Here is a 72,089-nt window from a genome sequence, read left to right as displayed (position 1 = left end):
GAATTAGGAGTCTCTTCAGTGCGAATATCTAAGCTGCTCAACAACCACTGAAATACAAGACCCCAAAACTCTCAACATACACTGGGAAGGAGGACCCAGTATGACACATTGGGAAGTTCGAGGATCAGATGGAGTTACTCAGTGTGGAGCATGATTATAGGTGCGGATATTCCCTACCACTTACTTTGACTCAGTTCAGGAATGGTATTGGAAATTCAAACCTGGATCCATCACTTCCTGGGAGCAGTTCAAGAAGGAATTCTGCAAGGTCTTTAGTGTCGAGCGGATTCAACCAATTTAAGCCAATCAGTTAGGTGACATTAAGCAAGGGAAAGATGAATCCCTGAAAGACTACATCCAAAGATTCATGAGAGAGGCGAACCAAGCGTCCATAGTAGGAGATGAAGGGAAGTTCGTTGCCATCTCGGCAGGAATAATTTATCATAGTCCCTTGTGGGATAGTATACATAAGAACCCTATCAACACCTTGCAAGAGTTCCTGGACCGAGCCGACAAATACATGAAGCTAGATGATCCTATCATGAAGGAAGAAATAGGCATAAACCATCCGACCACTGTCAAGACAGATAAGAACAGCACAAACCCTCAGGGCGGTAGTGGGGGCAACAGTAAGAAAAGGAATACCTCAGGGGCCGAGCAGGGTGGAGAGAAGAAAGCTAAGTCAGCACTAGCCGACAACCATCCTAAGCATTAGCCCTACCAGCCCAGGTTCACCAATTATACCGTCCTAACTACATCAAGGACTGAGATTTACTTGGAAACATACCAGGAGGTACCATACCGAAAGCCACCACCCTTGCATTCAGAAGGAAAGAAGGACAAGAATAAGTTTTGTCGTTTCCATAATGATTATGGGCACGACACAAACGAGTGCAAACAATTGAAGAATGAGATAGAGTTTCTTCTCCGATCAGGAAAACTCTCAAGGTACTGAGCCAAGACCGAAACCCCAAGCAGGAATCCAGAATTCCGAAGGCATAGAAGTCCACCACTGGAGTCGATGGCTGTAGACTTTACACTAGATACCATATGTGGAGGGCCCCACATAGCAGGCAAAAGTAACAATGCCCGAAAGCGATATGCAAGGACCCTCAGACATGAGGTAGGGGAGTCTTCCCAGTGTATGGCAGTCGAGGAGCGGTCTCCAAAAAATCCAAAGTATGAAAGTGAAACTCTCACTTTTATAGAGGATGACACCAGGCACGTGAGGTACCCCCACAATGACACCCTGGTCTTTACCATTCAAATCGCCAATGCCCGGGGTGAAGAGATGCTTAGTGGATACGGGAAGCTCATTAGATATCATCTATAAATCATCCCCCCGAGAAGATGATGCTCATGATCAAGGACCTGACACCGTGTTCCCAAGTGATATATGGGTTCACGGGAGAATGCCTAGCACCAGCAGGAACTATCAGACTACCATTCACGGTGGGGGATTCCCCCAGGAACAAGACTGTGATGATAGAATTCCTGGTGGTTGATTGCTCATCGGCTTACAATGTAGTGCTCGATAGACCTCTCCTGATGGAATTACACACAGCAGTATCTATCTGGCATCTATCTTTGAAGTTCCCCACCAGTGCAGGGCAAGGATGCGTACAGGGTAACCAAAGGGAGGCACAAGAATGCTATAATGCGTCAGTGGTCAAGGCAAAGAAAGGACCCTGCGTAAACAACATGATAGTAACCTGCTGCGAAGAAGGTGAAGGAACCGATGAGGTTGTCGACATGGAAGTTGACGTTGAAAGAAACATTCTACTGGATTTGAGGGCTCCTTTTAACAACGATTTGTTGTTGTAGCGAGTTTCCCAAAGCGAGGGAAACGACATTGATCCTCGCTTTGGGGATGACGTCATGGGGGTAAGACCAGTCGAAGATCTTGACGAAGTCCTACTAGATGAGGAGGACCCGACTAGAGTAATCAAAGTTGGGAAGGAGTTCAAGGTGGAAATTAAAGCACGATTGGTGGAATTTTTGAAGAAAAACCATGAAATCTTTGCCTGGTCACATAAGGATATGGTTGGAATTTCTCCATCCGCGATTAGTCATGTCCTCAATATAGACAAGAACTACCCACCAGTGCAACAAAAAATGAGACTGTTTGACAAAGACCGATCTCAAGCCCTGAAGGAGGAGATCGAGCGGCTCAAGGAAAACAGTTTTATAAGGGAGGCCTACTACCCTGATTAGGTATCAAACCCCGTGTTGGTCCTAAAACCAAACGGGAAGTGGAGAACATGCATGGACTTCACAGATCTGAACAAGGTCTGCCCCAAAGACTGCTTCCCACTACCAAGAATAGACCAATTGGTCGATGCAACGACAGGACATGAAATACTCTCATTCATGGATGCATATTCTGGGTATAATCAAATAAGTATGCACCCTCTCGACGAGGAACATACCATCTTCCGGACAGACAAGGGAACATACCATCATGTTCAATCTTAGTTCTTGAGGAGCCTATCGACCCATAAGATCCAAATGAGAGATTGGTCCGAGGACCTTGTCGCCAAACTATTTGATCATGTGCGATCCTGGTTCTTGAGGAACCTATCGACCCAAACGATCAACAAAAGAGACAGGTCCTAGGACCTTGTTGCCAAATTTATGGATCATGTTCGATCTTGGTTCTTGAGGAGTCTATCAACCCATACAATCCAAACGAGAGACTGGTCTGAGGTCCTTGTCGCCAAATTTATTTGATCATGTTCAATCTTGGTTCTTAAGGAACCTATCATCCCACACGATCAACAAAAAAGATAGGTCCTAGGACTTGTCACCAAATTTACGGATAATGTTCGATCTTGGTTCTTGAGGAGCCTATCGGCCCATACAATCCAAACAAGAGACTGGTCCGAGGACCTTGTTGCCAACTTATTTGATCACGTTCGATCTTGGTTCTTGAGGAACCTATCGACCTATACGATAAAAAAAAAGATTGGTCTGAGGACCACTCGCCATTATCGGATCATAATCGAATCTGTTCCTTGAAGGACCGATCAATAATGTGATCTAAGACTCGTTACAGGCTCGATTAGCCCATCTAGACCTGATTGGTCCAACTTAGACATTTCTGTCTACAATCATTATAACGAGTACACGAGAGATTACGTAGATCGTGATCGACACTTGCTACACAATCTGCATCTGTGTATATGTATCATTACTAGTGACTATGAAACCATCACCCGGCTCCCAATGAGGGACAAGCATTTGCTGCTTGCATCATTGGGTGAAAAGGATAGTACTATGTGTCTAAATGCTCGAAGCAAAGCATGGTCAAGTAGCAAGTGACCAAGGCTTTTAAACCCATGATCACTTGGGGGGCATATAGTACATATCGATTGGGGTATACATGAGCAATGAGGGCGTGACCTTAAGTACTAAGCAAGCTCGAGTTTTTCTAGAACATTTGTTCAACAAATGGTCCGAAAGTGCAAAAAACAAAAACAAAAAAGGCATTGGTAAGGAGATTCCTAGCCATGTCCCTTATGGGGTGGTCGGCCAGTCCATCAACCCTATGGGGTGGCCGAACTGACCTATTTTGTTGATGGTACTTGGTGAAGTATCATACTACTCACATTACCATGGTTGTTAGCATGAAAAACGTAAAGGAGTAAGGTTAGTATGGCACATAAAATACATGTGTGCAGAGTATACTGATACCTGAACCAATGAGGGTTATGAGTTGATATACTTGGTAAGCATTGGAAATAAAAAATTTCAATCAATACACTGAGTACTCATAACAAAAAAGCATGAAGGCATAAAATGTCATATGTAAAAATTGTCAAGTACAAGGTGCCCCACCAATGGCATGAAAGGAAAGACAGAATAAAGGACCAAGAAGACTAACTAGGGCGAGGAGTATCATCTGAAAGACCACCCTAAATCCCTGAAAATTGCCTAAGGCAAGAGGAGGTACTCGACCCATGAATTCCTAAGGTGGTCGACCTAGCCCTAATTCTAGGCTTGGAAATTGCCTAAGGGAGGGAAAGGGAGTACTAGGCCCATGAATCCCTAAGGTGGTCAGCCTGGCCCTAATTGTAGGCCTGGAAATCGCCTAAGGGAGGGAAAGGGAGTACTCGGCCCATAAAGCTCTATGGGTGGTCGGCCTAGCCCTAATTCTAGGTCTGGAAATTGCCTAAGGGAGGGAAAGGAAGTGCTCAGCTCACCAAGCTCTAAGGGGCTCGGCCTAACCCTGTTCCTATACCTGAAAATTACACAAGGAGGAGCCCTGAAGGTGCTCGGCCTAACCTAGTTCCTATCTCTGGAAATCTCCCATAGGGTTTATATCACTGGAAATCACCATTTTCTAGAAAGATCTTGATTCAATTAAATTAATTATTTTGGATCAAGATACAACAAAACAAGATGATTCAAATGAGAATTCCTCAAAAACTTAAGTATTTCTTATAAATCTAAGCACATTTAAATTAAATGATGTGAAGATTAGATGAAAGAACTTACCAAAGATCTAGTTTGATGAGGACCTGGAAAAATCATACTTGGATCCTATTTGAAAGTGGCGCATGGAGCAGGAATGAGAAGAGAAAACCTACTTATAACCTCTAAGGCAGACAAGATATTTTTAGGGATTCAAATTTCCTTGAAAAATATCTAATATGGTTAAAATTTAAACTCCTTGAAAAATATCTATATTCTTAGGAATTTAAAATTCCTTGAAAAATATTTATATTTTTAGGAAATCAAATTCCTTGAAAAAAATATCTTATATTTTTAGGAATTAAAACTCCTTGAAAAATATTCTTTATTTTTAGGAATTAATATCCTTGAAAAATATATTATATTTTTAGGACTTTAAAAACTCCTTGAAAAATATGTTATATTTTTAGGATTTCAAATTTCCTTGAAAAACCTAATTATTTTTAGGAATTTCTAGTTGTCCCTAAAAAAATTCGTACCGAGCAAATTATCGATAGTTAAAAATAAGTACTATGTAATGTCCTGAGGGACTTAACTATTTAGGTACTGTTACAGTATGTTTCTTGGGCCAGGATCAAGTTTATCATAATGTTGAAAACATTGCAATAAACTTGGGGGACAAATATTATCCCTCAAAAATACGAGGATGACGTAGCGAATGAGAATGCAACATGTGACGTCACAAATCACGGAAAAAATGACAAAGTATTGATAAAAGACCGACGGGCATAAAAGATAGGTCCAGGACTTATGGGGAAGTCGACCAAGTCTAAGCCCCCTAGGGGTGGTCGGCCTGACCCTACCCCTAGGGAGGTCGACCTAAGCAGGCCCTAGGGGTGGTCGACCTGACCTCTACCCTAGGTGTGGTCGGCCCCAGTGTATCCAAAATAGTGGTCGGCCTAACCCCTACCACAGGGGTGGTCGGCCCCCGTATGCCCAAGGAACCCTTGGGGTGGTCGCCCTGACCCCAACCCCTAGGGTGGTCGCCCTGACATGCTCAAGAAACCACCTGGGTGGTCGGCCCACCATATTCTTTATAGGCTGGTCGGCCCAAACCCCTAAGTACACTTCACTGAGAAATATTCACTCTCGTTCAAACTGAGATCAACAGGCCTAGCATCCAGAAGGTCAGAGGCCTAGCACCCAGATGATCAACAGGTCCAGCACCCAGAAGGTCAAAGGCCTAGCACCCAAGCTCGGGTCGCTGGGCCTTGCACCTAAGTCTCATATACCAATAGAGACTTAACATCTTCCCAGAGGTTTCTATCGTGCATTATCCACCACGATCTAGAGAAACAACGAGAAGACCCACGATCTTATAATCATGGGGAGGTGGACACGTACCTCCACTACCTGATAATCGTGTGCCAAACCACGATCCCAGTATTACTAGTCATGTAACAACCCCTGGGTACTATAAATAAAGAACCCAAGGCTTCATTTCAGGGGATCTCTTTTTTTGGAATTTTGGGAGAAAAATCTTTCTGACGAGTGAATTCATCAGTTTGTACTATTGTCGAGTAATTCAATAATAAAGACTAAGTGAATTAGGTTATTAATGTTCATCAGTACAAGGCTGAACCACTATAAAATTCATGTGTGTTTATTTAAGATAATCGTACTCTTTCATTTATTTTATTTATTTCATTCAAAAGGTGTCGTATACTGTACATACGGCCGTTGGCCAATTTCACAGGTCAACATGACCAGAACATGAAACGATATTGAACAAAGAATGTTTTTCGAAGTAAAAAACTCACTGGAAAATAAAGAAATGAAAAATTCAAACCAGATGAGGAAATACTTACAATTTATACATTCGTTCAAAGAGAATGTCGATACGTCCACAGGAAGGAGCTTGAAAGCTTCTGAGAGACTGAAGGGCGATGAATGTTTTTGGGAAAAGTTTGTGAGAAAAAGGAAATTTTTGTTTTTGAAAGGAAAGTTTTTCAATGCAAAGGTGGTAAGGTTCAGGTCTAATCTCCCTATTTATACGTAAACTTTGAAAATTAATTCAGGCCATCTGATTGGGTCAGCTCGAGATCCAAAGGCCAAGATTAAATGAGCCATGCAGCGACAAAAAGTTGACAGGACAGTTGTCACAGTCCTTGAAACCCGAACAGACGCCAATTACAGACGGCCACGTATCCAACACTCGAGTAGTAGGCAGGCATGCTTTTACATGACAGAAGCCTAAAAACCCCTACTACGTGTGTCAAAAAGTGATGACATCAAGCATAAGCAGGAGATTGGGGGGCAAATGTTGTATCCTAAAAATTAGCACGAGTTTAATCACTCAGCTAGGGGTACACTTGGCAGATGAATATATGGAAAAATAGACAAGTAAAACATCTAGCTAATAATGATGTGAGCAACTTGAGTTGGGACTTAGCAATACGACATTCAGGTGATTATCAGGCCACCTCTTAGGATAACGGTCCAGTTCGAGGCATATAGTGGCCAGATCCCCCTTTTGGGCGCTCTGAAGTTAATCCAAGCTAAGGTTCCTTTGATCACCAGCTCGATGAAGATATTTAGCTCGTGGAAACCTGGTCAGAACGCACACTGAAGGATCCTGAGAGACTTGGAGGCTCTTTATACGCTCATTAATGCCCAGGTTGTATTGCTCATTTATCATTTATTATCCGAGATAGCAGGAGTATATTATGTTATGCAATCATATCCCAATGTAAATGGGAATTATCAGTATTAAATGTATATCATATTTATGTAAACGGTTACCCAAACATATCCAGGAAATTCCACTATAAATATCAGGGATAATGGACAGGGAAGGGGACAGCCTTTTTGTATTGCTGAAACTCTGCAGAAATTGTGAGAGAAAAGCAATAATATTGTCTCGTAGACTAGGTGGATTTTAACCACTGAACCATGTAAAATTGTGTGTGTACGAAAGGGTTTTTATAAGTTCAATATGGTTTAGAAATAAGCACTAATAAGATTATTAGATATCTAAATCTACTGTCGGTGAAAAACTGCTTCAACAATTAACTCCAAGCTTATTTTTGGAAATTGGATGATAGTTTCTATTATGTATGAAAAGTAACTTTGTAACTATTTTTTAATTTATTTAGGTAAAAGTTAAATAAAAAAGACCAAAAAATGTGCATTATTTTTGTTGAGATGTGTTTCTTGCCGTCGTCGGAGAAGATGGTTGGGATAAGTATTTTTTTGTTGTGTTTGAAAAGTTACCAAAAAGTGTATTCTTATTTTACATTAAAAAGATAGCATATGGTATTCTAAACAACTTTAAAGCTATTTACAAAACAATTCAAGCTATTTTAAAGATATCATATGTATCTATAAATGTTTAGGAAGTTTAATGCTTGAAAAAAATACCAAAATTCAAAATAATACCCCAATTTTGGTCAAGCTATAAAGTTTTACACTTTCCAAATATGAATATAAATATTTCAAACATGTAGATCTCAAAACATACCCAATATATAAAAAAAAAAATCACCTCAAATGGACACTCGAGTGAAAAATTATGAATCTTTTCGAGAATTGAATTGAGCACCATCGAGCAGTATCAAGCAACTATTGAGCAAAGCATCGAGCTTCATCAATTTTGCCATAAAAAACTATATTTTTCATGCCCAACTCGATGCTCCTCGATGGTGCTTGATGCTAGCTCGATAGGGCCTTAAAAATCAAGATTTTCATGAAAAAATTGACTTTACTCGATGGTTGCTCAGTAGGCCTTAAAATCAATTTTTTTTAATGAAAATTAATTTTTTTCTCGATGGTGCTCGACGCCTACTCAATACTTGATTGATAGTGGGTGATTTTTTTTTTAATTTGGATATTTTTTCAAGATCTCCACGTTTTAAATGTATCTGTAGACATTTGAGAAGTTTAAAGCTTGAAAACATACCAAAACATATCTTAAATGTGAAGTATATTGTGAATATTTTTTATTTTTTCAAGCTTTACACTTACCTAATGTATATATACACATCTCAAATGTGTATATCTCGAAAAAAATACCCAAATTCAAAACAAATCACTCAAAACGGACACCCGAGTGAAAAATTACGCCTCTTGCAAGAATCGCATCGAGCACCATCGAGTTTCATCGAGCACCCATAGAGAAAAGTATAAGATTTGCAGAAAATCAACTTTGCTTGATAGCTACTCTATGGTTTTTGATGCAAGTTCAATGTGGCAATTCGAATTAAGATTTTCATGAAAAAAAACCGACTTTGCTTGTTGGGGGCTCGATGGTGCTCGATGTGATTCTTGCATGAGGCGTAATTTTTCACTCGGGTATCCATTTGAGGTTTTTTTTTAATTTGGGTATTTTTTCGAGATATACAAGTTTAAGATGTTTATATACATATTTGTGAAACTTCTCAAATGTGTATATACATATGTTATACCCATTTTTTGGGCATGATGACGTGTCAAAGAATAACAATTAATGATCTCAGACCTGCTAGTTATTTCCTTCAAAGGAAAGATGAATAGAATTTATAGCATGTTTGTTCTTACAAGTCAGGCATGTATGCACAAACAGGAAAATATAGTGTGCATGTTTCGTTTATATGACGTCATCATGTGCTAACAGAGAAGTTCTTCTACCTCTGTTCACACAAGGCAAGTTCTTCTACCTCTCTTCGCAGTTCGCACAAGGCAAGCCATCACACGCTAATAAAAGGATTCTAATTGCCCAGTAACACACTCTTATTCTTGCTCACTCATGAATGCCTGCAGAACGCTAACAGATATGTCTGATCGCAGAGCCTTGACTAATTGCATTCCTGTTCTCACAAAGCACAAAGTAAACCACCAAACGCTAACAGAAGAGGTTTGGTCGCCTAGTCATATTCTTCAACTCTTGTTCGCTCAAGAAGGTGGTAATTTGCTAACAGAGACATGTGTTCGTGCGCTTGGTTGTTTTATGCTTGTTCGTTCAAGATAGACTGTCTACACTAACAGAATTAACAAAGGGGTGCGAAGTCATCATTTATCAAAATACAACTATATTTTTGTTATTATAATGTTGTAATATATTATTTACGGGTCAAGCCCAATAGCTTAGGCCCATGATTTATATGTAACCCTAAACTCTTCACTATAAATAAGAGATGTGATAGAAATATGGGAGGCAATTCATAATGTCGAAACTTCATTCTTGTACAAAACAGTCCTTATGTAATGTAAAAGTGAAGGAGGACTATAGAACAACCGACAACGTAAGTTCGCTAGAAACTATGGTTCTTCAAGCTTAAATATCCATAAAAGTGACTAAGTGGACGTAGGTTATCTTTTTGGGGCCAAACCGCTATAAAATATGGTGTTATTTATTTTATCATATCTCTATTTTTGAATCCATGCTCTTATGTTCTCAAGTTGAAGAAAAACAGTGTCAACAATTTGGTGCTTTCATTGAGAGAGTAGATTCAAGATGAAGAGATTCAATCTGACCAAGTCTATAAATAAAGACTTTGATGAAATCATCTCCAGCAAACCCCTAACATCATCAAAGGCTAAGATCAGTCCACATGTTCGTTTGTACCTAGGCCATCTGCAGTAGTACTGTAAATACGGGTCGAGGTTTTTGACATGGCTCGAAATCGGCATGAGCCCGGGGAGCACGAGCATGACTCGACACGAAAAAAAATGGGCCTGGGCACGACCCGGCACGATGTTACAGATTAGCACGACACAAAAAATATGGGCTTAAGCACGGTACAGCCCGACAAGCCCGAAGGCACGACGCGAAAGCACGAAGGCACGACATGTAAGCATGAATGTAAAAATCCCGTAAGCATGGCATGCAAAAGGCACGAATTAAATCCATAAATATATTTATTTTTATTTGGCTTTTATTATTAATTTATATGTCAAAATTAAAAATATAAATATAATTTATATGGTTTATAAAATTCTATTTCAGCCCAAAGATAAACCCAATCCAAAGCCCAATTACACAAATTAGGGTTTAATCATATTTCCCTTCCTCCTCCTCTCTGTCTCTCACATATATTTGGATTAGTTCTCTCACTGATGGCTCACAAATTAGGATTTTATCATATTTCCCCTCTTCCTCCTCCACTCTCTTTCTCTCACATGAAATCTCTCACGCCTTCATCCATCCCTCTCACTCGTTGCCGCCCTCTCCTGCTCACCATCTCCCTCTCTATCTAGTATTTTCTGTCCACTATATCCTTCCATGATCTCCCTCAATCTCCAGCGACACACTCTACGACATCTCCAAGGTGGTCTTCCTCAGTCACGGTACAATATTAGCTTTTTTTTTGTTGTCATTCATCTATTTTGTTTCTTATAGTTCAGATCTTTTTATATTTTATTTTATAGGGTTTATACATTTTTAGACACTATGTTTTACCTCATTACCTGTTTGGACCCTGTGTTTTGACAAATTATTTTTTGGACCCTGTGTTTTGTAAAATGGTTCAAATAGGCCCCTAAACCTAAATTTTGATGAACAAAAAATTGAATATAACAACACAGTTATTAGACAGAATGACTGTATTTTTGTTTTGAGTTGTTAGTTTGATGAATTATTTGTGATTTTAGTTAAAAAAAAACTTTGATCAAAATTGGGTTTAGGAGTCTATTTAAACTATTTTAGAAAACACAAACAGGTAATGAGACAAACACAGGGTCTAAAAAGGCATAAACCCTATTTTATATTTTAAATCTTATTTGATTGATTTCATGGTAACTAATAAGAGAAAAGATCTGCTCATTTTTTGGTTAGAGTGGAGTGGATTTGCATATTTGTCTCTCTTTCTCTCGGTGCTCAAATCGGTTGGCTAATACTCATAAGCTCAAGGTATATGTTTTATCGCTCAAACTCTCGTCTCTCGTGCTCGAAATGGGTATATAAAATAGGTTGGGTCCTATGTATTTTGAATGAGATGGTCATATGGAATGAAAGGTTAATGATTTAATAAATTTTTTTAGTATTCCTTTCTAAAAAGGTTTGGCTTTAAAACAAGGTCATTAAGTTAGAATGAGATGGTCATATGGATAATGGAAGGAACGAAGGGTCATAAAGTTTGTTAGTAATATACTAATATATGGTCATATATTTTGTTTTTTATGTTTAGCCTTGATGTCAGCTTTGATGTCTTTTTTTTTTCAAATGCAATATTTTGATCTCTGGTCTTTTGTTGACAAATGTGAAGAATGATTATCAACCATTCTATTATTCTTTTATTTTGTTAATTTTTATTGTATTTACTGATTTGAGACTATGCAGGTGGGGTGCCATTGAAACTATCTCCAAAACTCAAATCAGGTGGCTAAACTAGTACAAATTGCTATTACTTGTGTTGTAACTCAGAAATAAAACTCTACTTAACAGAAACAAATTCTCAAACACATACAAATCAGCAATGTATATGCAAAACCAGAAAAATTATGAACAATCAAATAATAGAAATCTAATCAAAGAAAAGAGAAGAAGAGACACAAAGATTATCCTGGTTCAGTCACCAATATGGTGACCTAATCCAGCTCTTCCCAATCTGGGAGTTCCCTTAGTTATTCAGAAAGTTATAGACACCAATGTTCTTGTGTACACCTCTGAGCCTCTTCAATGAAGTTGTCTTCTACACCTCTGTTCTAGTCTCAAGAACAAAGTCTTTACATACAACTCCTTTTCTTGCTCTTTGCAAACACACACTATCTCTCTCTATAAGACAATCAGATGACTATCCTTTTTCTCACACTTTTCTAAAGCTGGTTGTTACTCATATTTATAATGAGAGCAATAGAACCAGTTACAAGAGATTACTTAAAACTGAAAAACAAAAGATTAGTTGATCTCTAACTAACTAACAACCTAATTGTTTAACAATCTTGCTGCGAATTACAAACACTACAAATTCCTCCTTAATTAACAGTAAGATGAGATGAAAGGGAAACCAGTTGGGAAGTAAACAAGTTCATTAGCTTGCTCCAAAATTCAGCAGCTCTAAGCAATGTTGAAACTTGCTGACAGTTAGCACTTTGGTTCCAGCATCTGCGGGGTTCTCCTCACTTGCAATCTTTTCAAGTTCAATTTCACCACTCTCTATCTTGTCCCTTATCCAAAACATTCTTATGTCTATATGTTTGGATCTTTCATGGTAAACAGGATTTTTACTCAGATATACAGCAGATTGACTATCTGAGTATATCATTGTTTTGCCTTCTGACATTTGGATTTCTTTCAGCAATCCCCATATCCAAACTGCTTCCTTGAAGGCTTCAGTTATTGCCATAAACTCAGCTTCTGTAGTGGAGAGTGCCACTACGGGTTGGAGCTGAGATTTCCAACTGACACGGCACTCATTCAACAGAAAATAGAAGCTAGTTAATGACTTTCTTGTGTCCTTATTGGTAGCATAATCAGAATCCACAAATCCCCTTAAACTTATCTTCTCTCCATTCTTTCTAAACAGCGAGCCATGATTCTGAGTTGACTTCAGATATCTTAGTAACCATTTCATTCCATTCCAATGCTCTTGACCAAGATTTGACATGTATCGGCTTAGAGTGCTCATTGCATATGTTAAATCTGGTCGAGTGCTCACCATAGAGTACATTACACTTCCAATTGCCTCTGCATAGGGTACATTAGCCATCTTTCTTCTCTCTTCAATTGTCTTAGGTGATTGTTCTGTAGAGAATGTGAAATGTCCTGCTATAGGTAAACCAGACACTTTAGCATCTATCATATTGAACTTTCTGAGTATATCTTTCACATACTTCTCTTGTGAGAACATTAACATTTGTGCCTTCTTTTCTTCATGATATGTATCCCCAGAATTTTTACTGCAGCTCATAAATCCTTCAATTTAAATTCACCTTTTAGCACATTTTTTAGTTTGTTGATATGATCCCAACCCTTCCCCATTATAAGCATATCATCCACGTAAATGAGAATAAAGGTTTCAACTGAAGTGTTTAGATTTGAGTAGTACAAACAAGTATCATATTTTGATCTTGAGTATCCAAATCTTGTCACCACTGAGTCAAACTTTCTGTACAATAACCTTGGTGATTGCTTGAGACCATATAAAGATTTCTTTAGTAAGCACACTAGTTCTTCCTTCTCTGGCCTCTTCTCAAATCCCTCTGGTTGGCTCATAAGGATAGTGTCTTCAAGTTTTCCATTTAAGAAAGCAGTCTTGACATCAAGCTGCTCTATTTCCCAATATTTCTTAACTACAAGGGCAATCATTATTCGAATTGTCTTCAATTTAACTACTGGTGAGAAGATCTCTATGTAGTCCACTCCTTCCCCTTGATTTTATCCTTTTGCCACTAAGCGAGCCTTATATCTCTTTGGTTCATTCTCTGACATTCCATCTTTAATTCTGAAAATCCATTTGTTGCCGATAACCTTCTGCCCAGCTTGTCTTGTTACTAATTCCCATGTTTTGTTCTCCTTTAATGAGCTGAGTTCTTCAAGCATTGCTTCTTTCCATTTGTTTGCATCTTTGCTACTGATTGCTTCTTTAAAATTCTTTGGTACTTCCTCCTTAGACTCATTCTTCATTGACAAAGCATAAGCTATGATGTCAACTTCAACAAACTTGGTTGGGGCTCTTATTTCTCTGCGTGTACGATCTCGAGCCAGCTGGTAGTTACTAAGGTCTTATTTTCCTTCTTGAGGTTTAGCTTTCTCCTTCCTTTCTGTCAATATTTTTGGTGTTATCTGGTTGTTCTAATATGGCTTCTTTCCCATCATGTTATGGTTCATTTTTGTCACCTGAAACATCAAGAAAAGTACCCTTCTCATTTCTTTTAAAAGGAAATTATGCTTCATTAAATATAACATCCCTACTGATTAGAATTTTATTTGTTTCTAATGACAGCAATCTATATCCTTTTACACCATTTGGATAGCCTAAGAAAATGCATTTAATTGATCTCTTACTCAATTTGTCTCCAACATTATAAGCATATGCAACACAGCCAAAAAAATTTAAATGAGAAAGAGAAGGGGGCTTACCAGACCATAATTCTTCAGGTGATTTCAACTGGTTTGCTCGGCTTGGACTTCTGCTAATTAAGTAGCAAGCAGTATACAAAGCTTCCCCCCAAAAATGTTTCTTTAAACCAGATTCAAGTAACAAGCATCTAACCTTATTTAATAAAGTCATATTCATTCTTTTGGCTATTCCATTTTGATGTAGGGTCCTAGCTACTATTTTGTGTCTTTGTATACCATGTTTTGAGCAGAAATCATTAAAATCCTAGTTTACAAATTCTAAGCCATTGTCTGTCCTAAGGGTCTTTATTTTCCTATTAGTTTGAGTTTCTATAAACACCTTCCATTCTTTAAATTTATCTAAGCATTTATGTTTATGTTTTAAAAGAAAAACCCAAACTTTTCAACTGAAATCATCTTTTGAATAAATAGAAAGCAATTGAAATTCAAAGCTTTTGAGATTGAAATAAAATTTTCAAATTTCAGAAAGAAACCTAAAGTCCCCTTCTTTTATCTGCCAGGTTCAATATAAAATTGATCCTATGGCGCTTTTCTTTCCCTATTAAGAAATTTTTTTAAACCACTTCCTCGGATAAGTGCGGACTACGAGAGAAAATATTGATTACCTCCTTGTGTTTTGATTCGGCTGGCACCCCACAAATCTGCATGTATATATTCCAGCACATGTTTTGCTCTGTATTGGCTGTTTGTAAACTTTATTCCGTGTTGTTTGCCCTGCACACAAATTTCATAGAAAGGTAAGTTAGCATGTGTATAGCTTCCTAATGATCCTTGCGTTTTGTTTTGAACTGATCAACAACAATATAATATTAAATTCAATTTGTTTCCTTTTTTATAATAAAATAAGAATTTCTTTGTCTACTTTTTTGAATATGCTTTCTCATTTTTAGGATGGGGAAAATAAGAATCCCCATCGATTCGATAATAAAAATGAATTCTCTTTTATTTCTATTATTTTATACTATTTAAATTTTAAAAATTTCTTAGACTAACATATAAATTAGAGTATAGAAGGGCATATATATATAATTTGTAGTCAAAACTAAGAGGTCTTAGATAACTCTACCAATCTCTGTTCACTAATGTGTCCCATGCGTGCATGCCAAATCTTTGTATTTTAGTTGCACTTGTCAATAGTAGCTACAAGTGCTGGTGCAAAGCTCCCTTTAAGATTCTCATATTTCCATTATTGATCTTGTGACCATAGCCATCATCATCCAAAGTCTCTACTGAGATAAGGTTTCGTTTTAAATCTGGTATATGCCGAACTTTAGTTAATGTTATGATAGATCCATCAAAACTCTTTATTGCAATTGAACCTATTCCAATTACTTTGCACTTGTGGTCATTTCCCATTACCACACTACCACCATTTATATTTGTATAATCAGTAAACCAATCTCTTCTTAGACTCATATGAAAAGTACACCCACTATCCAAAATCCATTCATTTTGATCTTTCTTGATCGTGCTAGTATGTGCCTCTCCATTTGTCTTTGTTAATTCTAACTGTGTTGAAGTAACAGCAAATACATCTCCATCAGAGTTGTAGTCTTTATCTGCTAATGCTAAGAAATCTTCATTCTTTTCGTCTTCTTCCTTTTTCTTTTTCTGTTTGAGTTCCCAGCAGAATTTGATCAGATGACCTACTTTACCACAATGATGGCACTTTCTTGTTTCTCTGTTTCTTGACTTAGATCTTGAAGAATTTCTGTGTGGCCCTCTTGAATGACTTTTTCTTGTGAGCCTTCCTCGAGCCATCAAGGCCTCATCTTTGTTTGTCTCTTGCCTTGCTGCCTTTTCCAAGTGAGTTCAGCATCCCTTGACTGAAGTGCTCCCATAACATCATCAAGTGTAAGCGTGTCCCTGCTGTACATAATGACTGTTCGGAGCTCCTTGAACTGATCTGGTAGTCTGTTGAGAAGAATCACTGCCTGATCCTCTTCCTGAATGTTTTCACCCATGTTAGTAAGAGCCAAGATAATTTTATTCAACTCATCAAGATTTTGATCTAATGAATTTGATGCATTCATTTTAAATCCATAATACTTCCCTTTCAAGAAGATCTTGGTTGTTGTTGTCTTTGCCATGTAAAGTTGTATCAGCTTGTTCCAAATTCCTAGAGCTGTCTTCTCACTAATGACCTTCCTTAGAACATTATCTGAGAGATTCATTATGATTGCTAATCTAGCTTGTTTTATGATAGTACTGTCTTCAACCTTTCCTTATGCTTCTGGAATCTTCTCTAGCTTTTCTTCTAGTGCCGAGTCTAGTTTCTGGTATATCAGGATTTCCATCATCTTTTCCTTCCACAGGCTGAAATCTCCAGACCCGTCGAATTTTTCTACATCAAATCTTGCTGAAGATGCTTCCATTCTTGATTCAACAGAGTTCTTGCTTGCTTAATCCAACATGGCTCTGATACCAGTGTTGTAACTCATAAATAAAACTCTACTTAACAGAAACAAATTCTCAAACACATACAAATCAGCAATGTATATGCAAAACTAGAAAAATTATGAACAATCAAATAACAAAAATCTAATCAAAGAAAAGAGAAGAAGAGACACAAAGATTATCCTGGTTCAGTCACCAACATGGTGACCTAATCCAGCTCTTCCCAATATGGGAGTTCCCTTAGTTATTCAGAAAGTTAGAGACACCAATGTTCTTGTGTACACCTCCGAGCCTCTTCAATGAAGTTGTCTTCTACACCTCTGTTCTAGTCTCAAGAACAAAGTCTTTACATACAACTCCTTTTCTTTCTCTTTCAAACACACACTATCTCTCTCTATAAGACAATCAGATGACTATCCTTTTTCTCACACTTTTCTAAAGCTGGTTGTTACTCATATTTATAATGAGAGCAACAGAACCAGTTACAAGAGATTACTTAAAACCGAAAAACAGAAGATTAGTTGATCTCTAACTAACTAACAACCTAACTGTTTAACAATCTTGCTGTGGATTACAAACACTACAACTTGAATTTCTATTTTTATTGTTTTTTATATCATTTTTTTTTGTCAACTATAACTTTTTCGCATCAATTATTCTAATCTCCCTTTATTTTTTATATTGTGTTTCTGATATGAAAGAAACTATGCAGGTGGCATTAAAACTATCTTCAAAATTCAAGTTAGTGTCTAAATTAGTACATATTAGTATATTACTACTTGATTTTTTATTTTTTATTGTTTTTTAAATCATATATTTTTTTGTTAGCTACAATATATTTTTTTTTTTTGCAATAACAATCATTCTAATGTCTTTATTTACTAAATTAATAGTGTGTTTTTTTATATGAGACTATGCAAATGGCTTTAAAACTAAAGTGGGGTGGCTAAACTAGTACAAATTACTTGGATTTCTCTTTTTATTGTTTTAGATTACTTATTTATTTTTTCAATTACAACTTATTCTATACTTCAGCTGACTTATTGATACTTGCTTCTTATACAGTTACAAAAAATTTGGTTCTTAACCTGATGTTGATACCACACTTGAAGATTAATGGACTACTTTTGCTTGTTAGAGAAATTGACTACTTTTGCTTGCTAAAGACCAATGTGCTAATTTAATTTTGAGGAGTTGTTATTTAAATTTTGAAGCAATCAAAACTTTCAATCTGTAGGTTAAAGCATTGACTTTTATATTAAAATTGACATTGTATAGTTTATTACAACTTTCTTTAATGTTTGTGTTTTTCAAGCCAAGTTATATATGATATTTCTTGGTTGATGAGTTGTGAAGATAAATTATTTATACTCATCTCACGAGATTCTTTTGATAACTATTTTTGATGAATTGGATAATTAGAAATTAGACCATTTTATATTGGGCCTGGAAAAAAAATGATATCATTTAAGGTTTTAATTTTAATTAAAAAAAATTAATTTTTTTTTTAAATTTGGGCTTGGATTATTTAGGCCCGTGTAAGAAAACAGAGTGGTCCGCTTTCAAAAAACAGACCGACCCATTTAAAGCACGGCCCGGGCCTGACACGAATATATCGTGCCCATAGGTCGTGCTGAACCTAACCTATTATATTATGGGTTGGCCTGGGCCGGCCCATATTTTTAGACGGGCTGACATGGCACAACCCATTTTTTTGGGCTTTTTTATGATACGAGTCGGGCTGGCCCATATTTACAGCTCTGAACTGTGGTGCAATTGCAAATTGTAAAAAACATCATTTTTTCGTCCAAGACAAATCGCATATCTATGTAAAAAATAATTTCAATTAATTGTGTTCAAATTAGGGCACAATAGTAAAATTAAAAATCTAGCGATTCCAAGTTATAAGGTGGAGTGATCACGACGGTTCAAGGGAAGATCCACCTATGGTGGCGATTTGTTCAAGCTGTAAACAGTGATAAATTGATTACTTAAAACCCTAATTGCATGTATGCATTTATGGAATCAATGGATATCACAACGAAGCTTGTAAACCTACAACACACAAGAACAGAAAGTGCAATCTGTTCGCCTAGGTGTATACATTAAGGGCTAAATACAACTCCTACATGGAAGGACCAGGATTCAAAACGAAGACAATTAGAAACTATCGAGCAAAGTCAATTTTTTCATGAAAATCTCTATTTTTAAGGCCCCATCGAGGTGGCATCAAGCACCATCGAACAACAATCAAGCAAAGTCAATTTTCTGCAAATTTTAGACTTTCAGATTGAAAAAAAATTGCGAAAAAACTTAACCCAGACTTCTTTTCCTTAACATGCCTATATCTGTTCGAAATGCAATAATTATGGTGCATTTGGAAAGCCACCTTGTAATTGGAATTATGTGTAATTCAGATTAAATAGTTGATTTGGCATGTTTGTCTGACCATGTAATACATAGTAATAATCTAATTGGAGGTAATTGAGGGGTGTTATTTACACTCTCCAATTCTCATAGCCCCTTATGAGAATTTGGTGTAATTACATTGTGTAATTACTAAATAATATCAATTTTAAATAGTATTTATTACATAATATTATTTTTCTACGTAATTACTAACTGTTTTGTCAAACATGATAATAGGAATTCGTAAGTAACCACCACTTGCCATCCAAACATACATTGTATTTAAAAATATAGTGTAATTACTCAGAAATGTAATTATTACTGTTGACGCGGTTCTTCGCCAACAGGTAATTAATAGAATAAGAGAATGGGATTGGTGCTAAGTAACGAAGCGTAACAGATGAATAATCTTAAAATAAAATGATGATACGAATACTTTGTTAGGTGGTTCAAAGGTTAAAATCCTTCTACTCCACCAGCCAATATTATTGCTAGTTTTTTGGTATTCTTTACAGGGTATTTCTTTACACAATCGAATCCAACCCTTTGCAACTCCCAGGGTCTCCATATTTATAGGAGAGGGCACCTGGGGGTTGGCAAGGGGGGTCATCCCGTGACCTTCTTACCCATCATGTCACCTCTATGACATTCATGATTAATTCCTAAAACCTGACAAATGAAGTGTGGTCTAATCAATAGGTAAGGGGGATAATGGGCCGCACGGCCCAACCCAGTCGTGGGTGCCTGAACACGCACGTTTATGCTGCGTGTCCGAGAATTCAGGGATTGATCAAACACGTGATGTCTGATATATGCACGTTTACATTGTGTGGTTGACTTTATAAAGGGTCACAGCAGTCAACTCCAGCTCCTACCTCGAGCTGGATGTCTTCTTAGCCTGCGGTGTCCATACTTCTGACCCGACTCCTTAGTAACCTTAGCAAGCCTTTGGTTACCTCGAGCTAAAGAGGTGGGAGCTGGCGACAGTAGCTCCGGGCACGTGGCATCCACATGGCTAATGTAATTATGTCATACCTCAGCTCACTAATAGCCCGTGGAGAATTAGAGCGTACATTTGCCCCCCAAGCCCCTGCTCGTGGCACATGACGTCACCCGGGGCCACAGTGGGGGCTTTTAGGCTTCCTTGTGGACTCTTCACATTCCGCTCATTACGCAAGCGTCGAGTACGTAGAGCATCATGGTTGGTGACGGTACATCTTTCGAGAACCCCATTAAATGGCCTAGCCTATACTCGGCCGTCGTTTCGCCTTTTGAGTAGAGATCCTCGTATCCTACATCAAGGCAATCCAACGACCCTCCTCACTCGGCCTCTTACGTATATAAAAGGGGTGGCCACCTTACGCATGGGTCACCCGTTTGTTTGGAAATTTTCTTATTTTCTCCTTTCTTTTCAGACTCAAAAAACCCTCCCTTTCTTCCGATTACTGTTCCCAGTGTTCCAGAAGCTCAGGCGTGAGAGCTCCTGTGAGGCTTTGGCACTAGCAGTTTCTATAGGACTCCAACCCAGACGACCCTTTCAGCCCCTCACAGTAAAACATTCTGTAAGTTCTCCGCTTATGCATGTTTTAAATTTCCTTTTCACTATTGCTTAGGTAAATTGTTTCTGTAGCCGCATGCAGTATCCTGCTGGTTTTTGTGGGTATGATAGGCGTAGGTTTTTATTCCAGGGCATCGACCGTAGAAAAAAAAACCATTTAGGAGTATGACTCAAAGGGTACACTTTCTGGGGAAATTTTCTGGGTAGAAATTTTGTATGCCTGTTTGAAATAACCAGCTTTTAGGGTGCAAAAACCGGGTAGCTTAGGGGGCACGCTTCGCAGGCGGTTTTGCACTGTTTGCCTACTGAAACTTTCCTTCCAAGGCAAAAAAATTTATTCTGACCCTCCTGACACACGGATTCCGAGTAATCGGGGATCCGTTGGGAGCACAGGCGCGTGTTCATAGAACCGCGTGGTCTCACTCTCCACGGGCTGAGATTACCTCAGCCCGTGTAAAGGAAACACTTCGCGTCAGATTCTTTCCTATGCTTAGGTCGCCTTTTCTAAATTTTCTTCTTTTGTTCGTTAGGCGACCAGATGGGACCAAAGAAGAATGCCCCTAAGAAGACTGCTGGCAGCTCGTCTTCTCAACAAACCAAAGGAAAGGAGGTGGTCACAGACTCTCCAATCCCCGTTTTCGGTCCAGCCGTGGAGCAGGAGCTCGAGGTGGGGCCCGACGCCTTCTTCAAGGCCGAGAGGATCGTCTCGAAGATCACCAACCAGGGGAAAGTGAATAAGATATTCCTTTCCCACAATATTGAGATTGGGAGGGGTGCCCTAAACGCCCGACCTCCCCTAGAAGGCAAACGGAGCTGCGCGCCGCTCGATGAGGAATACGCGGCCTGGAGCGACGAGCACTTCAAGGCTGGGGCCTTCCTTCCACTAGACCAGTACTTCACGGATTTTCTTAACTATGTGAAGTTGGCTCCTTTCCAGCTCCCCCCTAATTCATATCGTTTGTTAGCGGGGTTGAGATACTTATTCCTGAAGCAGGAATGAGAGGTCCCCACGCCGGCAGACATCCTTTACTTTTTCTGCCTCAAGGCCAGCCCGGAGCAGAGGGGGCGAGGCAACGGGTTTTACTACCTGACCCGTTTTCCAAACACGGCTGCGGTCATCGAGCTGCCCAGCCACCCCAACGACTTTAAAGACCAGTTCTTCATGTCCAAGGGGTTTCGCAATTGCGAATATCACTATTTCAACCGCCCTCGTAAGTACCCTTTACTCTTAGCTCATAAGTTAATTATTGATTAGCTTCTTTTATTAGTTCCTGACTTAGAAACACTCATGCAGCCATTTTCGTGAGGACGGCCAAGTCTATGACCCTCGGGGGTCAATACGAGACATTGGCGGGGCTGCCTCCCAGCGAAAAGGACTATCGCCAGCTCGTGTTAGACGAGACGATGCTGGCGTGCAAGCTAATCTCCCCAAGCCAGACTTTGGCCTTGAGGATACCGCGGGGCCTCCCTCCAGCTCGTGAGATGGCGCCCATCCCCGAGGAGGAGGCCGCGAGAGAAAAAGAGGACGAGGAGGACAAGGTGCCCCTCGTGCGGCAGAAGCGGGTGCTGGAGGTCACCCAAGAAACGGACGTGGAGAGGGCCCAGTCCGGAGCAGCAACCAGTCCTTCCGGGCAAGGTAATCCTTATATGTTTAGGGACTTAGATAGGGCCACTGTAGACCTTCGGTTAGCTAGGTTCAATCCCAACCAGCCCGTTCATCTCAATCGAAGTGACCCAGACTACGATGTAACCTTGCTCCAATGCGTTGACCAGTTCGTGCTAAGACATGACATGAGCTGCCCTAGGGGTACTGTAGTCGTAGATAATACCCTAGCCTTTAGGTCGGTCTTTTTTGAGGAGTACGGGACCAACCTTCGATCATGGCCCTCCCTTCAGGAGGGTATAGTAGCTCCGAGTCTTAGGCAGTACGTAGAAGAGTCTAGTCCCGAGCCAGATTCGGACCCAGAGCCTCTTCCAGCCCGCGAAGTCAATATCGTAGATTCCCCTGCTGTAGCTCCGGGGCCGGTGGTCGTGACCATAGATTCCTCCTCTAGCTCGGAGGGTAGGATCCCTTTCAATATATACTTGAGATCTGTTTTCCCTTTTACTTTTGTTGTCTCGCACAAATATTTTTACTTGTATATTAATGTTGTCTTTGTTTTGCCAGAGGAGATGTCTCAGCCCGAGAGCAACGATCTGGGAGCTATGTTCCCTGGGGGGAACCCTTCCTCTGGGGCCTCCGGGCCCATGGTGAAAAAGCTCCGGCTGGTGAAGAAGGCCATCGAGAGTACCTCCAAGTCCCCTGCGAAGGGGAAAAACCAGGCTCCGGCAGCTCAGGAGAAAGTGCCTCCACCCCCTCCTGCAATGAAGATGCCCTCGCCTCCCCCGCGAGCTCCCGCCCCTGTTCAGGAAATGGAGGTGCCCCCCGGGACCTTGTCAACCACAACCCCCGAGGTACGCATCCTGGTGAACCCCCGGTCTCTGAAGAAGATCCCCGACGTCTTTCGAGGGACGGTCTACAAGACGGCGAGCTACACCGTGGACCATTACTACAATGCCGCCGAGAGGGACCTACGGGCGATCGAGATGAGGAGCCCAGAGAATGTGATGGAGTCTTCGCTGGGGATGGCCCTCATGGTAAGTTGGCCTTGCCATTGGTATTTCTTGCTCGCATGCATCACATGTTTGTTTTTTTTTCTTAAGGCAGTTGCCTTATTATCTTTTGGTCCTGCAGGGTGCCTTGGCTCTCCACCGGAGCATATCTCGCTCTAGGGATCGACTCGAGGACATGAGGGGCGAGCACCAGACTGCTTTGGCCGCCCTTAAGACGGCCCAAAAATAGGAATAGGACGCCAAGGATGCCCTGGTGACTGTGCAGGCTGAGCTGGGCGCATCTCGACCTAAGCTGCAGGAGGTCGAGGCCACCAAGGCCGCCCTAGCCACTGTGAGGACTGAGCTCGAGGAGGCCAGGGCCGTTCGGGCCACACTGGACGCCGCAAAATCCGAGGCCGAGGAGGCCAAGGCCGCCCTGGTGACGGAGAGGGCAGCCTCCAGCTCCTCCATGGAGGCTATGTTGTACCACTGCTGGGTCTTTAACCCAGATGGTGACTTCTCCTTTCTGGGGGCGAACGCATGGGACAGCTTCCTGGAGAAGTTTAAAGCTCGCCTTCAGCAAGAGGCGTCCTCCGAGACCGGGGAGACTTCTGTAGCCGCCGAGCAGGAGGGCGAGGTGGTGACCTCATCGGAGCAGCCTGGCGAGGCCTAGGACTTCTTTTCTTTTTACCATTCGAACATTTTTTTTTTGTAACTTTGTATGAGGTTTTTCTAACCTCGAGACAATTGGCTTTATCAATTTTTTGCTTTTAATTGATTTACCTCCTTTTGCCTTTATGCATTTTGGTAATAGTCTTAGTTTTTTGTTGGTGCTGTGATTGACATGTTATGCTTTTCTAGGAAAAACATGCTAATCAACTTTGAACCAACTTCTAAGATAAGTCCTGGTTGTATCCTGGACATTAAATTAAAAACTTAGTTCGTGTTAATTTTTTATTAATATCTCGTGCTTTTTAAGAAAAACAACGATCAATCAATTTGAATTAACTTCTAAGTTTTAGGACCTGGTTATATCCAGGACGTAAATTTGAAAACTTAGTCCGCGTTAATTCTTTATTAATATCTTGTGCATTTTAAGAAAAACACCGATCAATCAATTTGAATTAACTTCTAAGTTTTAGGACGACCTGGTTATATCCAGGATACGACTTAGTTCGCGTTAATCCTTTATCAATATCTCGTGCTTTTTAAGAAAAACATCGATCAATCGATTTGAACCAACTTCTAAGTCTTTAGGGCCTGGTTATATCCAGGACGTTAATTTGAAAACTTAGTCTGCGTTAATTCTTGATTAATATCTTGTGCTTTTTAAGAAAAACACTGATCAATCAATTTGAATTAACTTCTAAGTTTTAGGAAGACTTGGTTATATCCAGGATACGACTTAGTTCGCGTTAATCCTTTATCAATATCTCATGCTTTTTAAGAAAAACATCGATCAATCGATTTGAATCAACTTCTAAGTCTTAGGACGACCTGGTTATATCCAGGATACGACTTAGTTCGTGTTAATCCTTTATTAATATCTCGTGCTTTTTAAGAAAAACATCGATCAATCGATTTGAATCAACTTCTAAGTCTTTAGGGCGACCTGGTTATATCCAGGATAGGACTTAGTTCGCGTTAATCCTTTATCAATATCTCGTGCTTTTTAAGAAAAACATCGATCAATCGATTTGAATCAACTTTTAGGTCTTTAGGGAAACCTGGTTGTATCCAGGCACCATATGCCCCCCAAGTAATTAGGAAAGGGTCTTTTGTGGTTACTTGAGATTACATTCGCAAATATACACAATAATGAAAAAAGATTTAATTCTCATTTCTTAATAAAAAAAAAATGGCCTTTCTGAGTAAGCCTTACAAGGGTATTATTGATAATATTTCTTCAAATGGATGGCATTCCAAGTTCGTGGGACTGCTTCTCCATTAAGCTGAGCTAACTTGTAGGTTCCTTCCTTTATGACCTCGATTACTTGGTACGGTCCTTCCCAGTTCGGTCCCAATACTCCATCTTTGGGATCTTTACTGGCTAAAAAGACTCTCCTAAGGACCAGATCGCCAATGCTAAAGGCACGCTTTTTGACCTTTGAGTTGAAATAACGAGTGATTTTTTGTTGATAATGCACGAGCTGGAGCTGCGAATCTTCTCGTCTTTCATCAATCAGGTCGAGGGACGCACAAAGCAGTTCGTGATTGCGGTCCTGGTCATACGCCTGGACTCTATGCGAAGATACCTTTATCTCAACAGGAAGGACTGCCTCACTCCCAAAAGCTAGGGAGAAAGGAGTATGACCTGTCGGAGTTCGATGCGAGGTCCGGTACGCCCACAGTACCTGGGGGAGCTATTCGGGCCAGACTCCCTTGGCTTTGTCCAGTCTCTTCTTAAGGCTCGCCTTTAGTGTCTTATTGACGGCCTCGACCTGCCCATTTGTCTGGGGGTAGGCCACGGAGGATAAGCTTTTCACAATGTCGTACCTTTCACAGAATTCGGTGAAGAGATTGCTGTCGAACTGCGTCCCATTGTCTGATACGATTTTCTTCGGCAGCCCGAACCGGCAGATAATGCTTTTGACCACGAAGTCGAGGACTCTCTTGGAAGTGATTGTTGCCAAGGGTTCTGCCTCAGCCCACTTGGTGAAGTAGTCGATAGCCACCACCGCGTAACGGACCCCTCCCTTTCCAGTAGGGAGGGCGCCAACCAAGTCGATTCCCCAGACCGTGAATGGCCACGGGGAAGAGATCATCTTCAGCTCGACTGGTTGACGTGGTTCTTCGCCAACAGGTAATTAATAGAATAAGAGAATGGGATTGGTGCTAAGTAACGAACCGTAACAGATGAATGATCTTAAAATAAAATGATGATACAAATACTTTGTTAGGTGGTTCAAAGGTTAAAATCCTTTTACTCCACCAGCCAATATTATTGCTAGTTTTCTGGTATTCTTTACAGGGTATTTCTTTACACAATTGAATCCAACCATTTGCAACTCCCAGGGTCTCCATATTTATAGGAGAGGGCACCTGGGGGTTGGCAAGGGGGGTCATCCCGTGACCTTCTTACCCATCATGTCACCTCTGTGACATTCATGATTAATTCCTAAAACTTGACAAATGAAGTGTGGTCTAATCAATAGGTAAGGGGGATAATGGGCCGCACGGCCCAACCCAGTCATGGGTGCCTGAACACGCACGTTTATGCTGCGTGTCTGAGAATTCAGGGATATATCAAACATGTGATGTCTGATATATGCACGTTTACATTGCGTGGTTGACTTTATAAAGGGTCACAGCAGTCAACTCCAACTAGTACCTCGAGCTGGATGTCTTCTTAGCCTGCGGTGTCCATACTTCAGACCCGACTCCTTAGTAACCTTAGTAAGCCTTTGGTTACCTCGAGCTAAAGAGGTGGGAGCTGGCGACAGCAGCTCCGGGCACGTGGCATCCACGTGGCTGATGTAATTATGTCATACCTCAGCTCGCTAATAGCCCGTGGAGAATTAGAGCGTACAATTACCTAGTAATTACATAGTTGTTTCCAAACACGCCCTTAGTGTCTTAAGTGGTACTTGTCATGAGCTAATGTTCTAAATCATTTAAAACTAACATGTGTTTTTTTGTGTAGCTTCCATGAAGAAATTAGGAGAAAGAAAGATAACAAACGGAGGGGTAGAGAGAAAGAGGAAAAACTAAGAAAAAGAGGGATGAGGGTGTGTGGTGACGGTGGTGTTGTGGCTACATATTTTGAGAAAATCGAGAGAAAGAGAGAGAAAAGAGAGAAGAGGAAGAGTATGAGAGAGGCATTTTTGGAAACAAGGGAAATAATAGCACTAAAATGTAATGTCATTACACCAATGATTTTTTTTTTTTATTAGAAGCCCCTATAATGCATAGAGCTTATTAATAAAAATTAATTTAGTAGATTATTAAAAAAAAATTATTTAAAAGTTATTGTATAGTATACTAAATTAATTTTTATTAATAAGCTCTATGATAACTTGTTATACTATATGACAACTCATTAGTTTTTGAAATAAGCTTGAATGTTACCATATTGTATCTTAATTGATAAGATATCATAATATAACTTAAAAATAACTAATTTGTATATGTCTACAAATATGTTTTGAAGGTAACCTAAATGTATCAGAAATAATATGATCTAAAAATAAAGGTTTTATAAAAAACAAGTAGTTAATTGGTATCTTATAAGTATTGTAAGCAACCAAAAGGTAACTTTTTAAGGTATTTTTTGAATTAGTTTACATTTTTAAGATATTTGTGTAAATTTCCGTTTAGTTTTTATACATTTTTAAAATACTAGTACTTAACTACAACTATTAACAAAGATTTAGTATTTTTGCTGTAAATAGAAAAAAATTGGTACTTTTTTTTTTTTTGAAGAGAAATATCATTAAACTGAAATATCATCCAGAATTACATTCATAAGCTCAGTAGGAGCATTATCAGCTCTAAATACACGGCCTGAAACGATGCTATGTGACTTTGCAAGAAAGTGTGCCACGGCATTTGCGGACCGTTTGACAAAAGTTAAGGAAATTTTCCTATACTTAAGGTCTTCCAACAGCTGCTTACATTGCTGAACAACTCGGCCAAAATAAGAGTGCATAGTAGTAGGACAATGAATTGCTTGGACAGCAACTAGGAAATCCGACTCTAGCATGACCTGTTGCCAAGTATTGTCTTTGATCCAGGAAAGGGCCTCACGAATGCTGATTGCTTCAGCAACATCTGGGGAAATTTGACCACGCTTGCAGGCTACTTTACATTCAAGCAAGGATCCAGTATGGTCTCGGGCAACACAGGAGTAACTAAAGCAATGTAAGGAATCAAAAAGTGCTGCATCGGTATTTACCTTTATCATATTAACAGGTGGAGGTAGCCAACGCTCACAGCCATCAGTTGGATTAATAAGGCCAAGAGATAAATCAAAGGATTTATCTTGAGCATATTGCCATTGACAAAGAACCGAAGAAGCCAATGCTGCAACTTCAGAGATTTCCAAACATTTTTTATTCCATAACAGATTGTTTCTGCATGTCCAGAGAGCCCAGTAGCCCATAGCAATCAAGCATCTCTTTTCCTTCTGCCGCAGATGGAACATTTGTGCCAGCCAATCACTAAAAGATCCTCCAAACTCTTCGAGGTGCTCAAACCCAAGATGATTCCAGCAAGCTCTAGAGAAAGAGCACTGAACCAGAATATGACCTGTAGTTTCTCTTTCTGTGTTGCAAAAAAGACAGACACTGTCAACAGGCACTCCTTTCGATTGCAGGCTGCTCTTCGTGGGGATGCATTCTCTACAAGCTTGCCACAAGAAGGTTTTCACCTTGGGAGGGATTTTCAAATTCCAGAGGAATCTCCAGAAGCCTGAGTTCGCACTAAGGGAAGTGATAGAGTGGGCGGTCTGTAACTGGGCATAGGCAGAGCGCACAGTGTAATTCCCCAGTCGGTTTGGCCGCCAGTACCATTTATTAGGCTCATTAGCATCGATGGGAATGCTAATGATCAAGTCGGCATCCCTTTCAATGAACATATCCTGGATAAGGTCTATATCCCACTGACCATGATCAAATGTCATAAGCTGAGCAACAGTTTTATTAGCCAAAGCAATAGAGGATGTGTGGACAAAAGGGTCTTCGCTAGGCAGCCAGGGGTCGTCAAGAATACTCACCTGAGCACCACATCCCACTCGAATAGATGCCCCTGTTTTAATCAAGGTTTGAGCCGCCATTATGCTTCGCCAAACGAAGCTAGGGTTGCTTCCAATTGCAGCTGAAAGAAACGATCCATGAGGATAATAACGAGCCTTATAGATGCGGCTAACCAAAGATAATGGTCTTGTTAAAAGTCGCCAGCCTTGTTTACCTAGTAAGGCCACATTGAAGTCATGTAAGGAGCGGAAGCCTAGTCCACCCGATGCCTTGGGTGTGCACATACGGTCCCAACTAAGCCAATGAATTCCTTTACCTCTAGAAGAAGAAGACGTCCACCAATACTTAGTCATAAGGCGCTCTATATCCTTTGTGAGCTCGATAGGGAGAAGGAACACACTCATTGCATAATTAGGGAGGGATTGTGCCACCGTCTTCAAAAGAATCTCCTTCCCTGCTCTAGATAAAAATTTGGTCTCCCAACCTTGATTCTTGATAAAATCCGCTCCTTAAGATACCCCAAAATTACTGTCTTTTTACGACCCATAATATTTGGGAGGCCAAGGTAAGTACTTTGGTCGTCTGCTTCATGATTACCCATCTCGCCACAAATAGTATCTCTATCTGCCACTAAAGTATTCCTGCTGAAGAAAACAGAAGATTTATCATAATTAATCTTCTGTCCCGATGCAAGCTCAAAAGTATGTAGAAGAGAAAGCACATGATTGGCTTCCTCGGAATTAGCTTTACAAAAAATGTAGCTGTCGTCGGCGAAGAACATATGAGATATTCTAGGAGCCCCTCGAGCCACCTGGATGCCGCTAATGAACTGCTTTCTTTCATATTCCTGTAATAGAGCAGAAAACCCCTCTGTGCAGATGATAAACAAATAAGAAGATAAGGGGTCGCCTTGGCGAAGACCCCTTTCCGGTATGATAAGACCAAATTCTTTACCACCATGTGCAATCTGGTACCTAGCAGATGAAACACACACCATAAAGAGAGAGACCAGTTTTTCATGAAAGCCCATCCTGCAAAGAACAGATCTTAAATAGCCCCACTCAACTCGATCATACGCTTTGCTCATATCAAGTTTAACTGCCATATACCCTTGCTTTCCATGACTTTTACGTTTCATATAATGCATAAGTTCGTAGGAGATCATAATGTTGTCAGTGATTAATCGACCTGGAATAAACGCACACTGGGAGTCAGAGATGACAACATCAATAACCTGCTTGAGTCGATTGGCCAGAACTTTAGTTATTATCTTGTATAACACATTGCAAAGTGAGATCGGTCGGATATCCAACATTGATAGAGGACTCTTCTTTTTCGGTATCAAAGCAATATTAGTGAAAGGGAGATTGTCTTGGAACTGTTCAGTATCCCAGAAACTCTTAACAGCTTGGACGACATCAGTACCCACAATCGACCAATATTTTTTATAAAATCCTGGAGTCATTCCATCAGGCCCTGGAGATTTTTCTGGATGCATTTGAAACAACGCACGCTTCACTTCTGCTGCATCAATTGGAGACATCATTAACTCATTATGGGCACCTGTAATAGACGGAGTAATGTGATTTACAACATGATCCCAGTTCATGACAGTGGACTTAAAAAGGGTCTGAAAATAATTAACAATCAAGTCCTGTAAACCATCTTCCCACCCGACTACAACACCTCTATCATTACGAAGAGAACAGATCTGATTGCGCCGTTGTCGAGTGCGAGCCGATGCATGAAAAAATTTAGAATTATTGTCCCCTTCTTTCAACCATATCTGCTTACGTCTCTGTTTCCAAAAAATTTCTTTTTGGGTCAAGACTTCAAAAAGCTGCTTGTTGGCGTCATTGTACTTACGAATAGAGTCACTATCCCGAAGACCCTTAAGTGATCTGATTAATCTCCTACAATCAGCAATACGGGTCTAAAAGTGCCCTGTGATATGTTTGCCCCAATTACCCAAGACCATCGCACATTGAGCGATCTTACTGGATATGTCGAGGTGACGATTTTGGCTCCAAATTTCTTCAACAATAAGGCGGCACATAGGCTCTCTAAGCCAACAATTTTCAAACTTAAATGAGCGGCTAGAACCATTACTGTACTTGGGGCTAGGATCAAGAAGGAGAGGACAATGATCAGAAGTTGTTACCTCAGTGTTTAGAAGCTTGGCTCCAGGGAAGAGATTAAGCCAAGAATCTGTGGCAAGGGCACGATCTAGACGAGCTTCCACCCAATGGAGAGTGCCACGGCCACGCTCCCAAGTGAAGGGATGGCCAATAAGATCGATGTCAATGAGCCCTAAATCCTGAACCAACTGCTGGAAACCCTCTAGAAGATTGTTAGGATAAGGTCGGCCACCACGCTTGTCCCTCTGGCTGAGCACGTTATTCATATCGCCTATAATGCACCAAGGAAGAGTAGAGGAGCTAGACAGATCACGAAGCAGCTGCCAAGTGATAGAACGATCTGAGCGATTTGGGTTGCCGTAAAATCCTGTGAGTCTATAAGCAGGGGTATTCTTGGGAGAGCAGACAACATCAATGTGATTTTTACTGAAAGAAAGTAGTTGGGCTTCTTCATTAAACTTCCAAAGAAGGGCCAGCCCACCACTATGGCCAATGGACTCAACCACAATCATGCCTTCAAAGCCCAAAGACCTCTTAATTCTATTAACTTTTTCAGTTTTACACAAGATTTCACAAAGAAAAATGAAATTGGGTTTCTTTTGGAATACACATTCCTTTAGGAATTGAACAGTCCGTGGGGTCCCAAGCCCACGGCAATTCCAACTTAAGGTACTCATAATCCCTGGCGGGTCCGTTGAACGGAACCCGCCACAAAGTCGTTTTTTGAGCTAGAAACCCCTTCTTTCCCTTTGGAATTCTTCTCACAAGCTTCACTTATAAGGCCCAGCCCGCTTGACGTTCCTTTACTTGAAATAGGGCCCAGAGTGACCTCGGGCCTTAATGAAATGGTATTACTCTCATCAACACGTGGGCCTTCATCATGGTAGGTCCTCCTCTTCTTGGACTCAACAGAGAATAGGCCTGTTTGTGTGGTCAATGGCAGATCTGAAGGTTGACCAGCTCCCCTATTAATATGGGATTTGGAAGAGCTGGAATCTCGGGCAATAACTCCCACGATCTGCATATTGCTAGTGAGGGGTGCCGAAGATCTCGCCTGGAAATGGGGAGTTGCTGAAGTCGTGGGTTGCTGTGAAAACTGATTAGGGAAGAGCGGAGGAGTAGGGGTGCTGGTCGGAGACGCATTGTCTGCCATAGCCGCCGGTATCTCCTTCAACTCATTACGAAGCCACTGCTCGCCGATGAGTTTGGTCTGACGTCTAAAAGGGGCTCGCATCCAATCCCCATATGGGTAAACAATCTCAGATTCATTAACATCGAACCGTGTAGCACAAAATTTTTCAGAATGCCCAAGTAATCCACATATGAAGCAAAACGTGGGGATGTTTTCGTATTTGAAATTATCCCAGAACCATTCATCACCCGTTTTTCGAATCTGCATCCTTCTCTTTAGGGGCTTATTGAGATCGAGAGTGACCCTAATCCTCATGTAATCCCTCCATATACCCATGAAATTTTTTGGACAGGATTCAACAAACTGACCAATATACTCCCCAATGGCCTTAAGGACTTTAGCAGGCATAAAACCTGTATGAAGATCATGCACCTGGACCCAAACATCCAAAGTCTGCTGTTCGATACACTGAGGATTTCCATCATTTAGCATACGAGAAATAACCAGAGCTTTCCTATTGAAATACCATGGGCTGACATCAATCACCCGTTTGATATCGATTTCATGGTAAAATTGAAATATGAATCGATTCGAATCCAATTCCTTCATATATACTCCTTTCCCGGGACGCCAAAGCGCGGCCAATGTTTGTTGCATTGACGGGAAGTCAAGAGCCCCAACCGAGATAAATCTACCCACCAGACAAAGTTTCCAGTTAAATCCATGTTCATCTTCCACTTCCACGCCGTTGAGATCTGGGATTGCCAAACCACCTTCATCTTCTTCTGTCAAATGAACTTCAGGCGCATTTCCTCTGGGACGGCTGGACGATGCCATTAGAAGTGAGTCAAAAAGGTCAAAACCAAGAAAGACAAAGAGACCAATCACAAGAGACCAAGAACCAAGAAGACGACAAAGCAACTACACCACCATGACAAAAGTCAAGACACGTACTTACACTCTCCTCTTGTTTTCGTTTTCGTTTTTGTTGCAAATTAACTTTTACTTGTACGATTCAGCAAAACTTTAATATTATTGCTGCCAAAATAAAAGAATTAGCATTTAAGTGCAACTATCAGTAAAGATTTGGTAATTTTTCCAACAAATATCCCAACTTTTTTTCAAATTAGACCAAAATACCCTATAAAATTATTAATTAATTATTTTAATTTATATTTATTCATATTTTAATAAATAAAATTCAAAATAAAGCTAAACAAACAATTAATTAAAAAAAACTTATTTCTTTACTACAAACTTAGATTTTAAACCAAAAATTCATATCCAAATCCATAATTTAAAATTAGATTTTGAAATCAAACATAGAAATTAAATGAGAAAATTATAAATAATCTTCCAACAAGAATGATATGGTTTTTCATCTTCTTTATTAGTTCTTGTAACTAAATACAATCTCCAAAATCTCAACAAAAAATACAATAAACAAAAATGGAAAACTTATCACAATAGAAATCAAACCAACCCAGTAAATCCACACCACGATAATCACTATAAATGATCTCAAATCCCAAAAATAAAAAAATATTTTCCATTGAAACATTAAAAGTTTCAATTTTGGATATGTGAAAATGGTTTGTATGCCCAAAAGAATCTCAACCTTGCTTTAGCATTGTTTGCAGCCAAACCACATTTGCCTTTGACAAACGAAACAACCCCAGATCTCAAATCCAAATAAACCCATCTTGTATGCCCACCCCTACTGTAATGACCCACTAATCTAGACTATTTGGACCATTAACGAATCTATACATAAAGCTTACATTTTTGCGGAAATACCATAATTTATTATAAACTTGTAGAAACAAAGGTTACTTTCATAAAAATAAGTAGGATATGGGTACCCATTGTCTTAAAAACAAAAATAACTTAAAGTAAAAAGAGTTACATAGAAAATGCAGAAAATACATTTAAAACCATAAAAAACATAAACAAGACTACATCCTCGAATCGAATAACGCTCGGCCCCTTGACTCCATTCGCCATCGATACACATCCTCTAAGCGTCACGAATCTTACCGCCTCTAAAGCTTATTTTCCTGCACATAAAACAAAAAGGAATGAGCCTAATGCCCAGCAAGGAAAAATCTAACACATAGTCATAAACATAATTTCATAAGAAACATAAAAACATATCATAACACATAATACACTTATTATAATGGTCATTATTACTTGGGGTCCCATAGACTAAACAAGCATATGCCCATGGGATTAGTGGGGTCCTACTAGCTAAGTAGGTCATATGCCCATAACCCATTTGGGGTCTTGTTAGTCATATGGGTCATATGCCCAAGCCTACAAACATACATGCATACATATTCATAACATATCATAACATAACACATAAGATAACATAAACATAAACATATAGATTCTAGCCTATTTTCCTTACCAAAGTTACCGGGATATAATGGACTGAGTTGGGACTTTTGGAACACTCCTAAAACCATAATGAACATGAGTGAGTTGAAAGAAGGAAAGAGATGAAAAGGAAATGGGAAGACTAAACCATTTGAGAAACATGCTTACCACAACTTATGTGCTTAAGAACTTGGATTCCCTAACCAAAATAAAGATTAAGGTTAGAGATTGAGTAGAAGACTATGAGGAAGAAAATAACATAATACAGAAAGGAACTAGAGTTTTGGTTACCTCAAAGACTTGAAAGACCAATCTACACCTCAACCGAAATACTATAGAACCTCACTTCCCAAAGTGTTTGATAAGCTTATGATGTTTAAGCTTATGATTTCCCAAACCCAGGTGTTTAACTCTCACACTCTCCTAGCACTTGCAGCTTCTGAACTTAGAGCAAAAGGTGAATAATGGCTGGGTACTAGGTCCTATTTATAGAGTTTTGGAATGAAAGTATCTTGATTTTACTTGAATAAAAATAATGGCTTTTTAGGTGAAAATCATTTGAATAATCGTTCAGCAGAGGCTGAAGACTCGTTCAAAAGATGCTGGACTTATGGAGGAGTTTGAATGGCTGAAAGGAAAAGAATTCAAAAACAATTGAACATATGTTGAAGGAGGCGATATATCGCCCCCTGTAGGCGATATATCGCCTGGGCCAGTATGCCCAAGGCTCCCGTGCATCGTCTCGTGTTTTCCGTATCTACGTGCTGTGATATATCGCCCCCTATAGCTGCGATATATCGGCATACGCTGATTAATTAAACACGAGATTACACATTTTTAGCTAAGTTTGAATGGGGTAAACAGCCTTGACTAAGCCTTCAACGTATTCAAAGCTGCTGACTGACCCTATAACATTCAAACTTTACTCCTTATTAAATTTAATCCTCAAAAATACTTAATCCTTAATCACCATTCATAACATGTGCTTAAAATCCTATTGGTTGATATCTAAACCTTATAGTATAATAAATATAATCCTTAATATCAGTCACATTAATCAAACCTTAGGTTAAACTTAATATTCTTAAACTATAGATTAAACTTAGAAAATCTATAAGTACTACTATGAGTGTCCAAATAATTCCCGGTCTGAACCAAAAATCCACAGTAACAAAGATAATGCTATAAATACTATCATACTATTATCTATCTTAGCTAAGTAAAGTTCTTGGACTCTACACCTACTCACATTCTCCACCAAATCAACACACGCCCTACTTAACGCAACCCAACTCGTCTTCACTGTAACTAATTTCCCTTCACCAAATTCACACAGTCGTCCTCCCCAGCAATGTTTTGTCTTCAACCTTTAACTCATTTGTCACCTTTTTCAATATATCTCTCTCTTTCTCTTTTCAACCTCATCATTTCCTTAGCTTGCCTCCATGCAATTGTTGCAACTCCCCCCTAGCTAGGCCAAATGCTAGTGATGACAATTTGTGTTCACAGATCTTGTTTGTATAGTGTCACAACTCATGCATTACAAGCAAACACTTAACCCAAATCTGATTTGTTTATAAATAAGTTGACATGACATGACTCATGTAAACCGATTACTAGATGATCGTGTTCGGTTTGTATCAATATGTCAACTTATTAACCTATTAATGACATACTTAACACATTTATAACATGTTTATGACTCCTTTAACACTAATATTACATATTTATGACCAATTCAACACTAATTTGACTTGTTTATAACTTATTTAGTATTTTTTTTTAAAAAAACTAAATATAATAAACTAGTTGTTATTGTGTCATTTCCGGTTTTTATAGTGCAAACCAAAAATGATCCAAACTCATTTAAGATAAACTCAAACTCATTTATTTCATGCGATTTTTTAGTGATATTATCACATTTAACCTGTTTTGTAGCCCCTACCAAATGTTGATCAAAAGAAGAACAATAGAGATTAAATAGAGAGTTGTGAAGGAGGAATTAATATTAATATAATAAACAAGTTGTTATTGTGTCATTTTTGGATTATATAGTTCAACCAAAAAATGACCAAAACACATTTAAGATAAAGTCAAACTCATTTATTTCATGTGAGTTTTAAGTCATATTATCACATCTGACTCGTTTTGCTACCCTTACCAAATGTTGATAAAAAAGAAAAGCAATGGAGATTGAATATTGAGTTGTGAAGAAGAAATTGATATCTCTAGGTTTTATTTTTTATTTTATTGATGCTTCTTTTTATTTTATTTTAAATTTAAAATATGATATCTTTTTTATTTTGTTTTGTTTAAAATCTAATAATATTTGTAAGATTAATTAGTAATACATCATAAGTATTTTTTTCATATTTAAAAATATTTTGATCAAATTTAAGGCTTAGGACAATTTTTAAAAAAACTAAAGTCCTAGTGGTAATTCATAAAAGTATAGTGACTAAAATAGTATAAAGCCAATAAAAAATAATAAAATGATCGTCCACTTTCTCCCTTATGTTTTAATAAATGTCGCTTTTTAGATTTAGTAAGTAAATGGCATTTTAAAAATAAATATACTAAATAGCAAATAATAGATTTATCAAAGGCAAAAATAAATATATCGACAAAACAAGTAGGTATACCTAAAAAAAATACTAGCCAAATAAACAAACAAGCATATATACCATAGACAAACACAAATATACCAAATGTGATACACTAGAGACAAACATAGATATATCAAAGGCAAAAATAGATATACTTACAAACAAGCAGATATACTTACAAAAAAAAAAACTAGCCAAATGTAGACACGCCAAAAATGATATACCAGAGACAAATATAGATAAACATAGAAAAAATAAATATATTGACCAAACAAGTAGATATAGCATAACCAAAAATAGATATACCCAAAGTAAAAATAAATATACTGATAAAACAAACAGAAAAATTAGCCAAATCAATCTCTCACAAATTCAAATCTTTATTTTATAAATGATCTTTGTACTTTTTCAACTAAAAGTAAAATATTTTTATCAATTATTAAATAATTTTGACTATTTTGCTCATAAATTTAAAATGAGGATATTTATCTATTGATTTAATAGAACTAATTTTCTACAAATAGATTTTGGAGGTAACCAAAATGTATATGATTTAAAAATGAAGTTTTTTTTTTTTATGAAAAGGTAATCAATCAGTATCTTTTCGGTGTCGTAAACAACCAAAATGTTAATTTTGAAAACTAAGAAAATAAAAAATACGAGATTCCGTGAAATTTTCTATTTTAGGTATATTATTTTTTAAATCCAATATTTTTTTAATAAAGTGACAAGATATTTTTGTAAATAAAAAGTTGTAGGTGATTTTTGGAATTAAAATACAAAAACCAATATAAAAGGTAAATTTCTTTCTTTTTTGAGGAAATTACGCCAATTATGAGATTTTTTTTTAAATTTTGAAAAATATGACATTTTTTTTTCTTAAGTTTCTTATGGAATTTTATTTTGTTTACATTTTTATGCGAGTATTTTCTCATATATTTGCAATATTTTATTTATATACCTATTTTATTTTTTATAAAGTTTTAATATGTTTTGAGGTTATTTTTATAATTTTAATCTATGTGTATTATTTTTTATCATTCATATATTATAACCATGCTTTTTTTTACATCAGTTTTTTTTCTTCAAAAAACTGATGTAAAAAAAAAGCATGGTTATAATATATGAATGATAAAAAATAATACACATAGATTAAAATTATAAAAATAACCTCAAAACATATTAAATCATCATGCTTTTTATTTCCATTTCTTCTTCTTTTTTTCTATTTTTTATCTTCTTCAATCAACATTTTCTCCGCAGTAACCGATTACTACTATCAAAATAATTTTGATTTTTTTTTTGTGGTAGTAATTGTATGCCAGTGTCAATTTTTTTTAGTGATGTGTGGAACATGTTACAACTATAAAAATCACTTTTATTTTTAAGTGGTGTTGTAGTAACTAGTTACAACTATAAAAATAATTTTCATTTTTTTATTAATGTACCATTATCAAAAAACCAACTGAATTATAACCGGTTACTAAGTGAGATTTGGAAGAAAAAAAAACAGATATGAAAAAAATATATTAAATTGATAATGAAGGTAACTAGTTACAGCTACGTCTGAAAAAATAGATATAAAAAAAAAAAGAACTAGTTGCGGTGGTAACTAGTTACTTAGCCAGACCTGGAAACAAATAGGATCCAAACAAAAGATCTAAATTCATCATAATCGTAACTGGTTACATCTAGGTTTAAAAAACATTAGATCTAAAAAAAACAGTGTTGACCCCCAAATTGGTCAACGACACGGAGTCAGATAAACAATATAAAAGGAGATGAAAACCAGAAGAAATTCAAATGGAAAAGTAAATGACACAAACGATTTATAGTGGTTCAGCCCCAATTGGATGGTAATGACCTATTGTAGAGTCCAAGAACTTTACTTAGCTAATTGTTTAGTAGTATTATAGTATGTTTAGTATTATCTTTGTTACTGTGGATTTTTGGTTCAGACCGGGTATTATTTGGACACTCATAGTAGTACTTATAGATTTTATAAGTTTAACCTATAGTTTAAGAATATTAAGTATAACCTAAGGTTTGATTATATGACTGATAATTAAGGATGATATTATTATATTATAAGGTTTAGACATCAACCAATAGGATTTTAAGCACATGTTATGAATGGTGATTAAGGATTAAGTATTTTTGAGGATTAAATTAATAAGGAGTAAAGTTTGAATGTTATAGGGTCAGTCAGCAGCTTTGAATACGTTGAAGGCTTAGTCAAGGCTGTTTACTCCATTCAAACTTAGCTAAAAATGTGTAATTTCGTGTTTAAATATTCAGCGTATGCCGATATATCGCAGCTATAGGGGGCGATATATCGCAGCACGTAGATACGGAAAACACGAGACGATGCACGGTCGCCTCGGGCATACTGGCCCAGGCGATATATCGCCTACAGGGGGCGATATATCGCCTCCTCCAGCATGAATTCAAACTCTTTTGAATTCTTTTCCTTTCAGCCATTCAAACTTCTTCAAAAGTCCAGCATCTTTTGAACGAGTCTTCAGCCTCTGCTGAACGATTATTCAAATGAATTTCACCTAAAAAGCCATTATTTTTATTCAAGTAAAAATCAAGATACTTTCATTCCCAAACTCTATAAATAGGACCTAGTACCCAGCCATTATTCACCTTTTGCTCTAAGTTCAAAAGCTGCTAGTGTTAAGTGAGTGTGAGAGTGTAAACACCTGGTTTGGGAAAATCATAAGCTTAAACATCATAAGCTTATCAAACACTTTGGGAAGTGAGGTTCTATAGTATTTCGGTTGAGGAGTAGATTGGTCTTTCAAGTCTTTGAGGTAACCAAAACTCTAGTTCATTTCTGTATTATGTTATTTTCTTTCTCATAGTCTTCTACTCAATCTCTAACCTTAATCTTCATTTTGGTTAGGGAATCTAAGTTCTTGAGCACGTAAGTTTCGGTAAGCATGATTCTCAAATGGTTTACTCTTCCCATTTTCCTTTTCATCTCTTTCCTTCTTTCAACTCACTCTTGTTCATTATGATTATTAGGAGTGTTCCAAAAGTCCCAACTCAGTCCACATATCCCGGTAACTTTGGTAAGGAAAATAGGCTAGAATCAATATGTTATATGCTTATGTTATCTTATGTTTATGTTGTTAAATGTGTTATGATATGTATGCATGTATGTTTGTAGGCTTGGGCATATGACCCATATGACTAACAAGACCCCAAATGGGTTATGGGCATATGACCTACTTAGCTAGTAGGACCCCACTAATTCCATGGGCATATGCTTGTTTAGTCTATGGGACCCCAAGTAATAATGGCCATTATAATAAGTGTATGTTATATGTATTATGTTAAGTCTTTATGTTTCTTATAAAGTTATGTTTATGACTATGTCTTAGATTTTCCTTGCTGGGCATTAGGCTCATTCCTTTTTGTTTTATGTGCAGGAAAATAAGCTTTAGGGGCGGAAAGATTCGTGACGCTTAGAGGATGTGTATCGATGGTGAATGGAGTCAAGGGGCCGAGCGTTATTCGATTCGAGGATGTAGTTTCTGTTTTATGTCTTTTTTACATGTATTTTCCGCACCATTTATGTAATGTCTTTTATTTTAAATCATGTTTTGTTTTTAAAGACAATGGGATCCCATATCCTTCTTAGTATTCTATTTATTTGTAAGTAACTCTTATTTTTACAAGTTACTCAATAAAATTATGGTATTTTCATAAAAATGTAAGTTTTATGTATAGTTTCGTTAATGGTCCAAATAGTCTAGATTAGTGGGTCATTACACCTATGTCCACTTAGTGTTCTTATTGATGTAGAGTCCCAATACTGTGATCAGTGAACTAGGGTTCACGAGTTTCACAAACCTAGGGAGAATTACAACTTCGGTGAATAATCACACTCTAATTTTCTCTCAGGATTCAAAGATCGAAAAGTAAAAAAAAATCCCTTTCCTCAAGCCCTTTGATTCTTATTTATAGGCTCAAGAATGTTACATGGGCCAGTGGGCCTTAATTACAATTAAGACTTGCGTATCTAGGCAATAAAAGAAATTACAATTAATGCATAATTATAGAACTACATAAATAAGAGAAAGTATACAACCAAGCTGGTCGCACATAAGTACGATGCTTGTTAAACCAATAACTTTCTGGCTGATGGCCGAGCAGGATATATTCATTTAAAGCCGCCATATGTCTATCACACATAGGTTAATCCTGCCATATCATCATGGATTGTTTTTGGGTAAACATTTCCCCCCAAGTTTATTTTATTGCGACCAGCATAAAATAAACTTAGACAGCCGACCTTTCATATGCCTTGTCAAATCTGTCAAAGCCGTCCATGCCTTCTCGAAAAAGGCAAACAATCATATCATTGCAGTTTCTCAAAAAGTGGTTTGACGGCTATTACGCTTACACATGCCTCAAAAAATCACCCCTCATGATTACCTCTGTAATCGTGCTTCAACCAATATATATATAGCCCTTTATATTTACCTTTTACTTTCTATATTTTTCTCAAGAACACTGAAGAACAGAACCCTTCGAACCCAGAAGACCCAAACGATCCCAACGATCCACGGAGTTTTTGCCTATCCATTCATCATCTCGGAAGTTTTCACTAATCTTTATCCAAGTAAGTTTCTCAAACTTCTCCGTCATCAGACTGCCATGCAATATTTAATTTCTGGTTTGTTTCGGACTTTGAGTTTCTGAATGTTCTTGAAAAACTGATTTGGGGAAAAAGGGTACGTAGGTCTGAGGATGATAGGATAAGAAAATAACAATATATGAGGCTTAGGAATCAGTTTGGGAGTTAGGATTATTGATTTAGAGCATAAAATCGAAGTAAAAATTCGATTTTTAAGCATGCAGAAAAAACTGGGTTTTTCTGCCCTTTCAGAGTCAAGAAGTTTTTCCTGAAAAACTTTTTACTTTTGCTTGTTAATCCGTTTTCCAAACTGTTCGCATAAAATTTAGTGTTTTTGTTAGAATGTTGTTGGTCGTATAAAAGCTTAACTTTTATACACGAGCAACGTTATTCCAACTTTTCCACTTTAATGGTCTATTGGCCATAGATTCTCATTTCCCCTTCTCTGTTCGCATATTTTCATGCACGACCCATGGGGAGGTGAGAGGCCGATCGACGACAACTTGCTCACGCAGTTACTCAAAGATCAGGAACAGCCTTCACTGCTAATCCCGGAAATTCTATTTTCTCATAACCCTTCAAATAGACCTTCGACCAGTCCAACAAACATGGGTCGAGTAAAATGCACTACTCGAAAGAAAAAGAAAACAACCACCCCTCCTGCCAAACAGCCTGCTCCTCAAGCTGAAAATCCTTCGACCAACCCTTAAACCTGAAAGTACTCCCCAGCCAGGAATCCAAACAAAAGCCCAACCTCGGGACGTCCTTCGACCAGAGGTCGAATGGTAAGTGGTACCTCCTAGCAACATTACAACTAGGATGGTGGGGAATTATCTCAAGAAGTACAGACTTCCTGGGATAACCTTAATTAAGCCTACAATCGACCAGCGGGCAAACCTGCCTGGGGGCGCCTTCAGCACCGGGTTAAGATACCACATTGAGACAGGGGCAACCTTGCCTCTTCATCCGTTTTTTCAGGGGGTGGCCAACTATTTCAAGGTCGCTCCCTTCCAAACTACCCCAAACAGATATAGAGTGCTTTTTGCTCTCTATATCCTGTATAGCCATAAGAAGTGGCCCGTTCCTATGCCACATGAGATCAATTATTTGTTTGATCTTAAGTCCAACCCCAATCACAACAACACAGGGTTCTTCCACTTTTACCACCAAGAATCTGCTCGCACTTTCCTGAGTGAGATCACCCACAAGTCCAACGTGGGAAAGTACTTCCATGTAACGACCCAAAATCTCTATTGTGGCTTAAGGGCCTTGATTAGTGTGCCGGGAGGGCATAAGTGGCTTATGAGTGTGTTTATTAATTTAATGCATCAATATATGATAAGCATGCTTGTATGGTTATATGAATGTAAATGTGATTATATGCTATAACTGTGAGGACCACATTATCATGTGGGTAAATCTACAGCATGCGACTTGAGGCGATCCTAGGGAACTAGTTAGCGGGAAAGTCACAACGGGGCTTAATACTTGACTCTAGGCAAGTCAAGGGGTATTTCAGGTATTGGATGGTTATTTAGGCTATCGGGTTATGGAAATAAATAATTGGAGATATATTTGAGGTTAGGAAGTCTAGGTGGGAATACTGGGGAATTTTACCATTTTGCCCTCGAGGACGTTTCCGGCACCCCGAGCCTTGGGATTAACTTAATCACCTAAGGATACACTAAGTAAAATCTGAGAACATAGTGGAACACAAGGAACCAACCCTCCTGCTTTCCCTCTTCTCTCTCAAAGGAAAAACCACAGAAAACTTAAGGAATTTAGCTGGGAATTCAGTGGTTTAGGCTGGAATCTTGAAGGGTTAGCCTAGTGTTAAGCTAAGGAGTTTAATCAAGAACTGAGGTAAGATTTAAGCTTTGTGCATGGTGGTTAATTCTGTGTTCTGGCTTGGTTTTAAAGTGTTTATGGTTTTGAAATTTAAGGACTGAATTGAAGCTAGAAAGCTTGGGTTTTAGCTCAGAAATCGTTAAGGGAGTTGGTTCTGCAGTGGAGGTAAGCTTGAATCTATGATCTAATGGTTGAATTCTGGTGTTTCATTGCTGGATTTTTTTATGTTCTTGAGCTACTGGGTTTCAGAAATCAAAATGGGATTTTAATGAGTTTTTAAGCTAGGTTTTTGCTGGATTATGTTGCTAGAATCATGTTATAAGTTTTGTGATCAATGGGTTTTGGAATTAGGGTGCTTTGGGGTGGTTTTGAGCAAGGTTGGGATGTTAGGAATGGTGGATTTTCTGGGCACGAGGGGCTAGGCCACGGCTCTGTTCTAGAGTGTCGCGGCCCTGCGAAGCAAAGAAGAACCAAGGAGGCTCTGCAGTGGGGAAGCGTCGCGGTGCCACAGGGCAGGGTCGCGGCGCGTGTCTGTCTTGAGAGAGGCCTAGCCTCTATTTTAGGGGCGGGCTGCGGCCCTTAAGGGCATTTTTAGCTGTTTGAAGGTTTTAAGCACGGGAACCTAACCTAGGGTGCTCGGGATCAATTCCACCACCGTGCTTGGTGGAATTCGATGTCCTGGAAGCTAGAACTTCCCCCAGAAACCTTTATTTGAATATTAATGGAATCCCTTATCTTGGTTGTGACTAGGTAAAAGCTAGGCTCGGGAGACGGATAGTGCTCAAGGGGCGTTTCTCGTAATCGAAGTGGTTGGAAATTAAAGGTAAGAAAACTGCACCCGGTTGTGGATTCATAATGGGACTAAGGGTTCCCTATTTTGTATGCCTTATAGAGGATGGTATTATGCCATGTAAATGGTAGTAAAACGGCCTAAGTGTGCCGATGTTTACATTAGCGCATAGGGCACAACTCGGCCACTGGTAGATGACGACAGCTTATTATGCACTGAGCTCGGTTTAAGCGGGCCGGAGTCAGTGGGGTAAATAGAGGGTGCGACCTAAGGGTGTCGACCCTAATTATCGTATAATCTGGTTGTTGTGGTTGACTGTTGAATATGATGTGCTGATTGGCTAATTGTTAGCTTATGAATTCATGCTTATGTCAGTAAGTATATGTTTAATTAGGGATTGCTAAATGTTTAAACATGCTTAAAGGGGTTTATGATTAATACCAGTACTTGTGTTGTGATATTATGTTTTCTTGCTAGGCCTTGGCTCACGGGTGCTTCATGGTGCAAGTAAAGGCAAGGGCAAGCTTGATCAGCCCTGATTTAGAGAGCTCTGGGAGCATAATGTACATGAACAGCTGCTCAGCCACCACGGTTGAGGGGAGACAAGGACAGGAGAACCATAAACATATATTTTGCCTTTAGAATGGCTAGTGGTTGTCTGTACACTGGAAATTTTGTAAACAGACTTTTAAATGTTGTCTCTTTTGGGATCCCATGCCTTAAATGTTTAATTATATGAAAAGTTTCTTTTGAGACCAAAACCTTTTAACCCTAGCGCATTAATGACCTTAGAAAACATGATTTTAACTAAATGACTTAATTAGCAAGTCTTGCACCTTTATAAATACACAGTGTAACGGTCTTGGCTATCTAGGGCGTTACATTCCAGGAGTACTTTTTAACACCGGATCTGGTCGCCAACAATCTGGCCTTCACTGAAGGAGGTAAATTATTTATTCATTGGTCGCTTAATTTCCTTTAGCTTTTCTACACATTCTTTAGAACTTCGATGTCATTTAGGTCCGTGGCGTCGACCAACTCCTACTCCAAAGATGGAGATATGAGCAGAATCCTTTGCCAGCAAGACCGACATAGAAAAAAGCGTCAAAGAGTTGGTCACGGAGAACAATCTAAGGCTGGTTGGCCTTCTGGCGCCTCACCAGGATGTGAGGGAATCAACTGCAGGGAGTGCTACCGGTGGAGGAGTTCCCGAGCAGCACCAAGATGTGTCACAACCTCCAAGGAGGAGGACAACAAGAGTGACCATCAGGGAACCGTCCAGCACCCCGTGAGCAGTCGCTGCCCCTGCTCCATCAGGAAAGGGCAAGCATAAGGTTTTTGAACACCCCGAGCCTATTCTTGAATCGTCAGATGAGAACGGTACTGACTTCTCACTCTTAGACAATTTTCCCATTCCCTGTCATTTATTTGACGGGGATGGCAACTTTAAATTCATGCCTAATTTAAATTCAGACTTCTTCAAGGCAGTGAGTGAGTGTAGCAGTAGTACAATAAATAATGTAGCGACCAGTAGTTGTAGCTCGGGTATTTTACTTGTAATTTCTTTGATCTTATTTCCTTGATTTAGTAAGTATCTTCATCTATATTGCCTGACCATTCGCTTCTATTTTGCAGTCATGTCAGCTGAAGATCTGTTCGACTTGTACAGTGAACCTGAACCCGCTGCTCCGCCGAGCAAGAAAAAGGGGAGCAGGCAACACCGCGGAGAGAACAGCAGCAACCCTCCGACAAAAAAGGTTCGGACTACGGATCCTCCAACGCCAGCTCCTTGCAAGGAAACAACACCTCCTCTAGCTCCCATCGACCAGACGTCTCCGCCACCCCCTGCCAACCAGACACATCCTCCAGCGCCTGTTAACCAATCTCCTCCAGCTCCTGCTGACCAAACACCTCCTGATCGAACAGGAGAAGCTTTGACAAACATTGTGCTTAGTTCGGCCAAGGATAGGCTGACTAAGCTATCGAGGCACCGACGTAGCCGAGAGGCCATCATCGGTACCAACTCCATGGAGATCGACCAGACCATTAACCGCGCGCTGAATGAAGTGCTCAGCATAAGTTGCCATTTACTGCTGAGCTTTATTTGTTTATCTTGTCATTTTATTTCTACTAATAGTTTTACCTTCTTACTGATCACAGGGAGTTCTAACCATGAGCGCTAGCTAGCGCCGCTAGAGAGCCCTGACTGCTCAATATGAGAAGAGACTTGGCGAATAGCTTAAGGCGTCCGAGGACAGACACGTTGAGGAGCTTAACCTTTGCTGCACGGGCAGCTTTTTCTTTTAAATAGAGAATTACATCTGAGCAGTTACTGCTAGCAATGTAAAACAATTTACTTTTAATATTTAGATATTATAATACTTGCAATATATTACAACATCCTGTCAACGTGACCGAACTTAGCATAGTACTTTGGTTTGATTTAACAAAATTTAAACAAAATTTTGAAAAATACTCTAAGTACCTTAGCATGCTTTCACTTATTTTGCTTGTGTGTTTACATATACTTGTCGATATGCTTTGCTTACTAGATACCTTATATGCCCCCCAAGTGATTGAGGAGTTTTAGGTCCTCTGTCACTTGCCTTGACCAAGACATGTTCGAACATTACTGCTCGTAATAGACATTTATAAAAAATGATAATATAGCAAAACAACACACGTAATGAGTAAATACTTGTAATTAATACAATAGTTGGCAAGATTGACTGGCTGCACACAGTCCCTTTTATTTCTCGTAATAAATGGACAATTGTGTCTGTACTTGTGATCAAAAATATGATCTTACACTTATAAGCGATCAGTCACAAGATTGACTAACCATTGTTCATAAACTTGTAAAAAGTAAAATTGATACAAGCCAATTCTTTAAGAAGAATTGTTTATTGATAGTACTTGCGCAGGTGTTCTCCATTCCAATAGTGAGGAATGAGATCTCCATTTAAGCGAGCAAGTTTATAAGTGCATGGATGGAGGACTTCTTCGATTTGGTATCGTCCTTCCCAGTTAGGTCCAAGTACACCAGCAGCTTGATCGCGGGTGTTAAGGAAAACTCTTCTAAGTACTAGATCTCATACATTAAACTTTCTTTCGCGTACTTTAGAGTTAAAATACCGGGCAAACTTTTGCTGGTAAGCTGCTACTCGGAGTTGGGCTTGATCACACCTTTCATCGACCAAATCCAAAGATTCCATCAATAACTGACTATTAGCGTCTTGATCGTATGCCATCCTTCGATGTGATGGAAGATCTAATTCAACAGGCAACATAGCCTCATATCCATAAGCAAAGGAAAATGGAGTATGGCTTGTTGCTGTTCGATGCGACGTTCTATATGACCAGAGGACTTCAGGCAACTGCTCTAGCCATGTCCTATTTGCTTCTTCAAGCCTTTTCTTGAGAGTATCTTTCAGTGTCTTGTTGACAACCTCAACTTGTCCGTTTTCCTGCGGATGAGCTACTGAAGAAAAGATTTTGATAATCTCATGTCGTTCGCAAAAATCCGTGAACAGATCACTATTAAATTGCGTGTCATTGTCTGAGACAATTTTTCTTGGCAATCCGTAGCGACACACTATGTTCTTGATTACAAAATCCAGCACTTTCTTGATCGTTATGGTTGTCAGTGGCTCAACTTCAGCCCACTTTGTGAAATAGTCAATGGCTACCACGACATATTTGACGTTGTCTTTTCCTGTGGGCAAAGATCCAATCAAATCTATTCCCCACACTGCGAATGGCCACGGGCTTTGCATCTGCTTCAGCTCATTAGGGGCTGCTCGCAGAATCTTGGAGAATCTTTGACACTTGTCGCATTTTCGAACAAAATCCACAGAGTCTTCATTCATTGTTGGCCAGAAGTACCCTTGCCTTAGGATTTTTTTCAATAAACTCTGCCCCCAGCGTGATCCCCGCAGAAACCTTCATGGACTTCTCACATTAATTCTTTGGCCTTTTCTTTAGAGACACACCTTAGGAGTGGCACTGAGCACCCTCTTCTGTTTAAAATTTCGTCGACCAGGATAAATCGAGCGGATTGCCTCTGGAGGGCTCTTGCTTTGTTTCTATCCGTCGGCAGCACTCCGTGCGTTAAGTACTCAATGAAGGGTGCCATCCACATATCTGCTGCCTGAATTACCGGAGAGGTTTCTTCTGCTTTGATGCTTGGTGCGGACAGCCGTTCAACAGGCACTATATTCAGAGTGTCAACATCATTTGCACTTGCTAATTTGGCCAAAGCATCAGCGTTTGAGTTATGGTCACGAGGTACTTGCTGGAGAGTGTATTTTTCAAATTGCGCCAACAAATCCTTTGCCTTGTCCAAGTAAGCAACCATCTTCAGACCCCGGGCTTTATATTCTCTAGTAATTTGATTAACCACCAACTGGGAGTCATTGTAGATTTCAAGTGACTTTATGTTCATGTCCCTGGCTAATCGTAAACCTGCGAGCAGCGCTTCATACTCGGCTTCGTTATTGGACGCTGTGAAGTCGAATCTGATTGCGCAGTGGAATCGATGTCCTTCAGGCGTTACCAAAATCACTCCAACTCCAGCATGGTGCTCGTTAGAAGAGTCGTCTGTAAACAACTTCCAAGAGGAAGTTTGGCTTTGAGGCTCAGGCTCTTCTATCTGTTCACTGTCTTAAAGCCTAGTGAGCTAGAGCTTGTCCTTTTATTGTTGTTCGTGGTGAGTAAGAAATATCAAAATGGCTAAGTTCAACTGCCCATTTCAATAATCGACCAGCAGCTTCTGACTTCTACAGAACTTGCCGTAAGGGCTGATAGATTAGTATTGTGATGGGGTGAGCTTGAAAGTATGGCCGCAACTTTCTGAAGGCTAAGATCAAGCAATAGGCTAATTTTTCAATGGGCAAATATCGCAGTTCTGCTCCTATTAGCCTTTTGCTTAAATAAATATAGCTTTTTGTACATTTTCCTCCTCTCTTACCAAGACAGCACTAGCAGCGTATTCTGTGACCGCCAAATAGATGAACAAAGTTTCCTTTTCAACTGGCTTAGATAGAATTGGTGGCTGCGACATATGATACTTTAAAGCCTGGAAAGTCTGCTCGCAGTCCTCTGTCCACTCGAATTTCTTATTGCCCCTAAGTAGATTAAAAAATGGGATGCACTTGTCCGTTGATTTGGAGATAAATCTACTTAGAGCGGTGATCATCCCGGTTAAACTTTGAACATCTTTTATTTTTGTTGGCGATTTCATATCAACCAGGGCCTTGATCTTTTCGGGATTATCTTCAATACCGCATGAGTTCACTATAAATCCCAAAATTTCCCTGATCCAACTCCGAAGGAACACTTGAGGGGATTCAGCTTCATCTGATATTTGTTCAAGATGTTGAAGCATTCTTGCAGGTCCCCTACGTGTTATTCTGCCTTCTTCGACTTAACCAGCATTCCATCAACATATACTTCCATGTTTGTGCTAATCAGCTCTTTGAACATGTGATTGACTAATCGCTGGTAAGTCGCACCAACGTTTTTCAAACCGAAGGGCATTACTTTGTAACAGTACAGCCCTGTATCGGTCTGAAAGCTAGTGTGATCCTCATCAGGTGGGTGCATACTGATCTGATTGTACCCAGAGTATGCATCCATGAATGATAGGATCTCGTGCCCTGAAGTGGCATCAACCATCTGGTCGATCCTTGGGAGCGGGAAACAATCTTTAGGGCAGGCTTTATTAAGGTCCGTAAAATCCACGCATGTTCTTCATTTTCCATTCGGCTTGGGTACTAGTACGGGATTAGAAACCCACGATGGATAAAACGCTACCCTGATGAATCCGTTCTCCTTTAGCTTCTCGACTTCTTCCTTTAAAGCTTTTGATCAATCTTTGTCGAGCAGTCTTCTTTTCTGCTGTACTGGTGGAAAACTTTTATCTATGTTCAGGACATGGCTGATAACTGCTGGGTCAATTACAACCATATCTTTATGCGACCAGGCAAAGACTTCCTGGTTTTTCTTCAAAAATTCCACCAGCTTTTGTTTTGTTGTTGTCTCTAAGTTTTTACCAACTTTCACAACCCTGGTCGGATCTGTCTCATCAAGTTGGACCTCCTCGAGGTCCTCGATTGGTCCTACTTCCTCATCAAAATCCCCAAAGCGAGGATCTAAATCCATATCCTCACTTTGGGCAACACCCTATTTAGTGACGCACTCACCTGGTTTGGCTTGTATTTCATCGGCCAACAACAACTCTTTTTCGGCAACTTCCCTCGATCTACCTTTCTTCGCCTTAGTAATTGAGGAATTATAGCATTCCCTCGCTTCTCGCTGGTTCCCCAACATGCATCCTACCCCCGCGTCAGTTGGGAACTTCATGGCGAGGTGTCAGACCGAGGTTACAGATCGCAGGTCGACCAAAATGGGTCTTCCAATCACAGCATTGTACGCGGAAGGATAATCAACTACTATAAAAGTTGTGAGTAATGTCATGTTCGCAGGCGCAGTCCCTGCTGTAACCAGAAGCCTAATCGACCCTGTTGGCGCGAGCCCTTCGCCAGAAAAACCATAAATGGTTTGGTTGCATGGCTCTAGGTCCTTTACTGATAATTTTATTCTCTCTAATGAAGATTTGTACAAGATATTCCCTGAGCTTCCTGTGTCAACCAACACCCTCTTAACCATCATGTTGGCTATCTGGACTTCCACGACCAAAGGGTTCGAATGAGGGAATCGAACATACTGAGTGTCAAGCTCAGAGAAAGTTATTAGCTCTTTCTCTGTTCGAGCTTTTTTGGGAGTTTGTTCCTCCACATTCAACATTTCGATGTCCTAGTCGTGGCGTAAGGTCCGAGCGTATCGTTCCCTTGCCTTCCCACTATCTCCTACAAGATGTGGGTCGCCACATATGGTTAGTAATGTACCTACCACAGGAGCTAGCTGTAAAGGTGGTGAGCGTTGGCATACAGGCGCTTGCTCGTTGCCTCCTTGAGCCTCTCTTTGAGAACCTTCAGTGGCTCGTACGTATCTCTTCAGGTGTCCTTGTCTGATAAGGAACTCAATCTCATCTTTAAGCTGGTTACACTCATTAGTGTCATGACCATAGGCGTTGTGGAAATGACAAAACCTCATTGTATCTTTCTTGGAGATATCATTCCTTATAGGCATTGGTCGCTTGTAAGGGACATTGGAGTTGGCCACTTGGTACACCTCCGCTCTACTTTCAACAAGGGTCGTATAGTTGGTGAACCTTGGCTCGTACCTGTTTCCCTTAGGGCGCTTGTTCTCGAATGTCGACGACTCATTGTTCGCCCTTTTTCCACCATTTTTACCATTCCCGTTGCCTTTGTCGTTGCCATTAGGTTTATCCAACCCATTGGCGGCTCTAGCGGGATCTTCTTTTGGTCCCTTGTCTTTCGCAGGTGACTTCCCTTCGTTGGAAATCGCCTCTTCGAGCTTAATGTACCGGTCTGCTCGATCAAGGAATTCCTGGGTACTTTTTACCCCATTCTTCCTTAAACTGTTCCAGAGGGGAGAGTGGCGCCTCACTCCAGCAATAAGGGCCATCATTTTCCCTTCATCGCCAACTATTTTAGCTCCAGCTGCTGCTCGCATAAAACTCTAGACTTACTCCTTTAAGGATTCTCCCTCCTTCTGGCGTATTTCGACTAGCTGACTGACTTCAATTGGGTGAACACGACCAGCATAGAACTGCCCGTAGAATTCCTTCATGAACATTTCCCATGAGACTATGCTGGCAGGAGGGAATTTAAAAAACCACTCCTAAGCGGTGTCAGATAGGGTGGCCAGAAAGATCCTGCAGCGAGCATCTTCTGACACCTTGTGGATATCCATTTGTATCTCAAACTTATTTACGTGAGATACTGGGTCCCCATATCCATCGAAGTTGGGCAATACCGGCATCTTAAACTTGCTGGGGTTTTCTGCCACGGCTATTCTTTGTATGAATGGAGTGCCTCTTCTCCGATCATACTCGATATGGGATGTTTGGCTCCCCACCAGTTGTTGGACGACCTGATTTAGTGCATCGATCTGTACAGCATCTGGGATCGCTGGGGCAACTGGTGCCGGAGGAGTGTACTCATCGTGCCTTTCGCGCCTGTCGTTGAGCACATCCCTCAAGTCGTCATCTCTGCACCTTTGCTCGCTAGCGCCTAACCGATCAAAAACGTTAGGCTGCCTAGGCTACCCTCAGCGTTCTGGCTCGCATGCATGTTTTCTCTTAGTGGGGGGGTTCCTTTCTCCACCTTTTTCTCCTTGCCCTCGACCAGCATTTCCTCTACCAGAATCAGCTTCATTGTAATCATGCCCGTCTCTGAAACGTGACTAGATATGATGCGACCAGCTGGTCGCACTATTTCCTCCTCTAGCTGGCATCTCCCGAGCGTCAGGGGGAGGCATGTGTTGGTCGGTGGGTCCCCGGGCATTATTATGCCGTGGGGGGCCTCTGATCGCAGAGCCTGACTCAGCATGCCTTCTATTAGCAAAATGACGTTGCCCCCTGCTCGGTGGATTTGGCTCCTCAGCCGTTGGGCGTCTAGGGCTTCGGGGAGGCTGCCCGGCCCTATTTTTCCTTTGACGCTAGGGGTTATCTCGACCAGCACGAGAAGGTGGCTACTGCTCAGGATCCTGAAATGGGATATCCTGTTGAGCAGCAAGCAGTTTCTCCGGCCTTTGAGGGCTTGCCAGCTGAAGTGGAGGACTTGGGTTTGGGCCTTGCTGTGGTGGTGCACTTGTTGGCCGATCCGGTTGAGAAGTCGATGCAGCTTGTCCTCGAGCCAACTGAATGACTGCTTCCAGGGCAGCAGTGGCGTCTATTTACCGACAATCCATGTCTGTCTGCCGCTCATTCAACTCTTGACGTTGACGTTTGATTTCCCTCTGCTGCAACGCCCACGTCTCAGCCGCATTCTCTTGATTGGGAAATTTCTCTTGCAACACACTCAGTGTTGTCCTCAAGGTTTCAGAATCCATTTCCTCTTCTTCAAAATCCAACTGTGGTTCATCTTCAATCACATTCGGTGGAGGAGGCTGGGTGGATGTCGCGCCAAAAGTTTGTCCCATCTTCCTGGATGTTTTAGCCATTTGATTTTCTTGACAGTCTAGAATTCGTCTCTCAATGAAAGCACTAAAATGTTGACTCTCAAATTGGTCAACGACACAGAGTCAAATAAAAATATAAAAGGAGATGAAAACCAGAAGAAATTCAAATGGAAAAGTAAATGACACAAACGATTTATAGTGGTTCGGCCCCAATTGGATGGTAATGACCTACATCCATTTAGTGTTCTTATTGATGTAGAGTTCCAATATTGTGATCAGTAAACTAGAGTTCACGAGTTTCACAAGCCTATGGAGAATTACAACTTCGATGAATAATCACACTCTAATTTTCTCTCAAGATTCAAAGATCAAAAAGTAAAAAAAAAATCATTTTCCTTGAGCCCTTTGATTCTTATTTATAGGCTCAAGAATGTTACATGGGTCAGTAGGCCTTAATTACAATTAAGACTTGCGTATCTAGGCAATAAAAGAAATTACAATTAATGCATAATTATAGAACTGCATAAATAAGAGAAAGTATGCGACCAGGTTGGTCTCACATAAGTACGATGCTTGTTAAACCAATAACTTTATGGCTGATGGCCGAGCAGGATATATTCATTAAAAGTCGTCATGTGTCTGTCACGCGTAGGTCAATCTTGCCACATCTTCATGGGTCGTTTTTGGGTAAACAAAAAAGAACCAATCGTCATGGTATTTGGTTACTTAGTCAGGTGTGAATGCAAAATCAAATCTAGACAAAAAAAAATCTAAATTATTCGTTATTGTAAATAGTTACAGCTAGGTCTAAAAAAAATCAGATATGAATAAAAAGAATCAGACGCCATTATACCTAGTTGCTTAAATAGATCTAGAGATAAAAACTAGAAATCAGAACAGATCGTAATTATAACCGGTTACAATTAGGTCTAGAAGAAAAAAAATCAAATATGAAGTACAAAATCAGATTTGAAATGGCAAAATCAGATGTGAAGAAGAAGAATAATAATAAAACCAGATTTGAAGAAAGAAGAAGAAGAAGAACCAAAGGGGCGGAGGTGCGCCGCCGTCGGGGTGGAGGTGGCATCACCCGCAGTGAGATTTGGAACCAAATGGGAGAGAAGAGAGGAAGAAAAGAGAAAAGTGAGAGAGATCGTGTAGGATAGAGGAGAGTGAGAGAAAGAGTATTTTGTGTATTTATGATTATAATAATCTAGTTTTTATATTTTATGGAATTGACATCTTTATTTTTTCAAAATTTATCATATTTAATATAATTATTTTTTCCCATAATTATATAAACTATATTTATTTTTCTCATATTTTTATATGTAAACTTCTCTTCTTTGTTTGTAGTCTTTTCTTCACTTCGGTCTACTGAAGGCCCACCTGATAAATGTAAATTAAAATTGGGCCTAGAAATTGTTCAGAACTTGTAGGCTTAGGCCCAATAGGCTCAAGAGAAAATGTTGGTCTGGTAATTCCCAAAGTCGATCTGCGAAACGAGTTGAAGCTTCTTCCAGAACTTGCAACCTCAGAGCAGAGCAGGTAGTTCTTCGAGTCACACTCTGTATTCGTATCTGATTCAATAAATTTTTACTTGAAGAGTAGTATTGCTGTGATCGTTTTCTTAGTCAGTATAATGTATATTTTAATTTTTTCCCCCTTTCATACGTGATCTAGGGTTTTTCCTATATTTCTATTTGTTGAAATTGGTTTCCGAGGAACTGTTGTGATTCCTAAATGGCCTAAATATTTTGATTAATTCATTGACGATTCTGAAATTGTGTGCATAAAGTTGAGTTTTTAATAATCATGGATCAAAATTTTGGATTTTTGGACTCAGATTGTTTAATAAGGAGGTGAGGAATGGGGTTCATAATGGAATTTGCTGAGAATTTGGTACTGAAGTTGATGGAGGACCCAAAAGAGAGGGATCGAAAATTCAGGGAGCATGTATATGCGGTCAAGGACCGGTGCGGCAAGACCAAGGAGATGTGGAGCTACCCTCTTCGTCCATACGGGTTTTGGACCTTCGAACGCCACAACTCGCAGCTTCGTTGGGATGCCCAGATTAGCCAGGTTCCTGGTCGTAGGGATCCGTATGATGACCTCCTGCAAGAGAGCTACAAAATCGACACCAGTTCCAAATGAGGTTAATAGTTCTTCTCTTTATTTACTTTCGTTATTTTTATTTTATGGGTTGGATTTTATTTTTATTGCTTTGTGATTGTTATGAACTTGAAGCTGAATAACCTCTAAATTTGATTTTAAAGCAAAGCTCTCTTTGCATTTCGTCCCCAATATTATAGGGTTAAAGTTGGTAATACATATGATTAAATATTGTTATGGAATTGAGAGAGATGTTCTGAGTTTGTTTGTTTGTGGCGCTAGTTCTCCATTCAAATTAGTCCATTAGTTCAATGATAGAATAGTCTTTGCTGATATTAGTTTATCAGATTGTAATGCACAAATGGCTTTTTAGACTCATTTCTGGATTGATTATAAGCAAAGATGTAATATACGTTGCTAATTATATGCCTTCGGTATAATTCTTTTTGTCTACCTCTAGGCCATCTTTTGAAGCAAATCAGGAAAATGGAAAGGAGAATTATTAATTAGACAGAGGAGTTAAAATACTTTGTAGGAAACTTTGGGTAAACTATTTTAGAAAACAATGGTTAAGAAAAATATACTTGAAGTGGATCCTAAGCCCTATAAAAGTGTTGCAGAAGTTACTCTGTCCCATTTCCTTTGCTTTTGAACCCATAACACGCTTACGCTTGTTAGAAGTCCTTTATGATCCATGAATCGGAAGTTTGTTGAGGTCTATTATGAAGAATAGTTAGCTAGTCATAGTGTCTTTCTATATAATATATAGGGTAAGACTATGGTGCAGTCAGTTTGTATTTTCGACCCCTTGATATTTTTATTATATGACGGTGAATATTGTAGTCATTTATAACATTATGCAAATTTTCAATAAATTCCATATAATTTATATTGTCGAAAACAAGATTCAAGCACACATGTCACAAGCTGCTTGAATATTGTTTTCGGCCTTGTAAATTATTCGAAATTTCTTGAAAATTTGCAGATGTCTTAAATAACTACAATGTATAACTTCATATAAAAAAATTATCTAGGTTTAGAAAATAACCAAAAAACACAAACTAGCTGCAGTGTAGTCTTTCCCATAATATATATTTATATCTTTTGGCCACCCAATGTATGTACATTATCTCACTTTCTTATGAACGTAAAACACCCCATTAACTTTGGATGTGTCCCCCTCTCCGTTAGGTGGATGAAAATTGGTTTGGTATTAACCTTTAAGGGGCAAAGTGGTAGAACTTACATAATTTGATTTGAAAAAAGTTCTAAAATATTAAGTCTATTTGAAAATAAATATATCAATTTTTTTTACTTACACAAGTCAATTTATTTCTGTAGTTGATTAAAAAAATATGCTTTATATATTTATTTGTTTATGATTTTGCTTGGTTTCGTTCTCTTTATTTTCTACTTTGATTTCTGAGGAAACAATAACCACTTTACAAATTTTCTTTTTCCTTCTGCTATTTTGGTGAGTTAGAAGAAGAGAAATTTATTATATTTTTCATCAACATTTATTTTTCTTACTCAGAAATGAACTCTGCATTAGTAAACTGATTTTATCTTTTCTGGGAGGAAATTACTATTTGGCTGTTTTTTTAATTAAATTTGATATTTAGGTTTTTTTTCACTTTGTATTTGACCACAACAAACGTAGTTTGTATCACTTTCTCCTTATAAAAGCATGAGCTATGAACTAGCTTTTTTCATCCACAAAAATAATAGGGTGGACATAAGCACTTTCAAAGTTTGTAGTTTTTTATTTTTTTATAATATATGGTTAAAATGAAATAATGTATGTAAATTAGAGGCGAAGATGAAATAAACCTTATATTATTATTTGCTTCTTTTCTTAATCCTATCCAATGAAGATATCTATGTTATTAATGCAGATGAATAAGATCTCTATAGTGGACGATGGGAAGGGGCATATATGGTGTTTTCTTTGAGGTTTCATGTCATGTATGATTTAGTCAGCTGGAGCTGTAAGTTTTTATTGATTCAATAAGCATCGTCATCCTGTTCTCATGGAATATTTTCTTCCCGTGTATTGTTGACAAACAATTATTTTGAGTTACATTCCTTTTCGAAGTATACGATCTTTTTAAAGAAGTAAAGTCTTGTAGCGCAATTGGTTCTAGTTTCTGCTTTTTTTTCTTTCCTTCTCAAGTGATTTCTTGAGATCCTCTCTCTTCATCCGTAGGAGAACCTTGTTAGACAACGATATTCTCTCCTTTTGTAGCAAAGCAAATATAATGTTGTTATTCTTTCGGGTAACTTGAATGAAAATCCCGAACATGTTAGTAGTGTTTCACTTTGAAGTTCAAGTCATCTGAACAAAAAAAAAAATGAATTTACTGTGTTTTTTAATTTTTAAAAGTTGAATTTGTGTTTGGTTGGTTATTGGAAATGTAGGGAAATGATGGAAGAACTTAAAATTCATATAAATATTTCGGTTTGGTTTTTAAAAACACTCAGTTTTAAGTTTTATCATTTTTTTTGTTTTTTTGTAATCTGAAATCAATAGATCCTTATAACTCCGAATCCTTTCTCTATCCCCATCTTGTTTGTTACAGGTGCTAAGTTTTGTGTTTTTGTAATAATACACCTACAAAACTTTTCTATTACAACAAAATACCACGTTTTTCGTAAAACTTAAAAATACCCCTCAGAAAAGTATATACCCTAGCGTGTTTCCAATTAAAATTTGGAAGTGAAAAACTTACAAATCCAATTAAATATTCACTAAAATGACTAATAATATTTTTTTTATAAGAGATTCTATTGTACTGTATTTAGAGGTGAATAATTGATACAAAGGTATCCCCGTCCCTACTCTACCTCTACCTGAAATTTACTTTTTTACGAGCGAAAACATGAAAAATTAATGCTTGAAGAGTTCATTATTTACATTTTTTTTGGTGAATTTTTGTTCCCACTTCATTGCGATTGCCATTTAAAAATCAGAAACCATAATAATTGTTTTGCAAGTACTACTATAACTATTTGAGCTTTCCCTCTTGTTTTTATTTATTAATTAATTAGAGCAAGGACTGTCTAGTTGCTGTAGGTATATTTTATCCATAAATTATCTTGACTTTTTCTTTTCCCATACTTTGGGGACAATTATTAGTTTGGACGTAGTGTTTAATTTAGTATTTTGCAAGATCTTCCGATTGCCAGTTGGAATGATGATTATGAATAGTACATATATACATTACATAGAAAATTGTATATCCTACACACATTCATTCATTCAGAAACCAAAGAGTTCATAAGTTCACTTAGAAATCATTTACAAAGTCGAAAGAGAAACCATTTCCATATTACCATAATAAACTTACACACTAAACAAAACAGCTCAATCAGAATCAGATGAATCTGAATCTGATTTATGCTCCTTTGAATCAACAGGCGGCTCTACTTTCTTTCCTGTCTCACCCTGCTTGAACGCCTTCGTTATCTCATCCACAGGAACCAATGGCAAATACCCAAACACAGCATAACCCTTCTGCGTCAAATTCTTCACAGTATGGTTGTACTTCTCCGACCACTGTGCCGCCGTTGGCGCCGCCTTCTCTGCCACCTGGTGAATGGCCGGGTACCTGTTTACTGCAACCCAAAGATTCACTGTCCGATCCATCACAAAGTGCTTGTAATCCGTCGCAGCATGGCTCACAGCCGCACGAGGGCCTTCTGTTCGTGCATCGTTTACAAATTTCTGAGTCTTCTCCGTTGCCTTAAGCGTCAAATAATGAGCTTTGTTAACGATCTGCTTAGCCAACGGTGGCGCATGCTTATCAAACTTGTGTGTAGCTTCGTCTACCTGCCATAGTGAAACACTTCATTGTTTAGTCACACGAAATGAAAATAAACTTCTGTTCATTAAAAACAAGCATGACATAGATTGAGCAACAATGTGACAGAGCAGAATTTGTTTCAAATAAGCTAGTAATCAAGATCAATAACATTGTTCATAGAAACTGAGCACCAGAAAACTTTTCTTTTTCATTTCTAAATATGCTAAGACAGAAAACAAAGGTAATAAATGTAGATCAGAGTCCAAGAACCGTTAATAAACTTCTCAGAGCTGAAATAATTAATATAGATCATTAATTAGAAGAAAAAAAATTATTTACTTGTACTCTTAAGATTGATTTGGCCTGAAAAATTAGAAAGAAAGATTTAAGTTGTCATTCATAATCATACCTTTTTGTCGAGAAAAACAAGGAGATCGTCCGGAACGCCCTTGAGTTTGTCGTAGACTGGACTGACGACGGTGGTGACAACACCCTCAACAGTCCCAACTGCAGATCGCAGAGGCCCCGAGTTCTGTTTCGCGTAGTCGTACAGATTCGACACGCACACCAGCGCTTGAATCGCCGCGACCCTCACAAAACCCAGCCGCTTCAGTTCTCCACTCTCAGTCTGTCCATGTAGTAAAAAAAATATTAGAACAAATACATAAATTACTTAAGATCTAAGCTCAGAAACAAAAAAAATCAAATCAAGAAAAAATAAATAAAACGGCAGACCTTATCGGTGGCCATGGCGTTCGGAATTTGGAATCGAATATGAGTTGATTTGCTTCTTTTCTTTGGCGTTTGTTTTCAGCTTCCTTCGAACCTAAAATATCATCCTGTAGCTGGTACAGACTTGTATTTATAGCTAAGCTGATGTAGAGACACCAATGTGATCTACGGTTGAGATGATACAGTACCTGGTTTTTAATGGGCCCTAGATTACCCTAGAAGTAGAATCACTTCAGGATGGGCCTAGGGGAGTTATCTAGGCAAAAGTAGAGGCTTCGAAGAAGTCACGTGGCGTTCAATGACGAATACGTGGGGCCAAACCTGGAACGTTCTAGGCTTCTTCCTCACTACTTACAACAATAAATTCATATTCATGCAAATTACGGACCACATATAACTGAGTTTAGACCTCGCTCTTGGGTCTTGGTATTGTCTTTTCTTCTCTACTTTCTTTATGTAAACTTTGTCAATTATTATGAGCACCATATTGGGAAATAATAATTTATGGAGAGTTCTATATTTTAGTGAGATGTCTATTATAAGTCCTTACAAGCAGAAGTGACGCCCCCAGTAATTTATTGTGAGGATTAGATTGACATTCCTCTCATAAGCTCTTAACCTAATCCTCGGACGACTAAAATAAAGTTTATCAGGTTGCTGAGCCAATCTGTGGGCGGTGCTACCTATATAAAACTTATTTTATTCGGCAAAAATTATTATATAGCTAATTTTAAATTCAATGATATTAGAACATACTATTGCTTGTAATATTTTTTTAAAAACTTTCTTACTTTTGCATTTCTTAATATTATATGTAAATATTCTATTGGAATTTGGATGGTTGAAAACAACTAGCATCTATCAAAATCAGCATTCGGGTAACTGGGGCGTTAACTTCAATGTGAAACAAAATGATAAATAAAGGAGTTGGTGGTAGTGGTATCAGTATGCCTCTCTTTATATGTATAAAGTAATAATATGCTTTCAACTCAATTAATGCGACCAGAGATCTAGGAGGCACAACCTTTGTATCATTATTATGATTCATGAATCATGGGCCAGCAACAAGCCTATCTGCTTCCTTTTTTTGTTTCCTAATTGCAGAAGAAACTATACCCATCTTGTACCAGTTAATATTACATACGCATGTGTATATATAGATGTGCCCATACTAAATCTACCTTTTGTGATTTTGTCAAAGGAGCTCCATCCATTTTCCTACTCCTAACCATTTTTTTTAACTCAAGACCTACTCCTAACTTGTGGTTCCAAATTTAAAGCACAAAGTTATACCAGAACCCAGCAAATTCTCCGGACACGATTTAAGGTTGGTTTAGTTTCTTTCTTTACTACTAGAAATCTACATAACAATTTGAGGCGCAAATAGCTGTACCAATAAGCAGGGAATCTCTCCAAAATATAAACCAATAAGATTCTCAAAACAGTAAAGCAATCACTGTGACCTAGGCCTACCATAAACTCATTGTTTACCATCCATTAGACAAATAAATGTGAAATGTTATCCACGTATGCATACAATCCTACAGCGCAAGCACATGCCTTTCTTTTAGCTACATTCAGAAAATAACCCTTTAATTTCCACAAACGTAGGCGGAAAGCAAGAATGAGAGATCAGTGGAGTGAAAGTGTTCACGTACTGTGACGACGACACCGAAAACCTTTTAGACAGCTTGAGATTTCTGGCGCTTTAAGTCCTGGAGGATAGGCTCCTTGACCTGGTAATAAAAAATTAAAAACGTCAAAAGCCAATATATCATAACATGACTGAATCTAAATTCTAACTGAGAAAATAATTAAACATACTGTGCTAGTTTTTCTGGTTCTTTTGTCCTGGCTCGCTCTACTACATAAAATCCCATCACAGCGATTTGTGTTCCCAATTGCTTTGTTCTTCTCATTCCCTGCTGCAAAACTCTCTCGAGAAGCCACTGGCTGCAGTTCCAAAATATATATCAACCATGAGTTGTTATGGATGAATTAAAAATGTGAAAGTTGTTATAGATAATCAAGACTAACAGCACTTGCCTCGGCCCTGCTTATGGGAGTATTTCCAGGCTCTTTTCCCTTTGAAATGGTTTGTTCGCTCCTGGTTGAGCCATTCTGATTTGTATCGGATCTCACTTTCATTCTTGTGAGATCTGAGCCAATAGAGTGGAGGAGACCACATGTGGAAATGTCCCTGTGGTTGCTACCTGATAACACACACTCGTTATGTACTATAATTTAAGAAACACTTTTTGGGTTTCTAAAAGGTTATGATTCGGTACCCTTAGTATGGCTAGTAACGAGACTTGACTTGTTTTGTGCTTCATTGTTGGTATCCACATCCTGCCCAACGTAAAAGAATTGACTATTAATTTGTGAAGTTTAGGAACATAGGAAAACATGCAATTAGAACAAAAGAATAAAAGCTAAAAATATATATGTAAAATCAATTACCATGGCATCATTATTCAAGGCTTTCCTGACTTCAGTTAACTTTTTCTCTGTCATGTCAGAATGGATCACACGTTTACCTGAAATGTCATGATAATCAAGTTAGACAAGTTGACTTGACCCTATTCTAAACCACGTTAGTATTTGAAAGTATAAATTTTGGCTACAAGAGAATGTACCAAGCCTTCGGTTGCCTTTTGCTTCAACAAAACCATCTTTTGTCATTTTATCAATCATCTTCCGTACAGTAGTCGGACTTGCTTCAAGCTTATTTTGAAGTTTTGGAACCGTCACATAGGTCATAGGAAGAGCATGGTACAGAGCCTGAAATAATATAATAAAGTTACCATGTGGTAGAGATATTCAATAACAGATGTACTACAATACTGATACTGACATAGATTATTGTAATAAACTATTCTGTTCATTGGCAATGAAATCAAATTTGAAATTAGTTTAGTCTTAGTAAATCATGCCAATTTAATGGGTTTGATTCGTTTTAAGAACTGATTGGACCCCTGACTATACGTGTACCTTGTATAGAATTTTAAGAAGTGACATAAAGAGACGTAAATGCAATCACCTTCATGTACATCAAATCTTCGCCCTGCGCGGGTTTATCACCAACTTGTCCATCCATTTCTTGTTTGACCAAATTGAATTCAAAGTCAAATTTCTGTTCTCGTTTCAGAAGGGCCAGGAGGAGAATCAGCTAAAATTAAGAAAATTAGAGCAAAATTTGAAATAAAAGAAGTAAAAATTGAACAACCTTCTTCTTGTTGATAGCATAAATGTCACTTCCTGTTTTAGATAGGAAACCTTCTTTAACAAGCTTATCCATAATTTCTGAAATTCAAATAAAAAATTCAATGCAAGAAATCAATATCCTCCAACGAAATTTTAAAAGCTGAATGCCTAATCAAATTTTTTACACGCGTAGATTTTAGGCTTACCTTCGGTCAGAACCTGCGTACAACAATGCAGAATAACATTAGTACTATAATTCATATTTAAAAGAAGAAAAAAAATATAAGAAAAAGAGGCTAAAACATTCGAAATCTTCACCACTGAGATGTCCGGAAAATTTGATAAAACATCGGTAAGTTCAACTGTGTCAAGGTGACGGCAATGGATCCAGTCCTTCACTCGGGTAAATTGTTGTTCATCTTCCATGGGGTCCTGCGTATCATCTGCGGACGTACAAAGCTAAACAGTCAGCTTAATTTTCCAAGTCAGACTTGTGTCCATTCTGCTTGAAGGTTGCTACGCAAATTTGAAATTTGTTCGTAGTTCAAATACCTGAATCAACCATGGCATTATCTTGGTCCTGTGGGTTCTCTGTCCATAGAAATAAAGTTACATCCTAGCATATATGGAAATTACAAAGCAGTAATATCCATATAAACATTAAATTTTCCATGTAATTCTTACCTACTGGCACAACTACATATTGATTTTCTTGTGAATGGTTATCCTGAAAGGAAAAACAAAGGCTGTCACACGAGCAGATTTTTTTTCAATCAATTGTACAATACGTGAAAAATCAAGGTCGAAACATTAATATAATATAAAACGCTAGAAGAACAAGAAAAAATAATGATACAACTGAGGGCTGAAGTTAAATAACTTGTACACCTCACTATCAGAATCGGAATACTCGCCCCTCTGCAAAGAATCAGCTCCTAAACTGACTTCATCATCTTCATTTTCATCCTCGCATGGATCAAGAACACTTTTCACCTGAACGATTCAATAGTAAACACAAAGATTAATCTGACATACGAAGTTATAAATTACAAATCTGACTGATTTCTATCAATTTCCTAGTACCTACCAAACCAATCCTACCTTAAGAGCTAGCACAAAATGCTTGCTGTTTACGTTCCCAACCTCCATTTTCAAAGGACTTTTGGTCCATGCATTGTGAGCTTCCTCCTCTGTGCAGCCCCTGAAGAATGGAGGCTCGTAATCGGCTGGCTGCATTGTAAAATTACTATCAACTATTTCAAAAAAGTAAGGGAAAAAGAAAATGGCAGGGAAATCTTCGAAGCTTCGGATATATAGAACTTGAAGCGCATTTTCAAATCTTTATGATTCAGCTTGCAAATAGATTTTTCGACAAAGATAATGAACAGGTTATCCACATTACATCAAACTTCATTACAAGAAAAAAACGTACCGTCACATCATCGTAGTAAAGTAACTTCATAAGTATGATTCGCTGAAACAAACGAAGTACATAAATGAGCATCTAACTATTGAAATACCAATACAAACAACAGCAGGAAAGAATTAAACATAATTGAGATTTACTTCTTCAGGCATCTTGTCCAGAGTTCTCATGAGTTGAACCAGCGTCCGGACCATTTTACAAGCAGAGCTCCTGACATTTAACATCGAATCACAAAATTAGATATTGGAGCCAAACCAAGATCACAATGAGAGTTAAATCACAAACTAGTATGTGCTTGGATTAACCTCATCTGGTTTGGAGTAATCTCTTCAGTAGAATTGCATTTGAATGTTCCTCCTTGCTTCTTGTTTCCACTCCGATTGATATTCATCAAGACCTCCTGGCTATCAGATCCTGAGTAACTGAAGGAAACTGCGAATTTCCTTAAATAAATAAGTCTAGAAAGGTGATTTTAACTTGGACAAACATCAAATGTGACCAAAATTTCTCACTAGTTTAGAGCGAAGAAAGCAGCATTTTCATTACTGTGCCGCCATGGTTTGCTATTAATTATACATATACAACCATGGATCACGCGTTACTTTCAAGTCATTTAGTACAATTACTATATAGTGTTATGCTCTAAGGCAGGAATTTCCTCTCAGCTAACCACAATTTGCCACATTATGATCGTTCACCAAGAATTTAAACAATAAATTGTTTGAGAAGACTTACATGCATATTCCTCAATCATCGGCCCGTCTACTGCTTCACACACGCAGAACAGCAGCGTCTTCAGGTATTTCTTCTGTACTGCATCATATACACCTGCAAAAATAAACAGATATATATATATATATATGCATACACATATATTCTGAAAACACACATGACAGTCACGCAAAACTTGAAATATCTCCAACAATTCAAACCTTTTTCCATCCAATCAATAAGTCTCCGAGACTCCGCATCCATTGGCATAAGCTTTTTTATCTTTATATCTATTGACGATTTAAACAAAAAGAAAATCAGCTCCTGATTCGTAAATGTAATTAAAAGTAAATTTCTCATTAAAAGTAGTTTTACCTAAAGCAGGAACAGACTTATCGTTGAAATACTTTTCTGGAAAAAGTCCTCTGATGTAGCTGATATTGAATATAGCTATCCGGAGCAGGTTCCTTGTCTGAAAGAAGATTTGGTTTATTAAACATTATATACTGCAGGTCTACAAAGGTAATAGCTATTGAGAATTTACGTCGTTCCTAAATCAAAATTTAAATGAAGCATTTAGAGAAGAGCGTACTAAACCGAATTAGAAGATTGATCTACTTTCGATAGATCAATGCTACAAGAATGAAGCATTCAGAGCAAAACTTAATGAAACGAACTATTCCAAATAACCTCGATCTATCGATTTATGATGTCTAAAGGTCGCATAAGCTCGTAAACTAAATTTTCTTGTAATATCAAACACGATCTTCAAAAAAAAAATTGCAACAGATATTTCATTTTCAAATAAGCAAAATTCATCTCCAAATTCACAAAACAGATCGTCGGTTCAATCTTTCGTAATGATCGTTTGCACGACATACGATCAAATCAATTCAAATTTGCATGACGTACACTATTAGCAAGAGGATTCAGCCAAACACAGCAAATAGAGCAAATAAAAATTTATTGCCATGGTCGAGGTAAAACAGATAAACAAAATACTGGAAGGCATGGAAAGAGTAAAAGTCGTTCACCAGAAGAAGCGAATCCTGTTCGGTGATTTCTGCTTCCTTCACTCTCTGAGCGACGACCTGAAGAAACGAATTCACATTAATGAGGTATCATCCATGTAATCGTTGTCTAAAGAAGACGACTATGAAGTAGTACGGATCGTTCGACAAGCTTCTTCTACTCACCATTGTTGCAGACAACTCAAGGAATTCTAAGAAGAGAGAGAGAGAGAACACTCTGAACTCGTCTGTATTTCAAAAACTTCAATGAAAAAGAAAAATGTAGAATATGGCGGGAGGTGAGGACTTGGGATAATTATATAGTGCTCTAAAATATTAACCGTGGTGAGTACTGAAAAAATGCATTGATGCTTGGAAAAAAAGACACGATTTCCGTGTTTATGATGGTATTTTCGTAATTTATGGGAAGAATAGGGGGCATTTTTGTATGGACACTAAGTCCTTGACATGGCGCCCTCCAATTGGCTGTATTACATAATTGTATTGCGGGAGTGTGGTTAAGGAATTAGATGAAGACACTTGATTAACTATATTTGATTAAGATTGATATCTTGTTAGAAAGTTAACCTAGTTAAATAAGTGTCTTAATTTAATGATAAAATTTTAGACAGTAAATTTGAATCCCTAGGTTTTAGTTATACTGTAGTCTTGGTTTATCTTGTATCTTATAAACTATTTTAATATAATTTAAATGAAATGTATCTTAAAAAGTCGCTTTGAGCTTTCTTTGGTTGTTCAGAAGAAAATGGAGAAAAAATTTAAATGTGTGATGGGAAATTGATAGAAAATGAGGGGAGTATTTGTTACATTAGAAAAGAAAATGGAGTAAAAAGAATTGAAGACATAAATTGCAATCCCCTCTATTAGGCACATTGTATATGATGAGTTAGCCAACACTTGATTATTTTAGTGTAAATCTGTTTTGTAACAGAATTTTGTTGTATAGCTATCCTAAGAGCTTGTGTAACCATATTGTAACAACTTCTTTGAGCTCTTCATAAGTCTCTTTTGCATTTTTCTCTAGTTCCAATTTTTCCCTTTTCTTTCAAGTGTTCAAACCCTTGCATGGTATCAGAGTTCTTCTTGCCATGGCTGAAGAAGGTTATCAATCTGTGCAGTCAACTTCTGCTCATCCTCGGGACAATGCACCACCGCCGCCTCCACCACAACTTCTAGCTCCGGTCATTGCTCCAACTCCGACAATCGATCCTGCTAATCTCCCCAACTACAATCTTCTTCTGCTGAATCTATGGTTAGATCGCACAAATTATTCATACTGGAGAGCACTTGTGCTAGCAGCTATTCGTGCTTACAATCTTGACGGCTATGTTATTGGCACAACTCCATCTCCACCTCAATTTCTTACAGGTAATGTTCTAAACCCTGCTTATCTTCAATGGCTTCGCTTCGACCAGTTTCTAATGCAATGGTTAATGAACTCTGTCTCTGAGGCAATGCTTGGCCATATCATTCATTGTCGTTCATCTGCTGAGATCTGGAATCTTCTTGTTCAACTCTTTGCAACGAAGTCTAAGGCTCGGATTCTGCAAGTCAAAGGTCTTCTTCAAGCAACCAAAAAAGGATCCACCTCCATTGATGATTACATTCTAAAAATGAAGCATTATGCAGATGCTCTTGCTGAAGCAAGGGAACTAATTTCTGATGCCAGCCTTTGTTTCTACATCTTGGGAGGTCTTAGACCCGAGTATGAAACTACGATCGTAAATCTCACCAATCGAGTTGATAATCTCACTCTCCAAGAACTTCGATTCAACCTTCACAATCAAGAAATGTGAATCATTCAACAGACTAGCACTGCCTTTGAGAATGTTCAAGCGAACCTTGCTAATATGAATTTTCGTGGTAGCTATAGAAGTTCAGGACGTGGTGGAAATCGTGCACCCAACCGTAGTGGTGGATACAACTTTGGTGGCCGTGGAGGACGAGGAAACCGGCTTGTTTGCCAACTTTGTGGTCGTGCTGGTCATACAGTTCACAAGTGCTATCATCAGTTTGATATCACCTTCAATGGTACTCAACCCACCTCTGATTCTTCCTCCACTTCACATGGATCTGAATCCCCTCAGGCCTACATCACTGAATCTCCACTTGCTGATGAATCTCCTAGATCATGGTTCTTGGACAGTGGGGCCACGCATCATATGACCACTGATGCTCAAAATCTCAACACCAAAGAAGATTACAAAGGAAAAGCTAAAGTAATTGTTGGTAATGGTACCTCTATGCCCATACTTCACATATGTTCTAATTCAGTTAATACTAGCATTTCACATCATTCTTTAGTCTTAAAAGACATTCATGTTCCTAATGTTACCAAGAATTTACTTAGCATTTCTCAATTCACCAAAGATAATAATGTTGTACTTGAGCTTGACTTGGTTTGTTGTCTTATAAAGGACAAGAGAACGAGGCAAGTACTTCTTCGGGGTTCCCTCAGTGATGGCCTGTACAAGCTTCAAGTCTCCACCCTGAATTCCAATTCTGTTTCTAGTTATAACTCCAAACTTTCCTCTTGTATTCCAACTGCTTTCAATTGTACAACCTCAAGTAACCCTATACATGATAAGTCTAAGACAGCTTCTGTTTGGCACTGTCGTCTTGGACACCCATCCAAGTCTGTCCTAGCCAAAGTCCTATCAATTGTCTCTCCAAATGTAAGCACCAACAGTGTTGGTTTTTGTAATGCTTGTCAAATGGGCAAGCTCCATGAATTCAACTTTAAACGCTCAAGTAATAAAATTGTTGCACCATTTGATTTGATCTATTCTGATGTGTGGGGTCCTTCTTTTTACCCCTCTACAGATGGTTACAAATACTATCTTAGTTTTGCTGATGATTTTACTCGGTTTGTTTGGATTTTTCCTATGCAAGCTAAGTCTGAAGTCAAAAATATTTTTAGACAATTTCTTGCTTATGTTGAAAGAAACTTTCAGTCAAAAATTAAGTCCATTCAAACAAATCTTGGTCTAGAGTATCAACCACTATATAATCTTTTCAAAGATTTAGGAATCACCAGGAGAAACTCTTGTCCACACACACATCAACAACAAGGTCGTGTTGAAAGAAAACACAGGCATGTTGTTGATCTTGGTTTAACACTCCTAGCTCAGGCAGAAATGCCTCTAAAGTATTGGTGGGAAGCTTATCTCTCTGTCGCTTACTTGATTAATCGACTTCCTACTCCCACTTTGAATTTTGTTTCTCCATTCAAAAAGTTGTTCAACCTTAAACTGGACTATAACCTTCTCAAAAAAATTGGATGTTCATGCTTTCCCCTTCTTAGACCTTACCAGCCTCATAAGGTTAGTTTCAGGTCATCTAAATGTCTCTTTCTAGGCTATAGTCTTACTCATCGTGGTTATAAATGCTTACACCCGAGTGGTAGACTCTATATAGCTAGGAGTGTCACTGTAACATCCCAAATTTCTTAATGTGGCTTAGTGCCTGGATTAGGGGGTCGGGAGGCAATAACTGAGTAATTATGTGAATTATATTATAATATAATTATGTTTGCATGTTAGAGATATTAAATATGTGTATGTGGGCCCGTTTCTTATAATAAGGGTATTTTAGTAATTTGACCTGTTCGGGGAATAAATGCAAATATGTGTGTGTGTGTGAGTGATTGAGACCACATTATTATGTGGATATATTTGGGTTACTCGACGAGAGACAATCCTAATGAGCAAGTTAGCGGAAAAGTCACATCGGGGTTTTAATACCCGGCTCGGGGTGAGCTTAGGGGTATTTTAGTAATTTGGTACATTACCGGGAATTAGTGGGTAACGCGAATTTATTGGTAATCATGTGAGAATATTGGAAGTAGCGGGAATTATAGGATGTAAATTGTGGATAGCGGGATTTGAGGCAAAGGACAAAATTGCCCTTGTGAACACTTGATGAATAAGCTAAGGGCAAAGGGCAAAATAGTCATTTTTGGTCTAAGTATAGTGTATGGTGGGCTGGGAATGTTTGAGAAGGCTAAGGAAATTAAAGGAAGAAAAACACAGCAGCAGCTCTCCCTTTCTCCCTCCCACGTTTTCTTTATGCACCATGGAAGCTTGAGGAATTTTTTGGGAAATTGAAGATCAAAGCCTAGGAATCAAGGTGTTAGGCTTGGGGAAACTAGAGGTTTAGCTCAAGTGGATCAACTCAGTTGAGGTAAGGGTTTTAATCTAAATTTTTCATGATTAGTTCTGTTGAATTATCTAGAGCTATGGTGTTCATGCATGCTTGATAGTTGGAAGGTTGGGTTTGCGAATTTCGATGAGTTTTACTATGATAATTGACTGGGTTTGATTGGTGAGAATGAGTATATAGATTGTGGGAATTGAATTGGAGGATTGGGATGAAATTGGTGTAATGACCCAACTACTCTAGACTTTTTGACCATTATCGAAAACTATACATACTAATCCTTAATAAAACTTACAAGTGAAAATACCATAACTTTATTAAGAAACTTGTAAAAATAAGAGTTAAACTTACATAAAATTTAGGTTAGGATATGAGATCCCATTGTTTTAAAAACAAAACAAGACATAATTTAAAATAAAAAGGGATTACATAACAAGTGCGGAAAAATACATGTAAAAACCATAAAAACAAAACTACATCCTCGAATCGTAACGCTCGGCTCTTGAATCCATTCCGCCTCAATACACATTCTCCAAGCTTCCAAGAACCTTTCCCGCCACTAAGACTATTTTCCTGCACATATAAACAAAAAGGAATGAGCCTAATGCCCAGCAAGGAAAAATCTAACACATAGTTCATATACATAAATTCCATAAGAAACATAAAAACATAACATAACACTTATATCATACACATACTATAATGGCCATTATTACTTGGGGTCCCATAGACTAAACAAGTCATATGCCCATTAGATTAGTGGGGTCCTACTAGCTAAGCAGGTCATATGCCCATAATTCATTTGGGGCTTGTTAGTCATATGGGTCATATGCCCAAGCCTACAAACATACATAACATAACATGTTTCATAACATAAAAACATAAGATAACATATAAAAAGCATATAACATATAAATTCTATCCTATTTTCCTTACCAAAGTTACCGGGATATGAGGACAGAGTTGGGACTTTGGAACACTCCTAAAAACCATTTATGAAAAGGTGAGTCTATTGAAGAAAAAGAGATGAAAGAGATGAAGGAACTATACTTTTAAAAATATACTTACCAAAACCTTTTGCTCAAGAACTTAGATTTCCTAACCAAAATAAGAATAAGGTTAGAATGAGTAGAAGACTATGAGAACTTTTAAAGAAAAAGTACAGAAACGAACTAGAGTTTGGGATACCTTGAAGACTTAT

The 72,089-nt window shown here is 38.6% G+C and overlaps 4 protein-coding genes across 4 annotated transcripts; 1 reads left to right on the top strand and 3 right to left on the bottom strand.

The window, feature by feature from the left end:
* Positions 1 to 29,555: 29,555 nt before the first annotated feature.
* On the bottom strand, positions 29,556 to 31,934 carry LOC133823820 (uncharacterized). The gene is made up of 2 exons (XM_062256669.1): positions 31,204 to 31,934; positions 29,556 to 31,032 (listed from the first exon to the last, which is right to left on the bottom strand). Exons 1-2 carry the CDS (start codon positions 31,932 to 31,934, stop codon positions 29,556 to 29,558), a joined length of 2,208 nt encoding a protein of 735 aa, XP_062112653.1.
* Positions 31,935 to 55,115: 23,181 nt separating this feature from the next.
* Positions 55,116 to 58,140, top strand: LOC133822380 (uncharacterized). Its single transcript, XM_062254690.1, has 3 exons — positions 55,116 to 55,259; positions 55,558 to 55,866; positions 57,719 to 58,140. Exon 2 carries the CDS (start codon positions 55,581 to 55,583, stop codon positions 55,863 to 55,865), a length of 285 nt encoding a protein of 94 aa, XP_062110674.1. The 5' UTR covers positions 55,116 to 55,259; positions 55,558 to 55,580; the 3' UTR covers position 55,866; positions 57,719 to 58,140.
* A 903-nt stretch (positions 58,141 to 59,043) lies between these two features.
* LOC133822379 (REF/SRPP-like protein At1g67360) lies at positions 59,044 to 60,501 on the bottom strand. Its single transcript, XM_062254689.1, has 3 exons — positions 60,362 to 60,501; positions 60,036 to 60,254; positions 59,044 to 59,652 (listed from the first exon to the last, which is right to left on the bottom strand). The coding sequence occupies exons 1-3, from the start codon at positions 60,374 to 60,376 to the stop codon at positions 59,188 to 59,190; spliced, it is 699 nt and encodes a 232-aa protein (XP_062110673.1). The 5' UTR covers positions 60,377 to 60,501; the 3' UTR covers positions 59,044 to 59,187.
* Positions 60,502 to 61,746: 1,245 nt separating this feature from the next.
* On the bottom strand, positions 61,747 to 67,038 carry LOC133822378 (meiosis-specific protein ASY1). Its single transcript, XM_062254688.1, has 22 exons — positions 66,896 to 67,038; positions 66,734 to 66,790; positions 66,075 to 66,171; positions 65,921 to 65,989; positions 65,724 to 65,816; positions 65,294 to 65,420; positions 65,129 to 65,198; positions 64,995 to 65,036; positions 64,664 to 64,792; positions 64,451 to 64,555; positions 64,247 to 64,289; positions 64,115 to 64,153; positions 63,881 to 64,005; positions 63,769 to 63,781; positions 63,585 to 63,661; positions 63,399 to 63,491; positions 62,995 to 63,139; positions 62,819 to 62,895; positions 62,647 to 62,707; positions 62,401 to 62,571; positions 62,183 to 62,307; positions 61,747 to 62,094 (listed from the first exon to the last, which is right to left on the bottom strand). Exons 1-22 carry the CDS (start codon positions 66,896 to 66,898, stop codon positions 62,041 to 62,043), a joined length of 1,815 nt encoding a protein of 604 aa, XP_062110672.1. The 5' UTR covers positions 66,899 to 67,038; the 3' UTR covers positions 61,747 to 62,040.
* Between the last annotated feature and the right edge of the window lie 5,051 nt (positions 67,039 to 72,089).

This window comes from Humulus lupulus, chromosome 3 (genome assembly GCF_963169125.1).
Source record: "Humulus lupulus chromosome 3, drHumLupu1.1, whole genome shotgun sequence".
NCBI classification, from domain to species: domain Eukaryota; kingdom Viridiplantae; phylum Streptophyta; class Magnoliopsida; order Rosales; family Cannabaceae; genus Humulus; species Humulus lupulus.
This window is presented reverse-complemented; position numbering and strand designations above follow the sequence as displayed.

Coding starts and splice junctions, on each gene's coding strand:
- LOC133823820 (XM_062256669.1), bottom strand. CDS start 31,934: ATGAGTACCTTAAGTTGGAATTGCCGTGGGCTTGGGACCCCACGGACT. Junction 31,033..31,203: donor GGTTCTAGCCGCTCATTTAA/GTTTGAAAATTG, acceptor TGCTGATTGTAG/GAGATTAATCAGATCACTTA.
- LOC133822380 (XM_062254690.1), top strand. CDS start 55,581: ATGGGGTTCATAATGGAATTTGCTGAGAATTTGGTACTGAAGTTGATG.
- LOC133822379 (XM_062254689.1), bottom strand. Junction 59,653..60,035: donor TTGTTTTTCTCGACAAAAAG/GTATGATTATGA, acceptor TCACTATGGCAG/GTAGACGAAGCTACACACAA.
- LOC133822378 (XM_062254688.1), bottom strand. Junction 65,817..65,920: donor TATTGATTGGATGGAAAAAG/GTTTGAATTGTT, acceptor TTATTTTTGCAG/GTGTATATGATGCAGTACAG. Junction 62,308..62,400: donor CATAAGCAGGGCCGAGGCAA/GTGCTGTTAGTC, acceptor AACTGCAGCCAG/TGGCTTCTCGAGAGAGTTTT.